At 42.4% G+C, this 72,089-nt stretch overlaps 1 pseudogene; it reads left to right on the forward strand.

Moving 5' to 3' along the window:
• Positions 1–13,620: 13,620 nt before the first annotated feature.
• Positions 13,621–40,786, forward strand: LOC100718294 (leukocyte immunoglobulin-like receptor subfamily A member 5; annotated as a pseudogene).
• Positions 40,787–72,089: the final 31,303 nt, after the last annotated feature.

Consider the following 72,089-nt stretch of genomic DNA (forward strand, 5'->3'; position numbering starts at 1 on the left):
CTTCCTGGACCCTGTCTCCTCCACTGGTGAAATAGAGAAAATCATCTCAAGGAGAATGAGCTCACATTGCTCTATGTCTCAGACAGCAAGAAACATAGGAGGACTTGATTTCTAAACTGGAGGCCTTTGCTCCTGCCAATCCTGAGCTCCTGAGTGCCAGTTAACTTTGCTCCAGTGGACTCACATGTAAGATCTCAACTCACAGAGCCCACTGAGGCTGAAAAATCCTAGTCAGAGATCAGAGGACTCCCTGCTCCATAGGGGGAGTACTGTTCAGGACCTTGCAAAACTGTGTCAGGAATAAGAGATATAACAATGTGGATCAGGGAGAGGCTCAGGTCTCTTCAGTCTCACATCCTGATCTCTTTCCTTGGTTCTTAGAAGTAGAGACCATTCTGATCCCATCCGAGAACATGACAGAGTCAATGCATGGGGAAAGGAGGGGTCTGAGTTCTGGGTCCTAACACAGAGGATCAGGTTTTGCCTAGAGTGTACAGGGGCCTGAGGTGGATATTCAGGAATCTTGTGATGCTTCTGCTCTGTCTTAATCTCTGAGACCTCTTTGTCCCCATCCCAGCCTCACAGCCCCAGGATTACACAGTGGGAAATCTCATTCAGATGGGCCTGGCCTCCTGGTCCTTTGGCCCTCAGGATTCTGCTTTTCTGAGATCACTACCATCAGAGAAGGATCCAAGATGCAGCCAGGATTTGAACACAAGAAAGAGCCATCAGTGCTAGCAGTGCTTGGGCCTTGGACATGAATTCTACATGCCATGGTGGCTCTAGAAGAAATCCCTGGAGTCAAATTGGGTGACCCATACACTAGGAGGCCTAAGGGAGGTGATGAGGTTTGGGTGCAGGGGAGTATGGTATGGTCTGAGAGAACTCTCTCTCTCTCTCCAATAAATGGCTCTCCTTGGATGGTGCCATCCTCCCTCAGTCTGAGCACCTCTGCCCTCCTCACTCTCTGCTGCAGCCCCTCCCCACACCTGAGGTTCCCTGAGCCTTGTGTGACACAGGCAAGAGGCTACTCAGCCTGGCTGGGGTTCCACTGAGGGTGAGGCTGAGCCCCCAACATAGCTGCTCCTGCAGAGAGAAGCACCAGGCTGCAGGTACCACTGGACATGGTCCCAACTGACTGCCCTGGGTCCTCTGTGCTCAGTGCTCACCTGAGACTCAGGTGGTACCAGTGCTGCTCCCCAGGTCACTGGGGTCTCTGCCCAGCAGGTCTGGAGTGCAGTGCTGCTTAGTTCTGTTATGCATTTGGGTTTCACACTTGTATATCATTGCTGCCTTTTTCTCAAACTGAAAATAACAATTTCCTGTGAAAATTTAAAGATACATGAACTTATGCTTAAAAATATAAGTAATTAGACCTCTCATTTCTGTGATTAATTACATTGATCCAATAATTCCAGACAATAACTTTTTAATGCCAAGTCTTCCTATTTAAGATGTTGAAAATTGAGGTTTATTAATGAGCTTTAGAAATATTTCAAAGTTCATTTGAATGTTTTATATTCAATGAAATGAATATTTTTATCTGAATATTTTATATTCATAAAAATTGTAATATGACCCCAAATTTTAAAAATTTGTAATGTGAGACTTGGTCACTTTATGTTTACTGAATAATAATTTATCATACAACAAAGCTATTGAATTATGTGTGTTACTAGTACTTCATATTATATTCAGATCTTCTTCTAATAACTTTAATATTCTGTGATTCACTGATAAAAATATATATGAAGTAAAATTAATTTCTCAATTGCATACCTACTTTAGTTATTATACATAGTGATATATATTATTATATAAATATCTACATAGATTATATCAAATAATATTTATACATATTTTATTTGTCTCTTCTTTATCTGTGCTAGAGTATGGAATTTACTACTCAGAATGAATTTTAAGTCAGGGAAATACTGTAGATAGGACTCACTTGTCAGGACATTAACATGGGATACACATATATAGGAGCACATATATAATGATTGTGTGTAAAATCTATGTTTTATATGTTTGCATTTCTTTTTACTTTTATCCACATTATTCATTTATTCCACTTGGTCCTTTTTACATTTTTATAATAGGTCATTCTACATGGATTTATACATCACTAGACACACTGATTTTAAGAATCCCTGACATTTTCACCATGTAGATACATACATGTCTGTGTGTGTGTGTGTGTGTGTGTGTGTGTGTGTGTATGGGTGGGTGTGGGTGTGTGTAGCAATATATTTGTTTCACCTCATGAGATGATCATTTAAGATGAGATTGCAAGGGGATGGGCACCAGGGCCCCAGGTTTGATCACAGCCCCAGATGTTCACCCTCATGAATCTGAATTTGGGGAGCCCTGTGGATCAGAGCTTCATATGTGGACCCTGAAAGTTAAGATAGTGAATGAAGGGAAATTCCCCTCCAAGAGAATCAGTGTACACTGTCCTGTGTTCCAGATAAAACAAAGGCTTGTAGCACTCAGTTATTTCCAACATGAAATCACGTTTGTTACCAGTTCTGAGTTCTTGAAACTCAGATATCCTTGGTTCCAACATGACTCAGACCCATGTTCTGAGTTCAGAGAGTGCAGTGAAGGTGAAGAATCCACTGGAAAATGGCTTCTATGGATGGTGATGAAGTCGTGTCATGATGGTAAGACATGAGGCTGTGGAACCCAGAATAAAGGCTCAGGTCCTTCAGTGATTCACACATTTTGTTTCTTTCTTGATTTTCAGGAGAAATGGAGATCCTCAGTCTAACCTAAAACCATTCAGAATCCAAATATGATGAGAAACAGAATTCTCAGTTGTGGAACTGGATTCAGAAGGTGAAATCTTTAGGGAAGCAGGTGCCCCTGGTGGATATTCAGGAATCCTGAGGCAATATTGGTCTTCTCTGAACTCCTGGTCACTAACACCTATCAGCAATCCTCAGGATCATGCAACGAACAATCTCATTGGATGGGTCTGGCTGACTTGGTCCTGGTGATTCTCAAAATTCCACTATTCCAGACTCAGCACAGCTAGAGAAGGATCCACATGAAGCCAGTAGCTGAACTTATGAGAGAGAACACTCACAAAGCACTCACAGTACTGGAGACTTGGAAATCAATATGTCTTCCTGAGATGTGTTTTGAGTTTAACTTTGCATACGTGTTGTCACCTGTTGGGAGCCCTTGAAGCTGGAAATTGACCTGGGGCATGACCCAAATGTGATCCTCCCAGAAAAACAAAAACTCCCAGGTCAGCCTTGTGAAGAAGTTCCTACAGCCTGGGAAAACACCAAGCCCCTAGACAATCCAAGCAATGAGTTGCTAGGCAGAGGGGTAGATACTGGCATCATATTTCCCAGTATATAAATCAGCACACTGTCTTGTTTGAGCAGTACCTTTCCTCCCATCAGAGGAGAAGGACTCCACCTGACCCCAGCTTTGTGTCTTCTTTATTTTTCTCATCCTTTCACCATCCTTCACTCCAAGAACCTCAGGAGCCTCACTGGGTTGCAGCAATGACCCATGTTCATCCCATTCAGCCCAGTATTTGAGGGGTTTCAAAATGCACAACACACTGATGGAGGTTTGATCCCCACCATTAGACAGAGAAGAGAGAATAACTGTAGTATTTTTTCTGATATATAGACTAATTAACCAAAAATGAATGAACAAAACTATCATGCCACGATTAACAACATAAAGAGAATCAGTGAAAATAATGGAGCCTAAATTACTCACATATTGACAGACCATAAGAATGAATAAAGCTATAGCTACACTACTGTTAGCCCCAGAAAACCAAACTATCATAGCAATATAGACACAAAGACCAACCAAAGTTTATCACTGAACAAACATCAACTAAATGCATCAACAACAGAATCATTAACAACAGAAAATAATTCAACAATACAGTCTACAGTAAACTATAGAGCTAAAAAATTAATAAGACAAGTAATAAAAAGGGCAATGGAAGTGGTGGGGAAAGGAAAAAGAGAAAACAAAATTTTAAAATAATGAAAAGGGAGATGAGATGAGAAATTTAAGGCAAAATACTAAACAAGAATGAAAGAAATTAGTGGAATTAGGATAAAAGTAATACAAAAAAGTAAATCAAAAAGACAAAGTGATTAAAAACAATAAAACAAAGAAGAAAAGAAAACACAACAGAAATAAACAAACAAAGAAACTCCCCTTTGTGTTTGGTGGGTGGTTTCTTCCCAAGGTCAGTGACGGAATACACAGACACTGGGGGAGCAGTGAGTCACAGCAAGAGCTCATTCTTTTCTACCCACTTCTTCTGTGTGTGTGCTGAGTCCTGCCCCCACACTTCTTACTGGGCAGTGTCAATCAATGATGTAGGGTCTCCTTTCATGACTGTGTTCATTCTAGCAGCTCTCAGTGTTTGTGACCCTGTGTGCCCCAAGTCACTGCTATCTTCACCTAGTTTCATGATTTGTGGTCCAGTGAACCCCCTTGCCCCAGAGCTCACTCTGTCCATATACCCCAGTATGTGGCAACTGTCCAAGCTGGAGCATGTTCTTGATCATCTTGCCATATGGGAAATACAAACAGATCTGCAGTTTCTCTGTCTTCCTAGAGCACACGAGGTGGGATCAGAGTCTGCTGGGCTTAATACCAGAACTTTCACATGTGAACCTCTCAGAAAATCACATGAAAACAACCTGGCACAGGTTTTCATAAAAGGCACAGATCACTAAGTCATACCTGACCTGAGCTCAGCGCTGCTTAAACTTCTCAGGGAGTCTATGTCTGTGACTGTGTCTTCTGGCTGTCTCCCACCCAGCAAGTATGATAGGGTGATCTGGAAACCCTGAATGTAGTTACATTGTGACTTCTCATTCCTGGAACTGTTTAGTCCTAAGCAATTAAGCTGCTTCCCAAATGTGTCATGATTAATCTCTCTCGAAAGTGACAGAGTCTACAATGGATTTCTTCTCCAATTCTAGCAAGTCACATGGAAGACATTACTTTCATAGTAAACCCCAACATTGTTTTCACAGTTGACCACAAGCACAGAATTTTCTTGGGGTTTGCATTGCTAGTTTAATCCACTGTTTTTCCTTGAGACCTCCAAACCTGTCCAGATTATCTTCTGTTTGCAGAGACAGGATCCCTTCTCAGGAATTAGGTCTAGCATTCCAGAGGGTGTTCTTCTATCTATGCCTTGCATTCATGTTTTCAAGTTTCTGTGTGATTTCTAGTTTTCTTTAATTGCTCTTCCTTGATTTCCATGGCTATTTTTCCTTTTCACTTCTGTAAGTCACTGTTTACTAAGTATCTGGCTTTCTGGTCATAGAGAGGCTTTGTTATATTCCTGAGTTTTAATCTGCCATCTTCCAGGCTATTTTTGAAAACAACTAGAGTGCACAAACTGTAGAAACAGTGTCAACTTTAATGACATAATTTGACTGAGACAGTCATGATCAGGTTGGGGTATTTGGACATATGTTGTAGAAAATATTCTGAAGACATTTTCTACTTCTGAATCATGTCAGTGGATGGGAACATTTAAATGTACTTTGCACAACATGAATGTTCCTTCTCCAAAAATGTCCAAAACGGTACAAATTAGTCACCTGAGCCATCACTAGGAACAGAGACATCCCAGGTGGGTGCTCATAACACCAGAGCCCAGAAGGGAGAAAGGAGGATGAGTCAGGCATAGCCGATGTGTTAGGGTCCTGAGGAGGAGATGTGGGCATCAAGGACAAGGTAGTGGTAACCACAGAGTGACACCTTTCATGGCTTGTATTCAAACAAATACCAATAATTAACAATTACACACACATATACATATACATATACATATACATATACATATACATATACATATATTTATCAGGCTGCCTTTAAGACACAACTTAAGCTCCCATAACATGGTCAAAAAATTAAATGATTGAGTACATGTGAGGGTAAAGCACTCTCTCACTGCAAGAAACGTCCAACCCCTATCTGACATCTGATATGGGAATATTAAATAAAGAAGGCTAAAGAGCAGTTCAACTTGAGATCCAGAAATTGCAGTGAGATATTGCCCAGCTTCACTGCAAGCCTTATTGCCACATTACTGAGTAGACTTTGGCGTATTTGAAGTATAGAAGTTGATGTCTTCCACACAACTGCAGTTTAAAAATACTGCCACAGCCTACTGATTGACACACTTCAAAGCAGCATAGCTCCAGAAAGCATTTGTGTCCTTTCTTCTATTTTTCCTTGTGCTCATTTATTGTTTTTAAATTTTACTGTAAATAGAAAAAACAAAATTTCAAAATGAGACAATAGGGGAGTAAAAATGGTTGATAAGCTGAGAAGTATTATATCTATGTTAGGTACCTAAGAGTACAGGATGTGGGCATTTAACTGACCAAGGCATCTTAGCACAAATCAAATATGTGTATTTGTTTTTCCCTTCCTTTTCTCCTTCTCCCATACCAGCATCTCTTTCCTTTTCAACAGTTTCTTCCCATTTTACATTGTTTTTGTGTTATGTAAACTGTGACTCTTAACTTCTTTGCAGATTTTGAGTATGCAATACCTTTTAGGTAACTATAGCAAAGCAGGACTCTGGTGATGTAGGTCACAGGTCATAATATAGATGCAAAATGAATGAGTCATGCAGATCTGTCCACACCTCACACGGATATGGAAGAGGAAGCTTTCTTTCTTCTTTCGGGCCAAGTGTGTTCTCTTTCAAGATAAGGAAATTGGTGAAGAAATTTTCCGCTGTGCACAAGGAAAAATCTGAGGAGATGCATTGTGTGTCTTCCTCTGGCTGGAGACAGGAGAACTCAACTGCCCAATGTTTTACCTGCACCATGCTCTCATCTTCAGAGAAGCTCTTCTTTGTTAAAAGTGAAAAACCATGATGACGAAGCAGAATTTAAACTTCTTTAGCACTGTCAAAAGTGAAAACATTTGGCCAAGATATATGTCAGTGGCAGAGCACCTGCCTGGCAAACATGAGGTCATGAGTTCAGTTCTTCTTACCAAAAAGAAACAAAAAAGGAAAGAAAGAAAAATGAAAATCCTTCAACTAACTATAGTAAATAACTTTATAAGAATAGGAATATTCATAAAATAATAGGAATAAAAATATATCAAAACTTCTGATTATGCACCATCATTTTCCCTAAAATATGAAATCATGCAAAACAGAACCAAAGTCACAGAAATATTACATGTTAATTGGAGATGTTTCACTCATTGTACTGACATCACAAGTAAAGTAAAGTGGAAAGAAACAGTTTTCAAAGATTTTGAAGAAATGCTAACATAGTAAGTCATTAAAAGCACAGGTAACCAAGACTGAAATCTTTGACAGAGTAGGGCAAAAGGGCTGGAAACGAACAAATAAGTAAATAGAGTGACACACGATAAAATGGAAATGGAAAACAGACCAAAACCATAATCCTCTCCTGAATTGCAAACTTTGAGAAGACACATGTAACGAATGAGGCACATTTATTTGATAACTTGTCCATATATGGATATTTGTCACTATGCTCATGTGGCAGGGGCTGATGCTTAGAGGAGCAGAATCACATCCAGGTCTCTCAGAGAGCAGTGAGTACACAGCAATGTCTCTCTGTGGTTCTAGGTGCATCAATATGGGATGTGCAGTGTGTACACATTGGGATTGTATGGTAATAGGTTCAGTGAGGCCTTGGTTAGAGCTGTTGCACTCTGGGCCTCATCTGAAACTTTCTCATGAACCTGGCCCTGGCTATGCTGTGGGGAGAAGAAGCTGGTCATCTTCCTGTGTGGGCAGTAAGCAGTGAACACTGCACAGTGTGACCTGGGGCTGTGACAGTCACATCCTGCTTGTTTTCTACCTCTCCTCAGTTCCCATATCTTGTCTTGTAGAAGAAACATCATGCCACAAATCAGTTCAGCCTCCCATGTCCTGTAAATCCTGGAAGGCAAGGCAGCAGAGGGTCATAGTGGAGAAGCCTGTCTTGAGACATGGGGTCCACAGGACCCTTAGGAGGCTGAACTTATGCACTCCTGGTGCCCAACACAAATGGCTCAAGTCAACACTCAGGACCTGGCACAGTCAGGAAGGCACGGTCTACATAGGCATGGATCACTTCCCATGTGATTGTCTCTCCAAGATGTTTTCTGGCCCAATCCTCTATGCCACATGCTGTGTACTCCCTGTCCCAACCTGCCCCTTGAATATGAAGGTCTTCCCATGTGGAAGGTGTAGGTTGGGAGCAGGTAACATAGCAGACTTCCCAGTGAATCCCTGGCAGTTCATGGGCAAGGTGTTCCAGGAACTTAACATCTTATTCTGTTCAGGAGCTGAAATGACTCTGCTTTGTGCTAAGTAAGTCTCTTGCAGGATCCTGTGATGCTCAGATTCTGGGGTCTTGAATGAGTTGGAGTCACCTTTGTGAGGAGGAAGCCCCAGTGCTGGCAACTAAGACCCCTGTGAAGACCAAGATCTGCCTGCTCTTCTTCAGCCTGTCCAAGATGAGGAGATAAAGACTCTGCTGCAGAGCCTGAATGCAACCTCTGTAAGACAATTGTCATAAATAATTCCATATTTGACTTCCCCTGCTTGATTCTGATAGATGTCAGCCTATTCTTCTACACATACAGTATTATTAATAAAGAAGTTTGTGAAGAGAAGCTTAGCTCAGGTTGGATCAGCACTCTAAGGGAAATCGCTGTACTGGGAGATCTGTCATGTCTGTCATGGGGTGAGCTGCATGTTGCCAAAACAAAATGAAGCACTGGACATACAAATGCACTGGGATAGGTAAAACCTCACAGAGATGCAAGTGAAGAAACCACTGAGGGATGTGAGTGCAAGAATGGCTTCATACTGTCTCTCTAAGCCAGGACTCTCTGCTCTCCCAGGTGGCCATGACAATATTTCTATCAGTGTGGCAAAGCCCTGTTTTCCCTGGGAGGACGTAAGGCTGTGTGGTCAGCCATGCTCACACAAGATGGACCTCGATCTCTGAGCTCCATAGAGAATTTCTAAACAACAAGCTCACTGAGTGCTGTCCTGTTTCTGATACCACAGCACAAAAAGGACCAAATGGTGGGTGGGACAGGAGCTTCCTGAGCTTAGAGCCTCCCCACAGCTGCCAATCCATGCACATCCCATGTTGCTGTCTTCAGGGCTGCAGTCTTGGGCTCTTATCCCTCCCCTTCCTCCCGTCAGGACCCTGCAGCCAAAGAAACACAGAAGGTGACAAAGATGTGAGACCATAGACCCCTCACAGCAGGGTTCACCCACTGACCTGTGCACCCGGCACTGTGAGACGAGCCCAGCAGGCCCAGAACTGAACACCAGCCCAGCCCACATGGAGGCCAGGGCACTCCAGCCTCTGAGCTCACAGTGCACCATGGGCAAGGGCCTGGGCTTCGCCTGGGCAGGTTTCTTCGACAGTGACACTGTTCCTTCTTGAGGTGGCACCAGCCCAATCTTCCCAGTGGGACTGTGTTTACCCTTAGTGATACCAGGCTCATATTGTTGTATACTAGAAAAAAGAGCTTCGTTATATTTGTATTACACCAAAATACTTGTAATGTGACCCTAACTGTTCTGTATACGTTTTCCTTCTCCCTTCTCCCTCTGGGTGACCTACTTGATATGTTAACCATTGCTGTCCTCTACAAATAACAGATGTGGTGCTAAAATAAGGTAACAAAAGGTTGTTAATTGCTGCTAGACTCCTCTGTTCTCTGCTGAGGAAAGCAAGGATCTTCCCCATTAGCCTACCTCCTGATCCACACCCAAACCCCTTACTTTGTGAACAGTGATGTATATAAAGGCTACAAGTATGAGGGGGCGACATACACACAGCTTTTGCAATCTCCAACTTCACTGTGTCACTGGGCCCAGGATAAAATAAATCAGCACTGCTTTTTAAAATATGTTTTTGCCTCATTTTTTGAACTCAAGTTTGGGGGCTCATTTGTGGATTACAAGATGTATTACTCCATTAGTGAAGTCAGACATGTGAGGACGTGAGTCACACTCAAGTTCTCCCTGCAGGTGGGCACACATCCTGAACCTCTCCTGTGATAATCCCTCAGTGCTTGGTGCACACGGCCAGCTCACTCTTTTTTAAATTTATCCAACAAGTTTTCACAGTGATGACGTGTATCTGTATGTCAGCTACCAAATAGGGCAGTGTCTGACAATGGATATCACTGATACTAGATTAGAAAAAAAATGATTAAAGCTAAAATTCAGCACTTATTCAAGATCCACCTCTACTCAGGAGCTCACAGGGCATAGGGGAGTGGAGGCTGTGATGTAGCAAAGCAGGAATTCAGCCCTGTTTCTTGCAGCAACTTCCCTCCTGCTCTAGGTGTTGGTGGGAATTTAGAATCACAGATCCATTTAGTCACAGAGCTGGGACTCACTTGAGAGACTCACAGGCCATAATATTTTAAGTCAGTGGCAAATGCCTTTGTCTCCTGGGATCAGATAACAAGCAGAATCCCTGCTGCAGTGTCTCGAACCTCTTGTCTTCCTGGAAATTGCTGGTTTAGAGACTTTGCCCTCGCACTGAGTCCATGACCCTCTTCTGAGACTGGCTTCTGCAGACAGAGCCACAGCCCCTCTCTGCACTCCGTGTGCTCTGGAAGCAGGATTCTGCTGACCACCCAAAGCTCCCTTCTTCCCTGAAATCAGTGTCCCTGCAGATCAAGTTTTGGACCGCTACTCTGAACTAGGGGCTCCCTAGCTGTTAGAATTAGCAGGTGGTTTCCTTCCCGTGGAATTCCTCTCATTTCTGGGGCACTCAGTGTGGACACACAGTTTCCCTTCATCTCTCAGCCTCAATGAGGGTGGTCTGTGGACCACCTGGTGTCTGTGGCCCTTGGTGCACAATTCACTGTCCATTACCTGATCTCCCTGGCCTCCCATGCCTAGAACATTAGTGCTCGGAGGCCCAGGTGATTCCCATTCACCTCTCTGAGCCAGGTGTCCTCCAAGGATCCTGTCCACACAAGGTTTCAGCAACACATGCTGGGGAATTGCACTGATGTCCACCTTTGACAGAGGAAGATTCTATGGACCCCAGGACCGTCTAACGTGACCCAGTCACTCTCCTCTTCCTGGGGCAGTAAAGTGACAGCTCTTCCTCAGCTGTCTGAGGCCTGTGGCTGAGGAACACACACTGGTCAGTGGGCACAAAAGAGTCCACACACTGTGAGCCTGCTGTGTACAGGATGGTTACTTGCACTGCAGGACACACAGCCCGCGCTGCAGAGGGCAGGGTGAGGAATGATAGACAGACGTTCTCATCCTTTCTCTGCCTGACACAGCATGAATCAGGCCTGGTGCGGCTCACCTGGTGCTAAGAGGAAGCTGCACCAGCAACAAATATTCTCAGCTTTGCAGCACAGCACAATCAGCCTCTCAGAGTTACAGACCGTGGGTTTTCTTTACCAAGAGTGATGGAGAATAGATTACAAATCAGGCCTTAAAATGTTTTTACACTTTTGTGCTCAACATTTCCACTGTATACTCAAGTGTGGCTGAAAACCATTGTATGTGGGAGAAACATGTTAACTAGTTTTCCATTGGAAGAAGTTTTGTGACTGTCACCTTCCTCTCTATTAGCAATGATCAGCTGACCTGAAATAAAATGGTCAAAGCTATTTGGGAAGGGATCCTCTTCACAGTCTGTTTCAGTGTTCTCTGTTGATTCTTTTCCCTGAGTTTTCTAATACATTCTTCTCATTCTTTATTAGTTTTTCTTCTGTCTGCTACTGGATCCTCCCCATTTTTACAGATTCCTCTCCTTGACCAATTCCACAGCCACTCCCAGTAGAGCTCATAGCTCATGGACCTACAGACCATTCCTGATCCATCCATGGGAGATGCTTTTCCCATTGGAGGTTTGCCTCCTGCTTCCCTGTCACAATGCTCTGGGCACAGGTCACCTCTGGAAGGGCCTCTGGCAGCTTTGGACTATGTGGGTATTCAGACTATGGGCCCTTTGTCCCTGCATTTCCTGCATGAGGACACTGAGCTTTCTGTACAGAGCAGTCACTATACTCACCCAGATGCACACAAAGTCTTACAGCCAGGAGCTATTGCCAATTCTAGTCCCCATCCCTGTGCACAGAGGCTCTGCACACACTGAGGACAGTGGCTTTGCCTGGGGAGGCTCACAGGGAGCCTTCCCACTCAGTGCTCTCTCAGCGCTAACACCTTTCACAGTGCTTTCTTCACATAGGACAAGGACGGGCTCGCTGTTCCCCATGCCCTGTGACCTGGAGAAAGTTGTTCTCCAAGCCATGGTGAAACCCTGCAGCCCTTCTCCTTCTCCCTGGATCCAACACAGGCCACTGGGCAGGAGGAGCCTCTGTAGCCCCAGTGGAGACTTTAGCCCTGGAAGGAGCACATCAGGGAGCAGCGGGAGCAGCCGCTGTCCCTGGGTGTGCACAGCACCGACTGTCACTGTTCTCACACACAGGTGAACATCCCGATGGTATAGTAAACAAGGAAAGCAAAGACCTGCACGTGGGGCTCAGTCTGCCCCCTCCTATTCAAGCACGGATGCACTCTCTTCAAGGACAGCCCAGGCCCCGGGGATGGTGAAGCCCAGTTGAGCTCTCAGCCCACAGCACAGGTTGAGGACAGCCACTATAACTCTTCTTCAGCATAGGACAGGAGTCATCCTTTAGGTCTCTAGAAGGAAAACCATGAACATGGGAAATCAAAATCAAGCACAGGAAGCAGCACACATTTATTTCAGGTGCTGGGTCAGTCAGTGTGTGGTTACTGTAGAAGAATCCTGGAGACAGCTACTATTGAGAGGGGAAAACCTGATGAAGGGAGAGTTCCCCTCCACCTTCTTTTCCTGCAGGATGAGAGATCAAACACTGGGTCCCCACTGAAGATCTCCCTCTCAGCACGCAGGCCATGTGTTCCTCTAGACTGTGAGGTATTTCTAGAATCTGGGAAAACTCTGCTAAGAAACACTTACTTAAAAATGGCCCAGAAATGACAGTACAGAGGAGGCTCTCAGAAACTGAATGTCCTAGTTGGAGTCTGGATCCTGTGGTCATGAAGGATGGTTCCCAGTCCGTCTTTGAATGAATGGACTCTTGCCATGTGAGAAGTCCTGGGACCAGGAGAGCTCAGAGGCAGGGATTTCTCCATGAAACTTTAGATGCTGAGCCTGTAGAAGACAGAGCCTGGTCCAGGGAGGAGCTGTCTATCTCCTTCCATTGGGTCCACAGAGGTGGGGATGAGAAGCGGCAACAGCTCTGACTTTCCACTTCTGTTCCTCTGTGTGTCCTGCAGCACTGAGGTCTCCTCTATCAGAGCTGGAGCAGTTAGAGGAAGTAAAGGAATGCCTACAGTGCCTGTTCTTCTCTGCCTAGGTCAGGAGTGGGAGGAGAAAGGCACCAGGCTAGGGTGGGGAGGAGAATCAGGTAAGGCATCAGACAGAACCTCTGACAGCACAAGAAACTCTTCCAGGACTGAGTCTGCACATGGCGCTGCAAGGACCCACAGGTGAGTCCTCCCCAGCACTCTGTGTCCTGCCCCAGCCTCAGCTCCTGGCTCTCAGCTGGCGGAACAGAAGCTTGGCCTGAGCATGAGGATGGGGATTGATGCAGGAGTTAGAGAAGTTCCTGGGCCCAGCCTCTCATTTCCTTGCAGGGACCCACCCCAAGCCCACACTCTGGGCCAAGCCAGGCTTTGTGGTCTTTTGGGGGAGCTCTGTGAGCATCTTGTGTCAGGGGATGCTGGGAGCCTGGAAGTACAATCTGTCCAGAGAAGGAAGACCCAGGATCTTGGAGATGTCACTCCTACTCAACAAGGCCAAGTTCTCCATCCCATCTATGACCGATGGCCATGCAGGGTGATATCGCTGCTACTATCAGAGCACTGCTGGCTGGTCAGAGCACAGTGATGCCCTGGAGCTTGTAGTGATAGGTGTGAGGACACTCTGGGTCCCAGCCTTAGGTTCAGCCTTCAGGAAGGGATCTATCTCAGGGGTGTCCTCATCTCACAGCTTGGGGACCATGTGGGAGGTATGAGTCCACTTCACATGCTACCTCCTTCTTTCTTAGGAGTCTACAGCAGGCCCAGCTTCTCAGACCTGCCCATCCATGCAGTGACATCAGGAGACAGTGTGACCCTCCAGTGTATCACAAGACAATGATTGGTGGGTTCATTCTGACTAAGGAAGGAGGAGACAAACTCTCCTGGACTCTAGACTCACGACGACTTTTCAATGGACAATTCCAGGCCCTGTTCCCTGTGGGTCTTGTGATTTCTGGGCAGCAGTGGACATTTAGATGCTATGGCTATTACAGGAGAAACCCCCAGTTGTGGTCCATACCCAGTGACCCCCTGGAGCTCCTGGTCTCAGGTAGGAAGACCCTGTCCCTGTCCTCTCTTTACTCAAATGATCTCTAATCCCTTTACCTGTGAGGAAATTTTTTCTTAATTGCAGTGAGGATGACCTAGGGATTTCATCCAGGGGAGGTTCCTTCATCTAAGCCAGCGGGGCACCTCCAATGCATGCCCACCCAATCAGCTTGATTTGAATTTAGAAAGTACCATGTGAGCAAGGGATATTAGAGAAACCTCACGGGTAATTTTGAACAGTGATCAGTGACAGAATGCCCAGAGGGATCTCAGGACAACACTTTCTCTTGTCTCCATTGCCAAGGTCATCTAGTCACAGCCCCCCCCCCAAACACAGGGCCCCATCACAAATTCAGGATCATCCACAGGATTCTCTGAGGGTCCCTTCACCCCACCCGCAACTCCCAGCTCCACAGCAGGTAAGGCTTGGTCTCTGCTCTGAGCGTCCTGTGTCCAGGTGGCCTGGAGATTCTCAACCCACCTCAGTCCTTATCACAGCCTCAGCTCCACTTGCGTGCAGAAACCCAGGCTTCAAGTAGAGGTGTGAACAGGACATGAGCAGGAGAGTATCATCTCTTGTGCTTGATTTTCTCATCTGTAGACTGCCTGGGTGGGGACAGCAGTGCCGTGTCACAGGATTGTGACAGTCTGAGGTGCTGAATGCAAATCCCACACAGGGCAGGGTCATCAGTAAGCATGTAACTTCATAATCTAGACATCACTCATGGCCAAGATCTGGGAAGAAACCTGAAGCTTCTGACTTGGATCTCTGTGCCCTTCATCCTCCTGCTCCCACTTCTTGTGCTCTTGCGACTCCAGCTTCAGGGCCAGTGCAGGAAGGCAGGTGAGGAGGGAGAGGATGGCCTGGGTGGCACTCAGGGAGGGATAGGCAGCTGGACTCAAGACCCCAAAAGCTGAAATAATCCAGGTCTGACAGCAATCAAGAGAAGCTATGACAGATGAATGAGGGCATTACACAGGGTAGCCTCCTTCTTGTCACCAGAATCCATATCTGCTGCCACCTCCCCAGAAGACTCCTGCAGCCTTGAGGTAAATTGTCCTCTCCTCCACTCATCCCCTCTCACCCCACTCTGCTATTTTCTCCATACTTCCTTACCACTGGTTTCTTTGCTTGAATCTACAACCCTGCCTTCAAGGCCCTGAGCTGCCTGAGGGCAAAGACCCTCTTCTGTGTCTCTACTGTATACCTCACCAAGCTCCCTGCAGGCTGCTGCCTAGGGAGTGAGGAGCCGGTATCTTGCAGCCCAGCCTTTCCTCCCTGCAGTCTCCATTACCAGTCCCACAGGGAGTGCTGCTGCCTTGTCCAGGATTCACTGTCTCTGAGGCTGGGAGTGTGGCTGACGCCCACTAGCACCAAACAGTCTGTGTCCACAGAGCAGCCCAGTGCAGTGGACAGAGAGTGGTGATGGAGCACAGGCCAGGCACAGAGACCCAGGCAGTGCACAGCACTGTGAGCCACACATGGCAGGGAAGGGTGAGGGTCTGTGGAAAGAAAAGGGAGGGCTGCAGGGAAGGGTGTAGCACATGTATCTCTGAGCACATGTGCCTCAACAGAGACCTGTATACAGGACATGCCTGTGACTGTCCCAGGGATGAGCATTCCTGCCAGAGAACAGGAAGTACGAGGCCACATGGAGACACGGCACCTTGTTCAGGAGCAGGCTGATATCCACTATTACTGGAGGTGATGGATGAAGGACAGAAGTGTCAATATCCAGGTTCAGAGCTTGGCAAGGGTCCCTGGACTCTGATGGAGCTCTTGAAGACACTGGGAGTTTGCTCAGTGAGGACCTGAGCTGTCTGCTGTCACTCTAGAGCCTCTGTGGGACTGAGTGATGGTACGGAGCTAAGTCAGGGAGCAACCTTTGTCACTCTCTGCCTACTGCAGAGCCCTGAGCACAAAAACCTCCAGGAAGTGACCTACACTCAGGTGCAGCCTTGCAGAAGGAGATGAGGCAAGGTCTCCCTTGCTAGCCTCACATCAAGGCCATTCCAGGACCCAAGCATGAGACCCACAGGGGAGTACAGGCTCAGTAACAGGTAGGTGAGTCTCATCACCTGTAGGTACCCAGGCTTTCCCACATTGGACCCGCATTCCCATCCCTAATATCTCTCCTTCCAGGAAGCTGATTCTGAAGGTTCCAGGAGAATGACCTATGCCCAACTGAACAGCTTTAAAAAGAGACAGGAGCCAACCACAACTCCTTCCTCCTGAGGAGCACACAGCTGTACCCAGTGTGTACACCTGCCTGGCTGTTCACCAGCACAGGAGAGATCTCAGACCCCACAGTGCAAATACTGAGACATGAGCATGGGTCAGAGCAGACCAACCCCGTGGACACTCAGATTATGAACTGCAGCTACCTGGATCCATGGCATGGACAGCTCAGGGCACCTGAGATATTTTAAAATAGCTTGATTCTGTAGTGAGTCATAGCTAATGTAGCATGTCTGGGATACATAACAACCGTATTTTCTAATTAATGATTATGTAAGTAGAAACTCCTGACCCAGTGCAAAATGTATGGCAATGAAAAATAGCACATGAAATGGATGAAATAAAAGAGACAAAGGAATTTTAATGTAACTTAAATCTTAAATAAATATTCAGCAACAGAAAAAATCTGAAGTAAATCAATGATTCAAGTGCACATCACAAGAAAGCAAAACAGATTATGAACGTGGTAGAAAGAAGGAAATAGTAATCATAATACGCAGAGTAAGTTGATTCTGCACTTCAGGCTCTGGAGCTAACAAAACCTGACGTGAGTGGGGCTGCGCGTTTTGTATTCTTCACATGTTTGTGGTTTGAAGGGGAGAAGTGGTCCTGGTTTTGCTGTGGTCTCTTGGAAGGCAGAAGAGACTGAGAGCTTTTCCTGCAGGAAACAGACAGAAAGGTCCACTGTCTGTAGCAGGGATGCCTCAGAAGGAACCTGGTGAGAACCAAAGGCTGTGAAGTAGGGAGCCTGGGACCCAGGCTCAGGAGAGAAAGGGCCCCTGCTGTGCTCACCAGGGAGGGACAGAGCAGCCTGAGGGCCCCTATCCAGTGGGGCAGGGCAAGTCAGCAGCACCTCAGCATGACCCAGTGTGGAGGCCTCGGGCAACTTAATACAATTGTACATGGAACGGCTTTAGAGGATCCATTTGGCCATAATTATTGTGTTTGAAATCATGGACATGTTTTGGGTTTTGTTTAGCACTGCTGTGTCTTGAACTCCATGTGAAGTCCAGAGGGAGTTTTATTCTTTCCAGTTCACGGACTTTTGTAGAATTGAAGTGGAGGCTAATTTCCATCTTTCTGCAGAGGATGCAGAGGTGGAGAATGACAGAAGCCATACAGGAGGTCAGAGCTCCCCCAGAGACCCACAGACTCCAGGCCCTGCCCACAACTCCCTCGCTGCCCCTGAACCCTTCTTTCCCCTGCTCAACCTTAAGACTGGAGAGGAACCCGGGCAAGGAAAGAGCAGGAAAGTTCTGGGAGGAGAACGGGGCTCGGTAGGTGACAGCCACTACAGGGACCAGAGAATTGCTTCTCCTCACAGATGTGAGAGAGCAGGGATCCCCTCCTGCAAGGCCTTAGCTAATTCACACCCTAGGTGTGCTCTGCGGTATGAGAACCAGGGAGTATTGGAAAGACAAACCCCTTGTTCTGTTTCCCTCCCTGCTACTTGGGTGCTACTGTGAAAGACTGGAAGGTGTGCTTCTATTTTAGACACTGGGAGGAGCTTCCACCCCTTCCCCACCATGGCTGTAATTGCTCACACTCCTGCCAACAGTATAGGCTTTCTCCTCTCTCCACAACCTTGCCAGAATTTTCTTGTCATCTTACTGATCATAGATATTCTAATAGTGTGAGGTGATACCTCAGTGCATGGTTCATTTTCATTCCCCTAACGAAGTGTAGTTCTGGGTATCTCGTCATGTAGCTGTGGACCATCCATATGTCTTGGGTGTTTGTTTGTTTTTGTTTTTGCTTTGCTTTGTTTTATACCAGGAGTCAAACTCAGGATCCTGAACTTCTAGGCAGGCTCTTGTGTCACTGAGCTAAATCCCCTGTCCTTGTCTTGGTTTGAAAAATGTCTTCAAGGAGGTTATGCATACTTTGATGGAGTTTGTGCTGAGCCTGTGGATCACTTTTGGTAGTATGGGAATTGTGGCAATGTTAACTCTCCCAACTCATCAGTATAGAACGTCAATCTGCACATTTGTGCCCTCCTGACAAAGATTTCTTTGAGAAGATCTGTCCTCTCTTGGTTAGATATTTTCCTAAGTATATTTTTGTAGCTATTGCAAGTAGGATGGTTCTTTTGATTTTCTTTTCCATCAACATGCTACAGAACAAAGAAGTACCACTTATTTTTATAAGTTAACTTTATAACTTACCACATTTTATTTGTTCTAATACGTTTTTTTCTGTAGCATCTTTAGGGCCTTCTAGATATGAGATCACATCTGCAAAGAAGACCATTTTACTTCCTCTTTTCGGCATCAGTGCCTGTGTTCCTTTCTCTCCCCTGATGCTGTGCTAGGACCTCCAGAACCATGCTGAATAGAAGCAGTGAGTAGACATCTTTGTCTTCTTTTGGATTTTCAGAGAAAAACTTTCAACTTTTCCTCACTCAGAGTGATGTTAGCTGTGGGCTTATCATGTGTAGGAATTAAGATACTAAAGTATTGAGAAGCCATGCTGGGTCAAGGAGGAGCACATGAGAAAGCCAATTTGCCATTCGGTATACCACACAAACCATGTGGAAGCCAGGAAGACAGAGTCCAGATTGCCCTCCTCATGAGCTGACCTGCGTGTGGACTGAGAATGAATAACTAATCCTGAGCCCCAGTAAACTGGTTTGGAGGACTGGCTGAGTTCATAGCAACTGAGGTACAAAAACAACTAAAGTGTTATACTATTTGACTTTGCAGGACTAAAGCAGGCAGTCTGAGCCTCTACTAGGAGGATGACAGCATGCGAAGTAACAAATATGGGGGATTCCTTCTGTCTTGTTTTTGAAATCCAGAATTGTTCTCACTGCATTGTTTCATTCTGATTCATTGTCATGTTGTATTGGATCTTTTCTTTTCTTTTCTTTTCTTTTTTTTTCTTTTCTTTTCTTTTACTGTCTGATGGACTAGACAACAGAAGATAACAAGATGTTCTATGATAGCCACTGTTGACTTTCTATCATCCTGCTTTCAAGTTCTGTATGACTTTCACTGCTTTGTTTTGATTTTACTTGCTTTGCTTTGTTTTGTTAGGGTATACTCTCTTTTTTAAAAAGATACTGAAGTGTTTATTTCTACCTTTCTATCAAAGCATACAACTCATATATAAAACCAAATATATTCACAGATACAGGATATTCCAGTATTCTTAACAGTGTTGTAAACATAGCTTCTTATTTTCATATCTATCAATGTATGTTTGATACAGAAATTAATAGGTTTCACTGTGATATTTTTACATGCTTGTAATATTCCTTGATTGTACATAGCTAATCACACTATTTCAATCCCCTCCATTTCAATCCCTTTCTTTTTCTCCAGAAATTTCCCTTCACCTTTATTGCAAGCTTTTATTTTCCCCTTTGATTCCACATATGAAAGAGAACATGTGATTCTTTACTCTGTGAGTCTAGCTTATGTCACTTAGCATGGTGATCACTATTTCCATCCATGACATGATTTTGTTTTCTTTTATAGCTTAATACTTAATTCTGTTAAAATCACTTTTAATTCTAGTATTAAAATTCAAGGACAGGGCTGGGAATGGAGTACAGTGAGAGAGTGTTTGCTCAACATGTGAGTCCCTGTGTTTGGTTCCCAATATTAAACACACATAAACCATAAGGAGAAGTATATTAGTAACTTAAATATAAACTTGTGTCCATGCACACACAGTGATGAAAGAGTTGTAAGTTGTGACACTGGTAACATAATGTATGGGGAAGAAGGGTGGGGGATTTAGCTCAGTCACATAAGCGCCTGCTTGGCAAGTGCAAGATAAAGAGTTTGAACCCCAGTACCAAAAAATAAATAAAATAAAATAAAAATCAAGTGTGTGGCCACAAGATTCTGCCTCATCTCTTGGGTAATTCCCCTGTTGCAAGGGTCTGATATATTTTAAAGTGAATGCTTACCTGAGGTTTTTTATTTAGTTGTGCTTACTGATTGCCTGGGACATCTAATAAAAGATTTCTCACATAAAAAACAAAGTATAGGAAAGAGAAGTGACATGGAAAATTTTCGTATGTACCTAAATGTAAATTGCTATTATGTTAGACTAGACTGCTGTAAGTATAGCATGCTTCATGCTGACCAGGAAGAAAATACCTATAGAAGATCCACTGTGGGAAAAAGGACAGACTGTAAAGATGGCAATACAAAAAATCAACAAATCATTAAGGGATATGGCAAGAGAAGAAAAGACAGACCGAAGAACAAGACAGAAAAATCTCATAAACTAACATCGTGAGCTCTCACTTATCAGTAATTATCCTTGACACAAAGATCTCAAACTCTTGAATCAAGTAACCCAGAGGGCTTGAATAAACACAAACAAAAATAAAGCTATACACTGTCTCCATAGGGCTCAGTTTGCTTTATATTTGTTTGATGTTTATTTGTTGTTGCTGCTGTTTTTGAAATTGGATCTAGCTGTCACTAAGTTTAGCTGGGAAACCCTGGGTTCAGGCCATTCTACAACCTCAGGCTCACACAGAATTTGTACTATAGACTCTCCCACCATAGCCAGCTCGACTTGCTTTAGACGTAAACTCACTCATGCTTAGGGTGATGGATGCAAAAGGCTATTCTGTGAACATCCACTGAAAGAGAGCTGGGGTAGCCATGTTTGCATGACATAAAGAGAACCTGTTACAAAAGACAAAAGTAGGTTGTTAGATAGTGACCTCATAGGGAGGTTCTGACGGTAAATATGGGGCCCTTGGTCACACTCTCCTGGATGGGTCCAGCTCAGGAAAATACTAGGTCTATTTGCTCCCATGACTAGGCCCTATGGGGAAGAAAGACAGACTAGACTGGCAGTGTACAGGGCAAGAGATGTTCCCATTTTTGTCTGAAAAAATCACTGAAAGCTTGGTGCCCACCATTAGGAAATGAGAGCCTGGCACCTAAAGAAGGCACTTTCCCTTTCTTTCAGGCTGCTCATGAGGCAACTCTGTGAAAGACAGAACTAGGCCTCTGGGTGGCCCCGCCCCATGTGTCTGTCCCTGTAGCCTTGAACCATGGTCTCATTCATCTGCACAGCCCAGGAAAGTGGTTGCAGATGACACCTTGACCCTCACATACACAGTCCTGCTCTGCCTGGGTGAGATGAGAGCAGGAGAGAAGGCACCAATGTCTAGGAGGGACCCTTCCTCACTGCCAGGCCCTGGTGTATTGGGAAACAAGGAGCTCAGGAGGCTCCTGGGAGCAGAGGACCTGCTCAGACTCCAGGGCAAACCTCTCACAGGGAACTCTCTTCCAGTTCTGAGTCTGGGCCCCAGGAATCCAGTGTAGGCAGGTGAGTGTGTCCCTAGCTATTGCTGGTTCTTCCTCCTTCTAAAGATAATGGTCCTCCCCTGGACAGTGGGGATGGAGCGCAGCAGGTGTGGGCTGGTACTGGGAGATCTGGAGGGTTCTGGAGCTTAGATCTGCGATCTGAGGGGAGCAGGAAGGTCCTGGGACCCAGCTGGGTCCCTGCTCAAAACCAAGCTCTGGGCAGAGCCAGAAACTGTAAAACCACAGGTGAAACCTGTGATCCTCTCATGTGAGGAGACCCTGAAGGCTGCCCCTCTCTATGAGTGTTTTAAAGCTATTTGACAAATCTTCTATGTATCCATGAATAATTTTAGGATTTTTCCATTAATTTTAATAATTTCTAACTAAAATTTGGATTGATTGTTTGAATTTTGTAGGTAATTATAAAGCATACATAGGAAAGCTATTGAGCATATTGCTTTCCTAGACCCTGGACTCACAGTGAGATCCTAATGCAAAATTCCAAGTCCTGTTCCATTTGGACTCTATGCTTCCCAGACAAAGGTGGACTTTTAAATGCTACCGCTATCACAGGGGACGTCCTCAGGCATAGTCCAGTGACCCTCTGCATCTCCTGATCTCCGGTGAGGAAGTCTCAGTCCTGCCTAAAAGAAGTCTAGGATACCAACGAGGTAATCGCAGACATTTTCCTCAGGACAGCGCCAGGTAAGAATGATGAATTTTAGAATTCTCTGATTCTGTGAGCTATTGGAATATTGATCAGAAATGCATTAAACCTGTATATCATCTTTGGAAGTATGGATGTTTTCACTATATATGTTCTTCCTATCCAAGAGCAAAGATATCTTTCCATTTCTTGATATCCTCTTCAATCTCTTCCTCCAGAGTACTTTTCAGAATAGTTTTCAATGTAGAGATCTTTTACATCCTGCAGTAGATTGATTCCTAGGTATTTCAGTGTTTTGAATGCTATTGTGAAAGGTGTTATTTCCCTAACTTCTCTCTCAGTGAGATTTTTAACTCATGTGGACGAAGACTATTCATCTCAGAGTATTTATTTTGTATCCGGCTACACTACTGAATTTTGTTTATTAAATCTAGAAGACTGTTAGTGGAGATTTGAGTGCAGTATCATATCATCCATGACTACTTACAATTTAACTCCTTCCTTTCCTATCATTATCCCTTTATTTATTTCTGTTGTCTAAGTGCTCTGATAAACTTTCCAGGACTATATTGAGTAGGAACAGAGACAGTGACATCCTTGTCTTGGCCCTTATTTTAGCGTAAGAACTTTCACTATTTGTCTATTTAGTATGACATTGGCTGTTGGTTTGTCATAGATGGATTTTGTCAGATTGAAATCAAGACCATCTATGCCAATTTTCACTAGGGTTTTTATCATGAATGAGGGCTTGGATTTTGTCAAAGTTTTTCCTGCATGTATTGTGATGATCACATGTTTTTGTGTTAAAATAGTGTACTTAGTTTATTGATTTACATATGTTGAACTTGTATTCTCGAGATGACTCCAAGTGGATGTACAGTTTAAAAATAAAGAATTCTTCTCCAATTTTCAGAGAACCAGGACGTTTTATGCCTTAACTATGGTAAAGAACTTCTTAGTATCAATTCTTCTCATCTTAACAATTAAAGTATCTCTTGTTAATAAAATTTAGGAGTATTTTTAAAGCTAATTCATAAAATTTCTATGCATGTAGGCATAATTTTAGAATTTTTCACTAATTTTAATAATTTCTAATTAAAGATTGCATTAATTGCTTAAATTTTGTGCTACTTGTAAAGTATACATAAGAAAGCTATTTACTTGAGTATGTTACTTATATTTTAAGTTGGAATTCTTTCCCTCTCAATTGATTTTCAATGGATCTCTTCTGATTTAATGATAAAATTTGTATCAAGGCTGGGGATATAGCTCAGCAGCACAGCAAGTGAGTTTGATTCCCAGTACAAAAAAATTTGCATCAAGGAAAATCAGACAAAAATTTCAGTTCAGCTGAGGGTATAGCTAAGCAGCACGGAACCTGCCTGGCAAGCATGAGGTCATCGCTTACATTCCCAGTACCAAAAATAAACATAAAATAAAATAAAATAAAAATGTCACTTTGTGGTTTGTAAATTCCACTACATTTTTCCTTCTTCAATTATGTACATGTGTCGCTTTACATCTGTCTACCATCATATGAATATGCACACATCCCCATGGTTAGGATTGATCATTCACCATGGACATGTACTTGAACAGGCAGTAACATTTGTGAACCACTGACTTCATCCTCCAGGAACATACTCATATTTGTGTGTGTAGCTCTGTGTCGCTGTGTACTCACTGCAGGTGCTCCTCACTGTGCGATGCTGAGCTAACAGAAGTCACAGGGAGGATGAGGGAACAGGGGTCCAGGCTGGGTGATGAAGGAAAGGCAGCCCCAGACTTCACTCTTTGTGCCCCTAATGTTCAGAGTCCTGAGAACCAGCCCTCAACCCTGGGCCTGGTGAATCAGGGAAACTCATTTCCAGGGGAATTAGCTCACATCTTCCCATGCCCCAGAACATACAATGGCTCTGTGCCACCCCTCTGTCCCTCAGTCCTTCAATACTATGAAATGGCTTCTCAGCCATTGTTCAGTTCTAAGGTTCTATGATGCATCCTCAGGCTTGGAGGTCACCTCCTGGTCACATCTCGCCTACTATCAGCCATGGTGGTTACAGTGCCCCTGTTGGTTACAGTGCCTTTGGATCTCATGGCCACATCCCAGTTCTCTCTTGAGTTCCCACCCACCCTGGCACAGCCCAACTATTCTTGCTGCTGCTGGCATGTTCATTTTGACTTTGAGCCTCTCTTCTGACAAGTCCAGGTCCTCCACCTCCATGCCTCATTTTGAGATTTGCTGAATTCTTCAAATCACTTTTACCTGGTGCCTTGTAGTGTTTTTCTGACAGCTACAATGATGTCCCAGATATTCACTAGTGCATAAAAGGAGCTGCTGTCATCAGGCCTTCACTGATGCACTGGTGATGTACACACACACCTTGCATGAGGATATAAATTTGAAGTGCATGCATATATTTGCAGCAACACAGGAAGGCTTTTCTGTGAACAATGTCATAGTCAGGAAAGGGGTAGTGGATTTGACACAGAATCCCAGGGAGACAATGGCTCAGGGGTCTGGAAACCCTGTCCATCTTCTGCTTCATGCTCATTCCTAGCAACTGCACCAGCAAAGAACAAGTCAGATTCTACAGCTCTCGGCTGTAGAGCTGGGCTACCAAGAGTAGGTGCTGCCTTCGGAGGATGCTCAGGAATGCAGAGAAGACTTTGGGCTTCCCTGACTCTGTGACATCTTTGTCCACTTTTCCCAGGCCCACACCCCCAGGATCACACAGTGGAGAACCTGGTGTGCATGGGCATGGCTGGACTGGTCCTAGTGGGCCTTGGTATTCTGCTATGTGAGGCTCAGCACTGTCAGAGAAGCTCCCAAGATGGAGCCAGAAGGATGGACACATCTTCGAAGGAACAGAGACCTGGGAGTTAATGCAATGTTTCCAGGAGATTCTGGAAAGGTCCTGTGGTTATAAGTTGGGGACTGTCAAGTGAGAGGAATAAACTCTGTCTAGTTAGGGAAAATGGCTGGGAGGGGGTGTGAAAGACACTTCCTCCCTTATTTTGTGACTCTTTTCACCCCTTCTGTTGCTAAGATTTCCTGACTGTCTCTTCTTTTCTCATCACCAACACAGGAGGGCCCAGCCCAAGGCTCAGTTTGTGACCATGCATTTTTGGCCTCATGGTCCAGGCCTCTTCTGTGTAATTCATTTCATTTTCATCTGTGTATTCCTTGATATTCACTAGTGCATCTGTCTATAATGCTGTGAAAATAAATCTGGGTTAACTAAGTAAATGGGTGAAAAGTAAATTTCAAACTTCCAAATCTGAGTGTAATATGCTGGTGCTGCTCCCTCTGAGGAACTTAGTTGACTCTTCACTGAATGCCATCTTGTTTTTTCCAGAGAAATGTCATCTTTTGCAATCAACACCTCACTACTTAAAGTGTCAGCTCGATGTCACACTGGGGAAACAGGTCTGTAAATTTTTAGCCAGGTGCAGGCCATGGCTCCATAATTTTAGCACTCTGGGAGGCTGAAGCTGGAGGATTGCAAGTTCATACCCAACCTGGACAATTTAGCAACTTAAAGTGACTTTGTCTCAAAAGAAGAAAGAAAAATGGATTGTGGCTGTCATTCAGTGTGAACATTCTGGGTTGATCCCCAGTACTACAAGAACAGAATCATCTTGCAAACCCAACCTTATAGCATTTACCCATGACTGTGGTGTAACACTCCCTTCCTAGGGACACAGGAAGAACAGTGTACCCTGTTAAAGGCTGACTTCAGGGCCAGTCTAAGCAATAAACTGGAGTATGTGTAGCACAAGATGAGAGAATGAATTCCTTAAGGCAATATGTCTTTCTACCTGAATTTGTGGCCCTCTAGACTCTCTTTTAATCTCTAGCCATGCATCCCAGAGGTTTTGTGCGCGTGGTCCCAAAAGTTCCTTACCTCTGTATATCCATCTCACTCATGTGTCTGGTTCCTCATATACCCCCTCTTATTGTTTTGTGCAGGGGAAGGAGGAAGTGTGTTGGACTTGGTGGAGAAAGGTCATCATGTCTTCAGCACACAGCAGCCACTGAGATCTCTTAGGGAGGGAATTTTTAGCCAAACAGTACCATTCCTGAGGTGGAAAAGGCCACCTATGAGAGCATCCAGAGGGGCCATGTCCCTTCCATAAACCTAAAGGGCAAGGAGGAGACAGCCAGGCTCAATCAGTAGAAGGGGTTTGGAACGAGTAGGAAGAGGCCTTGGAACCATCTAGGGGACAGAGAATGTCCTGGACCCACCCTCTTACTTCCTTGCAAGGACCTACCCAAACCCATGCTTTGGCCTGAGATGGGCTCTTTGATGCAAAGGGGAGACATGTGAGCTCTTGCTGTCAGGGTTCTGGAGCCGAGAAATTCCATCTTCACAGAGAAGGGAAGTCAAGGGTCTGGGAGAGACCAACATGCAGGACAATATCACACTGCACTACTAATAAAGCAGCACAAGAAGAAACCAGGAAAACAACAGTCTTTACAAACCTCCCAATACAATAAAGGTGGTGAGGTACAGGAGGAAAAACAAAAGGCCAAATCACCCACCCCATGAGCCAGAAGCAGTCATATCGGCCTGGGAGGATAGGCCACAAGCCAGTTCATCCTTCCTATGAACTAGTGGCAGACATTTGCGGCCTAGAAGGAGAATCAAGGAGCCAATTCTCCTTTTCTAGGAGCCAGTGGCAGCCAAAAGGAGCCTGGGAGGAGAAACAAGTGGCCTATTTACCCTTCTTGTGAGCCAGTGGCATCCATGTGGGGTGCAGGGGGAGTAAAAGGGATGAATTTACCTTTGCTGTGAACCAGTGGTAGACATGTAGGGTCTGGGAGGTGAAACAAGGAGCCAATTTGTCCTTCCTGTGAGCCATCTGCAGTCATGCATGGCCTGTGAAGAGAGAAAACAAGTCAATCTGCCCTTCCCATAAATCAGTGACAGACAGGCAGGGCTCAGAAGAAGAATCAAGAAACCAATTAACCCTTCTTGAGAGTCAGCTACAGCCAGGTGGGGTCCAGGAGGAGAAACAAGAAGCCAGTTTGCCCTTCCCATGAGCCAGCAGAAGCCAGGTGGGCTCCATGAGGAGAAACAGCATGCCAGTTTGTCCTTCCCATATGCCCGTCATTGTGTGGACTGGGAGATAAGAAGCACCCCACCAACCCCCCAACTTTTCACCTACGTACCACTCCACCCAACCTAAGCAATCAACTAATTTGGAAGAACACAGGCTGAGATGATAGCAACTAAGGTACAAAAGAAACTTAATGCTTCTATTGTTCAATTGACTTAGCAGGCCTAAAGCTGGTAGTCTGGGCACCTACTTTGGGAATAACAATATGCAGTATGGCAACTAGGGGGCTTTCCTTCTGTCTTGTTTTTGAAATCCAATATTGTTCTTACTCTTTTGGTATGTTCCGTTTTACTGTTCTGTTTTCTTCAATGTTCAGCTTTGATTGGTTTTATTCTATTCTGTTTTATTTGATTTTATTATGTCTGATGGTATGGGCAGCACTTTTGAAGATTACAAGAGGCATTATACTAGCTATTGTTGATTTCCTATTATGTTACTTTGAAATCCTGTGTCACTTTCATTGTTTTGTTTTGATTGACTTTATTCTGCTTTATTTTGTTGGGTTTTATTCTCTTTAAAGTAAAACTTAAAAAAAGAATAATAAAATCTTGGAACCAAACCAGTCCAGGAAGGTAAAGATTTATACAATGAAAATTACATAAAGTGGAAGAATGAACTCAAAAGGGAAACTGTTATTAGGAAGAGGAAGGCATTGGTGGGAGGCGGGTATGTAACAATGAGGAGTGAGTGGATGAAAATAAACAATAAATATTTACACATTGAATCAGAAATTGTGAAACTAGTGGAGAAGGTGAGGAAAGGGGAGATAGGTGATTGAAAAAAACAGTGTTTCATGTGCATGTAGAAAACTGCCAGAGTGACATCTATTAATCTGTATAATCAACGCATACTAACTTTTCTTTTTTCATTTTTTATTTTTATCGAATATAGTAAAACACAACTTTATAACAAAGTAATAGGAGAATAACAATAGTTAATACATTGCACATTATTATATTTAATGTAATTATTCATAGTACAAGATAAGGGCATAAACATTCTCCAAACAATATTAGCACAAAACTTTCTTTTCAATAAACTAAGAGAAACTGCCAGCATAATTATTTTGTGTTTTATTTTTGTTTTCTTCTTTTCCTTTCCTTTCTTTCCCCATCTCAGTTTTACTGTCCTTTTGAACAATTTCTTCATATTTCACAATATCTACTGTGCCTTTTGGACCATATTTACTCTTTCAGCTGCTCAAACCAGGGAGAAAATACAATACTTAGACATCTGAGTCTAATTTATTTCACTGGTCTCTGGTTGTATCCATTTACTTATAAAAGTCTTAAGTTTATTCTTCTTTATGGCCAAGTAGTAGCCCACTGTATAAAAAGACAACATCTTTTTTGTGCATTTCTTGTTTGATGGGCATTGGCGTGTTTTCCAAGGTTTAGCTATTACAAATCAATACCCATTAATGTAAAAAGATATAAAGAATAAAAACAACATCTAAGTCTTACAGTTTTATTTGATATGCAACAATAGCTACTACATATCTCTTCATTTCAATCATCACCATCACCATCACCAATCAACATCATCATCACCACCACCACATCCACACTGCTGGCACCATCATCTTTAGCATCAGCAGCAGGATGTATTGCGTGGTTGAGTTACCTGTAGTGTGTAATATGGACGTCTACATCAGCATGACTGATTATGTACAGGTCACAATCCGAGCTCTTCATTTTGTAGTAACAGCTCACATTAGACAATTATTATTTAAATTCAGAAACTTGTCTCATAACCCATAAGATTAAACTCTAAATGAATCAAGTGTACAAAAACAAATAATTGAATTATAGTGAACTCCACTGTAACACTTATATAAGAGGTGACTTTGAATCTATCATTAGAAAAGGAAGTGAGGTAGCAAGAAGATACTGGAAATTGAGCAACATAAAGTAGACATTCATTCACACTGTACACACACAGAAAAGAAGACCAAGTCATGATAGAAAATTATATAATGCTTAAGAAGTTATATACAATTACCATATTATTAATTAGAATATAATTTCAAAGTACATAATTACAGATAACATTTTATAATTATATAGTAAATATGAAAGTGACATTGATCCACAACCACATATACACATCAATTTTAATTATTAAGAAAATAGAAAAATGGCAAAGGATATGAAATATAATTAATAGGTTTAAAAGGGCATCTTTACCTATGAAAAGGTATTCATATTTACCTATATCAAAGAGAAGCAGAAAATTAAATATCAACAAAGTGCACATTATTTTTTGATAAAGTTAGAACACTGTTTACCTACTGCTTTTAGTAATTATTAGGATAGTCAGGTCTTGGTGCTGTTGGCAGAAATGCAACATTGGAGAATTCATACTAAGGGGAAAAGTCAATATCCACTAAAACAGAATGTATTCCCCAAAGTGTATATTCAAAGAACAGAAAATGAATCTTCAACAATATAAAAATCTATACCCCTACTTCATTAACAGAAACACTGTTTGTACTTGTGGACTATTTGGAAAGAAGGCTGAAATGTCACCAAAAGTTCATGGAATTAAATTCATGCTCCACAAAGAGGCATTTGCCTCTGTTAAAATGTAGCAAGTTGCTTTTGCCTGGAGTGAGTTCCAGAACATACTGTTAAGTGAAGAGAACAGACTATTTATTATAGCCAACAAAAACACTGTGCTGGAGAAAACTGGATATTGATACAAGAGTGCAAGAAAGTAGAAGAAATCCCAGACATGTCTGAATATTGTTGAATAAGGGATCCTGGGAAGGACCAACCACATTCCTTTGTTTTGTTTTGAAGGCAAAAACACACCAAGAACAATAGTATTCAAATGCAAATAAACTCATCTAAGAGCAGAAAAAGAAAGCTTTTCCTACAATGTAAGTGAAACAAAAAAACAGACCACTCTGAGACCTCCTGCTCCAAGAACTCAACCCAGACTGAGCCCTTCCCATCAGATATAGTTATGCTCTTACATTATCTATCTTTTAACCACAAAATTGCAGCAGTTTCTCCACCATCCTCCCTTCCTGCACAAGCTGCTTCACAGCCCCTTGTTACCTGACTGCCTGGCAAGCCAAGGCCAACCAAGGCCAACCAGGGGTTGGAAGTTGTAAACCTGTCACCTTTGAGTACCTGCTATTGTTCAACTCTACCTTTCCTGAAAGAAATTCTATGTAACAACTCTAGCCCAGACTGGGGGTCCAGACCTGGGGGTGCTGAACTCTTCAGAGCCTCCTAGCGTAGTAAAAAGCTGCCTCCACTCTCTGAGTGCCACTCTGTTATCTGATTCAGGGTAAATCCAAAATTGCTATAACATCTGACAAACTGAGATCACTGTAACAGTGGTTTTAAAATGAGAAGTGAACATTCAATGAGCACCATGGTATTAACTGACTCAAGTTTCCTGCTACAAATCAGTTATTCTTTAGGAAAAGCAAATGAAAACCTTACTGAGGAAAAACCTGGTAGGAATAAAATTATTCGAACAAGCAAAGTAAACAATCATGAATCAGGAGGAGAGAAGGACAGTATCACTGGAGAGGTGCTCCAGCCAGGAAGGCAAACCCAGAATTGTAAGACCAGTGTCGTGAAGGAGACTCCAAGGACTCGGCTTCATGTAAGAACAAAGGGGTTTTTATTATTCCGTGCGCACAGGGTCCTCCAAACAGGTGGGAACGGAGAACCCCGAGTGTAGGTGAGGCAGGTGTTTTTAAGGGGAAAAAACCGCAAAGCAAGCGTTTTTTTTTTACAGAAGCCAATCATAGCAGTTAGAGCAGGATAGTCGGCGGTCTGTCTATTTGTGGTTGGTTAGCTCATAAGGGATGACCAGCGGGTTAGAGTTGATTAACTGTCTTGTTCTGCACAGCTTATCTTTAGGACACCTGGTTTTTGTATGGTTCGAGTTTGACATACTTTACAACCCTGATTAGTGTAATCGGCAGGCTTTATCTCTGAATTCCCTGGCACAGTGTAGCCAGAGCACATCACATTTGCAGGTGTTTCCTTTGATCTTCCTGCAGGGCTGAGTTAGGACTGAGTCATGAGGCCCAGTTCTGTTTCTAGCTGAAAAACAGCATCTTGTTTTTAACCTTTAAATTTCTGGTCCTTCAGAATGTCATCACCAGGCACTGGATAGGGCTCTATCCTTGGAATTATCCAGTGACTTCAACATCTTGCTCAGCACTCTGCAGCAGCATCTCCAGAAACCCCAGGATTGAAGCAACTCCAAATCCTGTCCCAGAATCCCGTTTTTTTTCCATCAGCCCTTGGGTACCTCACTCACTAATACGAGCTGTGAACTGCAGCCATATGGAAGGGCACACCAAGGTCCCTTCACACAGTGGCTTGCACAATCAGTCCACACAGGATCTCAGGACTAGATCAACCTGGAGATAGCCACCACTGCCGAGTTTGGACAGAAGCAGCTCCTTGGTATAAGGAGTCTGCTCCTAACCTTTGGCATCTGGCTGCATCTATTCCGTGACACATTTGGAAAAAGTCTAATGTGTATAGTTAGGATCAGTCACAGTGCAAATTCTTCCTTGAGAAATGAGAAATCTTGCACAATATTTGTGACCACCGCAGAAGCTGATGCATTGAGAAATAGCTGTTTTGCTTCCCATAAAACATTGTGTGTTGATACAGAGACAGGGTGGATGCCCACCCTCAATATGCTCTCACTGCTGAGAACTCTCAGGGCTCTTCTTTCTCCCTCACTCAGTGGGTGGGCAGGAAGTGCACCAGGATTGTGAACCTCACCACCCAGCTATACCTTCTCCAAGGAGAAGACACTGAGTCACAACTGTTTATTTATTTATTTAGTTAGTTAGTTTTAATATCAGAAATTGTACTCAGGACCTTGCACTTGCCAGGCAGTGCTTATGCCACTGAGCTATATCCTGGCCCAGTCACAGCTTTATTATCTTTCTCTACTTTTAAAGGACACCTTGTCTTTTACTCTCATGATGATCTTCAGCTGACATGATGGTCTCCCACTGGCATGTTTTCATTTAATATTTACCATACTTACTTTTAAATTAGACATTGGTTCTGTAAAAATCCTGTCTCACTTAATGAGATCCTGTTGCAAGACCATGTGAGACTGAAGAAAGAGGCAGACACAGATAGGACTGCAGAGTGCTGTTCCCTGAGGACTGACTGACAGAAGTGAGGTCCTGGGTAGCAGTAGGACCAGTAGATCCACAAGCTTTGCATCAGAGAGAGGAGGCTCCTGTAATGCTCAGAACAAGAGAGGCTTCACAGAAGTCATCAATGTTCTGTGTTAACTCTAGATAATAACAAAGATAACAGCAAATTCCTGTGCTTATGGAGCCAAGATTTGGTCACAGAGCTCCAGATACCTCTCAGGGGTGTCACTTATAACACAGTGTGCTGGAAATCATGCAGCCTTGGCAACCTCAGTGGGGGGCTGCAGTCCTGTGTAGTGGGTTCCTATAGCACTGGTGAGAAATTATCCAGAGGGTACTAGGGCTGAGGGCTGGTATCTGAGGGGAGAAGGAAGGTCCTCGGACTCAGATATGATATTCTGCAGAGACCCTCGTTCACTCCAGGCTCTGCAGTGAGCAAGAATCTGTGATCATCCTGGGGGGTCTTGGACTCCTAGTGTCAGGGTACCATGGAGTCCAAAGTGTACCTTCTTCACCGATCAATAAAAATCAGAGATTCTGGAGAAACAGTCCTTTCCAAACTCCAGAAAACAAGTCCATGTTTCCTGTCTCATCCAGAAGAGAGTTCCATGTGGAGTGACATCACAGCCTTCTGTCTCTTCAGAGTGCACTGAGCACTTACAGATGGTGGTGACAAGTGAAAGGATGCTTAGGGTCCCAGACCCAGGATCTGCTCTCAGGATGTGTGTCCCCTCTCACGGCCCAGCCCTGGGAAGAGTGTGGGAGGAGTGAGTCCAATAAACATGCTGTCTTCTTCTCTCCTAGGAGTCTATAGCAAACCCAGCCTCTCAGCCCTGCCCTGCCTAGTAGTGACCTCAGGAGAGACTCCACTGTGGCTTAAGGCTTGGATTTGATGAGTTTGTTCTGACTAAGGATGGAGAAGACAAGCTTTGCTAGGCACTAGACTCACAGGGAGACCACAGTAAGCAGGTCCATGACCTGTACCCATTTGCCTTGTGATACCTGGTCACAGGGGACATTCAGATGCTACCACTATCACATGATACACCCCAGGTATAGCCAGCCTACAGTGATTCCTGGAGCATCCTGATCACAGACAAAGAGCCCAGGGTTCAGTCAAGGACCCCAACTCTTCAGATGGAGGCTCAAGAGTTGATGGCCAGGGTGACAGTGGAGTGTCAGGAGGGGAGAGAGACAGAGGGAGAAGGGAGGCCAGCAGGGGGTGACTCAGGAAAACAGAAACAGACAGAGAGTGAGGGTCCTCAGAAACAGGCTGCTGAGGCCTGATCTCAGAATAAAGTGGACAAGGCCCTCACCACCCTCCTTCTCTTCAGGACAGTTCCCTGCCACAGCCTTCCTCTTAGTGCAGCCAGGACAGATTGTATCTGCCTGCTGTGTCAATCCCAGTGCCTGATGAAACCTTTCCTTCTGGCCACGAAGGAACTCAGGTGATGCTCCCTTTCATCTAATGGCAAAGTTCTGAGCTCAGTGCTATAAGGCAGAATTCTCCATGAGAGCTGCGACCTCTCAGCACTTTTGGGTTCCTACAGGGACTGTGGTTCTCAGTATCTGTTATTACTGTCCAGGAATATCCTAGATTTCATATTCTCAGGTGAAGAGTCCCAGACTCTTTCCTCCTTGCCCTTAAAAGATTAGTAGTGACCGACTGCAAAAGAGCTCTCAGACCATGAAACATGATCAGATGGGGGAGAAGAGTCTACTGAACAGGGTTAGCCCAGGAGAGGAGTAGAGGGCTGGAGCCTCTACCCCTGGGTTCTCCACAGCTGACCTCTCAGACAGGGCCAAAAAGTAGGATGGATGGCTTGAGACTCAAGGAACCTTGGTTTACTCTAAGCTGGTGCACTCTGACAGCCAAGGGCAGATACTCCAGCCCTCTCTTCCTGATGCCCCCATCTCAGAATCCAGAACTCTGTTGTCTCAGGGCCCCGAATCAAGTTGGGATTCGTGTGTGGTGGGAGCTGCTTCACCTTGACCTGAGGAAGTTTCTAGACATCCTCACTATGTTCTCAGTATTCTGGGGAGCACCTGTCTCCAGAGAAGGAGGGAGATGGACGTTAAGGGGAACAGGTGGCTTCCCAGTGCCTAGGGTGAGGTTTAAGGAAACATTTGGATTCCCCCAGTCCCAGAGTTCCCAGTGAATAAGGTAGAAGGCTCAGGATGGGACTTCATTTCCTGAGCACTGTTCAAGCAGCCTCTTGGGCTCCCAGGAGTCAGGATGAGGGGAAACTGAGGCAGACACTGGGCAGGGCTAGGCTCAGTGTGTGTTGACTCAGGCTCTATTGGGAAGAGCAACCTGAGAAAGCTTTCTCCTCATTACTGAACTTCTCTATCCTATCTTGGGGAGCTACCCAGAGGTGACATCTAGGACACTTGCATTTCTACACGATGGGAATTTTGTGGTTCCCCCAGGCCTGATGGAAAACAGTGGGGGAGAGGAGAGGCATTTTGGCTAGTTGGTGACAAGCCACAAAAGTTATCTTCAGCTACACTCATTCCATATTTTCGAAAGAGTCTGAGGCTGCAGCCCCTCCCCACACGTGTTGCCCCTGAGCCCAGTGAGACACAGGCAGGAGGCTGCTTAGCCTTGTTGGAGTCTGACTGCAGATGAGGCTGAGCCCCCAGCACAAGGGATCCTGCTGAGAGATGCACCAGGGCTACAGGCACTGCCCGGGCAAGACACTTCCTGAGTCCGCTGGGGCCTCTGTGCTTAGTGCTCACCTGAGATTCAGAAGAGGCCAACTCTGCTCCCTGGGTCACTGGGGTCTCTGCCCAGCAGGACTGGAGTGCTGTGCTGTGGAGTTCTGTTATGCATTAGGATTTCATACTTGTGTATTGTTGATGTCTTTTCCTTGAACTCAAAAATAACAATTTCCTGTGAAAATTTATAGGCATACGAATATATACTTTAAAATATAAATAATTATACCCCTGTTTTATGGAAATTTTACTAAATTTATGTAACAATTATAGAGACTAACTTCTTACTACCAACTCTTTTTATTCAAGATGTTTAAAATTGAGTTTTACTAGTGAACTGTAGCAATGTTTTTGAAATCTCATTAATTTGAATTGTGTAAATTCACAGGAAATTTGTAGCATGATCCACTATTTGGTAAGATGGTCCTAAAGAATGGTAAACATGGGGACCAGAGATGATACCTGTGAGAGAAGAACAGTTATGTAATCATTGATTCTGAGCTTTATTCTTCTGATGTCCTCTTGTATTCATTGTAAAGAAAAGATTTGAAGAAAAAGCCAGACAAAACTCCAACTGAGGCTTCAGTCCTAGAGGTTGCTGCCCCTGATCCTATAAATTTGTCTCTCAATTGTTTTCTTTTCATCTGCCACATCTTGTTTTGGGGATCTGTCTCCTCATAGAAACCAAGAGCTCCCAGCATCTCCCTCTTTTTCTGTTTTTGTAGTTGATTTAGTTGAATTTGGAGGAGCTGTGTCTGGAGGACTCTGCAGACAAATTTCTTCCTTATTGTGATACTTCTCTGCCAAAATAAAGTGAGATGTGTGCCAATCAAAATCAATTTCTGACCGGCGCAGCCCCAATGAAACAGGAGACAGGAGACGCTCTTGTGGACGACAGTTAACTGCTGGTTTATTTATGCGGGCTCTGGTTTATATATTTGGCCGTGACCAATCACAGGCTGCCACGAGGAAGCAGGGTGGTAATAGGACTCAGGCTCTGGCTACTATATCCAGCTGTGGCCAATCAGGAGTTGCCACGGAGTACGGAGTGAGCACGAAGTGCGCACGGGTTGGCTAATTTAAAGAGGGACGTAGCGCATTGTGGAAGCTGGCATGGTCCTTAGTCCCGGGTGGGGTATGGTATGTTGAGCGCCTGCGCCCAACATCTCCCCCTTTCTTTATAACTGACGCAGGGTCTCCAGAGGTCGGTGCCCCTCGTGAGGTGTCACGCTGCAGTCATGACAGTGCCTCACTACTCGTTGGTGCTCTTTTGGAGTGGGCGGGAGTATTGTTTTATGAGCCCAACCCACATGCTCACCGACATGGGGACTGGGGTGTCTCCTGGCCAAAGATGACACCCCCTGCGATGCTTTGCTCCACACCTGCGTCATAGCATGGCGAGCCATGCTGCTGGGCTTTGACCAGATTCCATGATCAGCAATGCTTGTTTGATACTTTGTCCCTATTCCTTTGTCTGCGAATCCAACAGAGCAAAAGTAGAGCGGCAAGTGTAGTCATGGTAGCCAGAGCCCCTGTTCCTGCCCATTCCTTTATGAAAGCCAATTGGAGAGTTGGCCCGAGCTGGATCACAGGAAACTCGTCTGAGTCCGCCATAACTGGAACCAGTGCGAACTGGAGTACCTGCATAACAACAGCTGAAAGTGCACTGTTATCCCAACATTGTAACACATAACAGGTTGCGGTGGAGCAATTTAGAAAAGTCATTGGCTGCAAGGACCGTACGAGATGCAAGAAGGAGGGGAAAAGGAGGCTACTAACCAGGGGAGTTGGTCAAGGTGCCATGGTTAATGGGAGTTGTGGGTGTACTTGCTTGGTCTGGCTTGTGAGGCTCCTGTTGGTTCCCCTGTTCTGTGGTTGACGTTTCCTCTGGGTCGGGGTCTGGTGGTTTGCAGGGACATATCAGGCGTTCCAGGACCCAGACAGGTTCGCTGCCTTCTTCCTGCGGGAAGATACAGACCTCCCCTCTCGCCCAACTAAGTACTGGGCTGGGGCCTCTCCACACCCCATGCAGGAGGTCTTTCCAGCGTACCCAACCATGTTTGGGTGTGACAGGGTTGGCATGTAGCTGTGCTGGCGTGGATCCTTGTGGGTTGATGTTTACAAAATTGTAAGTGAAGAGGGCGAGATTTAGTCTGGCCCTAGGTGTCATGCCCTGGGCAATACCCTCCTTTTGTTTAAACAGAATAGACTTGAGGGTTGGATATGGCCTAACTTTAATTGCTCTTGAATAAGTTTGGATGCAGCTTCTGCTTTGTCTCGTGGTAGGGGCCACTGATTTATCCAAATGGGGTCATTAGAGACCCATGTCAATTTGAGAGGGGCAGAAGCCGAGTCAGTGACCCCCACTAAAAACCCAAACCTTGCCTCTGAGCACGTGGTTGTGCCTGGATGGGGAAAGGCCTTCCTTGCAGGTCTTTGCCTAATCCTTTGCCTGGTTCATACCCTTGATTTTTAAGAATTCTCCTGGCTGTGTGAGAATATTCATTGCACAAGGTCAAGTCTAGGGCAGAGAGCACTTCTCTCCCCCATAGGGTAACTGGAAGCTGGAGAAAATAGGGTATGAATTCTCCTGAGTGTCCCTCATTGTCTTCCCATTTAATTATCTGACTACTAATTTTAGGTGCATGAACTGATCCCAAGCCTCGCAGTGTTTGTTGTGCCATCTGGGTAGGCCAAGTTAGTGGCCAGTCCTTTTCAGCTATAATAGAGTGGTCTGCTCCTGTGTCTAGCAGTCTGGATATTTTTCGCCCATTGAGTGACAACGTTAGCATGGGGCGCTCATCCAATCTAAGAATGAGGGCAGCAAAGGCTGGGTCTGATGATTCAAATCCTCTGTCTCCTCTAATACCAGACAATGATGGATAGTCCCCGTGACGGCTGGATAACACTAGCATCTGAGCGATGCGGTCTCCTGCCCCTACGGCTACTGGGCCTTTAGGAGCCTGCATCATCACCTTTATTTTTCCTGTGTAATCAGAATCTATAACATCCGGTAAGACCTGTATTCCTTTCATGGAGAGGGATGATCGACCAATTATCAACCCTACTGTGCCTTCCAGTAAGGGGCTGGACATATCTGTCTCTATGGCCCGTATCCCCATTTTCGGGGTTAATACGAGTCCAGTGGTGGCACAGAGGTCAAGTCCCCCTGAACCCAGAGAGGCTCTCCTCAGTTCTGACCTGCCCATGTTGGCGTCATTGGCAGTGTCTGGTCTACCATATATTCTCTGGCTGGGTAGAATCGGGGGCCCACCCCTCAGGGGGCCCCCCAATCCCATTTTTTGGCCTCTCTGTGTTACGGCCCTTACCCGTGAGGGGCAGCCCATTTACATCAAAGGTGGAGTGGCACTCCGTGGCGGAGTGATTTCCCTTTTTACATCTGGGGCACTTTCGGTTTTCAGGAGGGGGGGGTTGTTCTCTTCCAAGTCCCCAAGATGGGCAGTCTCTTTTTATGTGTCCCTGTCTGCCGCATTTGAAGCAGCCTTCTTTCGGGTGAGCGCCATTCCGTGGCGCCACTCTGCCTTCCTGACCTTCTTTAGTTAGCTTCATTAACATGGCTGCCAAACCTGAGTTGGTTAATGGCCCCCCGATCTCCCGACAGAGTTTCATCCATACCTCAAGAGGCCTATTTTTGTATGGACTAATGGCAGAGTGACATTCTTTAGTACACTGCTCAAAAATGAGCTGCTTAGTGAGCGGCATGGCTGTCTCAGCGTCCCCAAAAATTCTCCCTGCCGCCCCCATCATGCGGGCCACAAAATCTGAAAAAGGCTCGCTCGGGCCCTGCAAAATTTTTGTCAAGTGGCCTGAGACTTCTCCCCTAGCCGAGACCCGTTTCCATGCTTGCATGGCTATTCTATTTATCTGTGCATACACCTCTTGTGGAAATATCAGCTGGTTATTGAGATACCGCCCTTATCCTAATAACATATCCGCGTTCCAGGCGGCCTGATTGTTCCGGGCATTAGCTTGGGCCTGTTCTGTGGCAAGTTCAACATTCCAAGCTTTCCAATCAAGATATTGGCCTGGGCTGAGCACTGCCTTGCACAAACTGGCCCAATCAGCAGGTGTCATGGCATTTCCTGCCAGGGCTTCTACTAGGGACAGGGTATACGCCCCGTTAACACCATACATGGTGCTGGCCTCCTTAAGATGCTTTATCGCCTTTATATCTATAGGCAGGTGGGTTCTGTTTCCCTGAGCATCTACAGCAACCGGAAAAGCCTGGAGAAAACGGCCCAGGCCTCCTGGGTCCTCTCTTTTGACTTGATGCCAAAGGTCTTCCTGGAATGTCCCAGGGGATGTCTGGACCCGTTGCGGACAGCTACATAGCTGATGGCAGGGTCTCCGGTGAGCATGATAATCTGGCGGGTCAGGAGGTAGAGCCATAGGTCTTATACGGGGCGGCCCTGGGATCCCGTACTCGCTTTCATTGACCCATTTACTCTGAGAAATCCTGCGTTGCAGCTCATTTATGGCCTCAGAGTAGGGCCCTCTCGACTGCGTGTGTGTGACTTCCCCTCTTTCGGTGGTGTCTGCATTCACCATTTTGTATACTTCTTCCTCCTCCCCCTCATTATCTGATGAGTCCTCTGTTTCTGGGTTGGGTGGGGTCACCTCACCTGCGGCACTGGGCTCACGAGATTGCTCGCGGGAGGATTCTGCCTGATGGTAATCAAGCGCCATGGCACCAGCCCTTATATGGTCATGACAAGAGGTGTCTGCAAGGCAGCTCCTCACTACCGCCCAAAGGGGTCTGACTCCTGGCTCCAAGAGGCCATTTTCTGCTGCAAAGTCAAGATCTCTCCCTAATTTATCCCAGCTGGGGATGGTAATGGACCCCGTGGGACCAAACCAAGGTGCTACCTTATCGACCTGATCGAGGAAGTTTTGAATTTGTTCTCGTTCCATTTGTAATCCCTTTTGTCTCAGTAAGTCGCCCAAAGCAACCGACAATGGCTGAGTAGCGGTGTTACCCATGTTAACTGGAATTTCAAGAGTTTCTTTTTTTTTTTAAACAGGGACAGCTTAGTCCCCACGCCCCTTTACGGCGCCCCCAAAACTGGCCTCTTTACGGCCCCCGGAACTCTCTTTACGAGTTCCTGACCCTTTTGACGCATCCGCCCAAGGTTGCCCGATAGCACCCGCCATCCGGCCCCGCAGCCCCCGCTACCTGTTGCGTAGCCCCCGCTACCAACGTTGAGCAGTTTAACCTGTCAGCCCCCGCTCACCGAGTAGCCCCCGCTATCGGCGCTTGACGGTTTTACCTGTTAACGTCTCTGTTCCGTTGGAGGGAGAGGTTCCCCGTACTGTAGGAGAGAGGGTCTCAGCGATCCGGGAGAGAGGTTCTCAGCGCTCCCCGTACAGGCCACCAGTTGACCAGCGCAGCCCCAATGAAACAGGAGACAGGAGACGCTCTTGTGGACGACAGTTAACTGCTGGTTTATTTACGCAGGCTCTAGTTTATATATTTGGCCGTGACCAATCACAGGCTGCCACGAGGAAGCAGGGCAGGAATGGGACACAGGCTCTGGCTACTATATCCAGCTGTGGCCAATCAGGAGTTGCCACAGAGTACGGAGTGAGCACGAAGTGCGCACGGGTTGGCTAATTTAAAGAGGGACGTAGCGCATTGTGGAAGCTGGCGTGGTCCTTAGTCCCGGGTGGGGTATGGTATGTTGAGCACCTGCACCCAACAAATTTCTTGGTATCTATCAAGGTCAGGCAAGTCTCCTCAGGAATTACACTGCTGCACGCACAGCATTTCTTAGTATTTCTGTCAGTGTCAGTCATCTGGATGGAGCAGAGCCAGTCCTTGACCAAATTGATTTCTGTGAAATCTTAGGAGATTTCCTCACCTGGTGACTGTCCTTAGGCAAAATTGACATCATTGATCACCTCCATCTGTGGTCCCACTGTCTCCTTGGTTGGAAAACCAGAAACTCACCAAGTTATGGGATGTTTCAGTAGAGGTTCTCTCATGTCCTGGGTACTTTACAACCTTGGAGGGCTTCAGCCAAAATATTGACTGTGCTCTATTCCATCTATTTTTAAATTTTTTTTGGTCTCTAAACCTTAGTTGTTGAATATCAGAAGAAAAAGTTAATGATATTATATTATAAAGGATCCAATAAGCTTAATATTACTATCTTATCTGAATTTCAAGTACTTTAGAACATAATATATTTTAAAAAAATAAAAAACAATTTAAAGAAATACAGATTTCAAAGCAAGTCCACTGGAGATCTTCATTATCTAACTGTCTCTAGCTTCTTACAAATAGTTGTCCCTATCTTCACCCACTTTATATACTTATTGCCTATTATAGAACTAATCAAATCATTACAGGATGATGAAGTCTTTTTAGGTCCTCAAATGTAAAACAAATGTGTAGGACTGATAATCATATTACTGAGCTTTTGTTCAATCATAGAGCAGAATGGTTAGTAGGGTCACTTTTTGAATGTCATTCTAAATACTTTAATTCTATAACCTGAACAGCTATTTCGAAGATGACAATGTGTAACTTATCAACTGGCAATTTCTTACCTTTTGTTTGTCTGTAATTTTGTATTATTTCTACCCTTTTTTTATCTCCATGTATTTTTTTTGTTTCCTTTTCTTTAAATAAAAAAAGAACATAATATAGAACCATTATTCTGTAAGAACCCTGGATATTCTAATATTTGAATCTTTAAAGAATATTAACATATAACAGTTACATATTTTACAAGGAAAAGTAGAAATGAAAAGCTATACATAGGAGAGACCAAGATGGCAGAGCAGTAAGAAGCAGAGAATACAGTCTCTCAGAGTCACCATTCAGCCACTGGATTACAGCATCATGAGGAAGAAAGAAGGTGGGGAGAGGGTCCTAGACCCAGGAAGATTCTGAAGTGAGAATGGAAGCCCACAGAGAGGGTGAAGAGAAACACAGTGTTGGTTATTTTTTTCTCATTGCTGAGACAAAAAACAGATGCCCAAAATGAAGAGAGGAAAGGTTTATTTGGCTTACTATTTTTGGAGGTCTCAATCCATGCTCAGCTGGCTGTAAAACAAGGTGGAATGATTGAGGGCAACCATCATGGCAGCTGCAAGCGACAAGACCTAAAAGGGCAAAAGGGCAAAGCACATCTCCTTCCCTCCCTTATATTGTACGCTGACTCCCTACCCCTGGGTGGTACAGTACTCAGGCTACCAATGAACCAATCACAAATGCTAGACTAAACCACCCTCAAAAGGCTCACTCCCCATCATCACTTGAGGCTTTGGGTGGGCATTTAAAAACCCCACAACAAACACCAGTGAAGAAAGTGGTAGCCATCAGCGTCTTCTCCCTGAGATGGGACTCATTCCAGGAGAGTATAATTACACTACTGATTTCTCTGAGTTCATTGAAGAGAAGGATTTGTACTGGTGCTGTTTGGACAACTGAATGCAGGTGTCTTGTGCTCTGGCTATGCACAGTGTATGTAAGATTGTTGTCCCCTGATTGTTGTGTTTTCTAATTTTGTTTTTTTTCTTTTTGAAATAAAATCATACATTAAAAAATTATAGCAAGGGAATCATTCTGACATTTTGGAACATAGTTTAATTTCATTTTGATGTATTATTATTCTACCTTTTCAATTATCTTTATCTAATACATAAAATTTTGCCTAATTGATCAGTCTTTAAGGTGATGTGCATTATATAATTTCTTTATTAAAGACAGACCCCTAAATCTGCAAAAAAGTTTATCACTAGAAACTGTCCTTATTTCACACTTTGGAAGCATTCAATACACTACAGAAAAAACAGTGACCAATTATCACAGCCATAAAAAAAACCTTAGTGCCAAAGCATCTTTAAATCAAACAATTTTATTTTCTGAAAAACTTAATCCTTTGATGATGACCAATGTAAACATGTCACAATAACACATTTTAATAACATTGATGGGAGTATCTTCCATAAAGCTATGGAAACCATTGGGGCTTCCTATTAATGAACAAAGGCTGAGATTTTTCCCATGAGTTCTTTCTTGATTCACCCAAAGAAACATAACCAATAAGTCTTCAAATCCAAAAGGTCTCCTTAGTTATGTTAGCAAATTTCTGATGACTTCTGAGAAAACCCATTTTGATGTTATGTAACCAGTTGGTGCAGCATATTTTGAAATCTATAAACCAGGTTAACTTTTTTTTTTTTATTTAAGAGGAAAAAGAGAAAAACACAAAACAAACCAAAGTGGCGTAAGGGTACACGCAATACAGAACTACAAAAAAAACAAAACAAAACAAAACAAAACAAAAAAACATAACAGTAAGAAATCACCTGCTAGTAGATTACACACTATCTTCTTGAAAATAGTTCCTCAAATCACAGTATCAAAGAACCCAAGGTGGACATTCAAACAGGGAGACTGCAAACAGCTGTGTTCAATGTTCCAAAAACATTGATAAAGTCAGCTATTTAACACCCCCAAACACACTTGCTGTTATATCCATTAGAGCTCTTTTTCTTTTTTTTTTCCCTCTCTTTTTTACAACAAAATTTACACATCTTGGATTTTATTACTCCTTAGTGCTTATTACTTTCTTTGGGGGGGGGGTAGAATACAGTCAAATATGGCAAAACAAAGCTGTCAGTCAATACCAAGGATAGACATAGCACATGGTGTAGAACAGAGTACAAGTTTATCAACAATGGTTAGCAACGTTGTCCCTTGTTTCCTTAAAAAGAATTGTCTATCTCATTAGATATTATAAAGTTGGACAAAACAGTAGAGAACAAGACCAATAAAACTTAGGCATTGTAAACATTACAGGACTTCCAAAGAAGACAATAGTCAAACCAGAATGGGTATCTTAGTGAATCTTATTGTCTTCAAAGTAGTTGCCTATGTCTTCAAACTTGATACTATCATATAGAATGGAACAGAGTCTAATCAGTCAAAACAAGATCATGGGAGTACTACAGGACTTCAAAACAAGTTAATAGGAAATCAAAAAGAGTTACTATTTATATATCCTAATTTTTTTGAATTTTTTCTTTAATTAAGACAAACATAAGAAATGACTAAATAATTTTTTTTGAAACAATAAGGGGGAGATTGAGATAAAACAGGACATAACAATATAACAATAGAGGTCAAAGCATGACTGTTTCAAAAACCTAGTACTTCACCACCTTATAACCTGACTTAATAGTAGTTACCATAGTGTCTTTTTCCTTGAAATATTTGGATAAAACTTCATATACTCTAGCTTCAAATATTTTCATATCAAGAAGCCCAGAATAAAGCCTTTCTAATTAATGAGTGAAAACTTTATAAGGCTTCAAGGCCACCTAATGGGGAATCATGATTACCACATATTTTTATATATTCGAATCATTATTTACATTAGGGAAACTATTCGGTATTCACACACGCGAGATTGATTTATTTCACTAATGAGTATGGTCTCAAGCTGCGCCCATTTATTGATAAATATCTCAATGTGATCCTTCTTTATAGCTGAATAATACTCCATTGTATAGAAATACCACAACTTTTTTATCCATTCCTCAGTTGATGGGCACTTGGGTTGTTTCCAAGATCTGGCGATTACAAATTGTGCTGCTATAAACATAGGTGCACATATATCACTGTGGTATGATGCTTTCAGTTCTTCTGGGAATATGCCTAGAAGTGGAATAGCTGGAATAAATGGGATTTCCAGTCCCAACTTTTTGAGAAATCTCCAGACAGATCTCCACAAAGGCTGTACCAGTCTACACTCCCACCAGCAGTGCAGGAGAGTTCCTTTTTCCCCACAGCCTCTCCAGCATTTGTTGTCGGTTTTCTTGATCCTGGCCATTCTTTCAGGAGTGAGCTGGTATCTCAGTGTGGTTTTAATTTGCATTTCTCTAATGACCAATGATGATGAGCATTTTTTCATGTATTTATTTGCCATTTGCATTTCTTCATCTGAGAATTGCATATTCATCTCAGATGCCCATTTTTGGATTGGATCTTTGAATTTCGGAGGTCTGAGTTTCTTTAATTCTTTATATGTTTTAGACAAGAGTCCCTTGTCTGAGAGAGAGTTCACTAAAATCTTTTCCCAGTTTGTGGGTTTTCTTTTCACTATGCTGGAGATTTCTTTTGACATGCAGAAACTTTTTAATAAGAAGTGGTCCCAGTTATTGATTCTGGGAAGTATTTCCCGTGTGGTTTGAGTCCTGTTCATGAATTCTTTACCTACTCCTATGTCTCCAAGGTTTCTACCTATTTTGTCTTCCAATAGATTTAGTGTTTCTGTTTTAATATTCAGATCTTTGACCCATTTAGATTTTAATTTAGTACAAGGTGATAGACATGGGTCTAGCTTTAGTTTTTGGCAAATAAACCAGGTTAACTTATGAATAAATGATCCAGAAATGTAAAAGGAAAAGATTAAATGACAAAAATTCCTGGGCTCAAATAGAAACAGCTGTTTATGGATATAACAAGCTGACAAATCAACACACAACTTTACAAACTGACAGCCAGGCAAACAGAAACCCAGAAAGACTAACAGTCAAAACATCACAAAATCAGAGTGCAGTCAAGTAGATTTTAACTAAATTAAATTAAATCACCATTTTTTACAATTTTCAGAATTTATAACTATGAACAGACTATTGAGATTGTATTGCAAGTCAGACAGCAGCGATTTCTTAAAGCTTTTACCAATAGTTAATATATATTTTTATATTTTATTTTGCCTTAAGAATAACCAATAATTTTATGTCCCTTTCTTTCACACTGTCCTTGGTTCAGTTATCTCTGTATACTTTATCACCTTACTCAGACCTTGATAACTATTTTTGGTGACCATCTCCTGAGTTAATTCCTTTAATTAGCCCCAGGTCAGGCCCAGTCCCAAACTTGTCTGTCAGTTGTGGCATGATCTCTGAGGCAGCACTGTCATCAGCTATTTGAGCAGTGGGACCAATTCCTTCTCCAGATCTGGGTTCATGATACAACTGAGCAGCATGTTCTGGCACCCCAATTGGCTGTTCAGTGTTTTTTAGAAAAACAGAAGCACACTCTTCACCCCCAGGGAGTAGTGGATTGACATCTTCCATTGCCCCTCATGAAGATCTTTCTAAAGGATTCTTCCTAACCTCTTTTCTTTTACCTGAATAAAGGTCTTTCTGCTGCTGTAGTTTCATCTTTAGTGAGATTTTAAAAGTTAATAGTATAAACTTCCAGGTGAAGTCCATTACCAGGTATAAAGTTTGCAGAGAAAAAATTCCGACTTCTGTTTTTGTAATTGAATTTTGAATGTGCAACAAGTGCATTCAACAATTCCTTGACCTTGAGGCATAGAAGGAATTTCTGTTGTCAGGGACATATGAAATTTTTACAAAACATTTGGAAAATAACACTTCTATAGGCTGGACCATTATCAGTTTCAAGTGGCCACAGGCAGAGAAGGGTACTAAAGCAAGAGAACAGTGACAAGTTTAGCTGTTTCACGATTGTAGACAGAATCAGAAATAAATCTTAACAAACTGTTACCAGTGGTACAGACCCAGCATAGAGAATCAAATTCAGGAATATGAGTGATATTCATTCCCCAGCTACAACTGGCATATAATTGTCAGGGGCTAACCCCCAAAGAGAGTGAGGGAAAACATGTTATACCTGAGACACAGTTTGACAGTTTGTTGAGTTAAAGAAAACTGTTTACACAAGGCAGAAGCATTCTGGTGAAAGGTGGCTTGTGAAACAGAAACCTGTTGAATGGCATTTGAGGGAGTGGCAGTGACAGCAGCTAGCACTCTGTCTACTACAGCATTTCCCACAGGGAGTGGCACTGGTAATTGAGAATGACAGTGTAAGTGACCAATAAAACAGATGATATGATGAGGTTGAATAGTAAACTGAAGAGTGTAAAACAAATAGAAACTATCTTCTTGGTTGTGTGAATGGAGGCAATTTTGATGTGGTGCATTGTACCATAAATATAAGCACTGTGTGAGAAAAGATTATTTGGAGTGGATGAATGAGATTGTAAGGCCAACATAATAGCTTCAAATTCTGTCTTTTGTGCACATAAAAACCTGTACCTTGTACTCAGGAAGAGACTGTAAAATAACCTCCTTTGCTGGAAGAGGAACCATCTGTAAAAATGGAAACACCTCTGGCTATAAGCTTAGCTTTTTTTTTTTTAAATTTTATTGAAAGAAAGACTAAACAAAGCAGAAAATGGGTAGAAATAATACATACGTTCAAAGAAAAAATAAACAGTGAGAAACCAGTAGTTGATGTTTATGTACTGTCCTCTTACAAATAGTTATTCAGGATACTAAAGTGGAGCATATAAGGTGGGAATTCAAACAGTGAGATTGCAATGAGGCCTGTTCAAGTATCCAACCAAAACTTAGAAATATGGTTATCAATCCTATACACTTAAACATACATGCAGTTATCCATATCTTCAATTCTGTTGAGATTGAACAAACCCAAGCAGGCTAATATCACTCTGAAAAAAGAATAATACTATTGCTGGGTGTCACATGACACTCCAGGATCAGCACTGGGTACTTTAGTGTCACTTTTTCTTCAAAGTATTTGTTCATTTCATCATGTGTCATAAGATCAGTTCTCATAAACTGTTTATAGATTCTACACATGCATGAGTCTTAACATGTATTTCTATCCTTTCTATATTAGAGGAAGAAACAAAACAAAACAAGACAAAACAAAATATTTTCCTATAAACATATGAAATGAAAAAGACATATAAGACCATTGCACAAGGAGTTCTACCATAATTCCTGTGTTGTCTCTTGCTATCTTCAATAGAATTGGCTATATCATCAGACATAGTATAATTGAATATATCAGTACATAACAGTATTAATAAAAACACAAATTTGTATATAGTATAAAACTTCAAAAACAGGCAGTAATCAAACCAGAATGTGTATCATAGAGTCTTGTCATCTTCAATGTAGTTGCCTATACTCTCAGACTTGATACTATAAATCATATCGGTTTTGAATAAAATCTGTCGATACCAAACAGCAATCAAACAAACCAGATTTAACTAAGATCACTCATGATAAAACAGTATAAGTCATACAGGGCTCCAGATTAAGTTAATAGGAAATTAAAGATGATTACTGTGCTATATCCTGATTTGGGGGGGGGGGGGGGATAGCTGTCTGTAGCCTTAAATGTAATGCAAGTAGACAAACTGGGACAGAATAAAATCTATCTCAGCAGAGTGGTGTGAGTAATGTGGATTTTAAATCCTGATACACTATATCTTCTGCCATCTATTTTAAGACTGTCCCTCCCCTTTCACTTCCCCAGGTGAACTGTGCATTTTTGGGTCTCACCAAGACCCTTGATTTTAAATTGGGGGGTGGGGCAACCTGCTATTTACCTAAGTGGTTCCAAACCTTCTCTCTCCTAGATTTGATCTCTAATTGTATTCCTTTACCTATTAAAGCCTGTCTTTCCAACCTATCCACAGATACTGGTCTAGTTGCCCCTATTACTCTCCGGTTCTCTGTCACATAGAGCGTTGTTTTCTCATATTTGATTTTCAGTCCATGTACTCTTTTTCATGTTAACTCTATCTCCTATAAATAATATCTCAGTGGATCCTACCTCCTAGTTTACTCCATGTGTGGTTCTTTTTTTTTAATTTAGTATATCAAGGCCATCTATATTAGATATTACAACCAACCTTCTCTGCCCCATTTCTGTTATGCTCTTTTTTCCCATCAGTTGTCTGCTTGTCTTCTTCATTCTGTTTTCTGCTGCATTCATTGAGGCCTCTCTGTCACTGTTCCTGGAATCCTAGCACTTTTCTCTCTCTCTAGAATGCCCTGCAGTATTCTCTATAGAATTGGATTGGTGGCTGTGAATTTCCCAAGTTCCTCTTTGTCTTGGAAGCATCTAGTTTCTCCATTAATTTCTAGAGACAGTTTAGCAGGGTATATCAATATGGGCTGCAGGTTATTTTCTTTCAGGGCTTGGAATATTTTGCTCCAGGCTCTTCTTGACTTGATAGTTTCTGTGCAGAAGTCTGCCATTATTCTGATGGGCCTTCCTTTATAGGTTATCTGTTTCTTGTCTCTAACAACTTTTAATATTCTGTTCTTATATTGAATTTGTGGGATCTTGATTATTATATGCCTGGGTGTAGCTCTGTTTTGGTTCTAGGTGGCTGGAGTTCTGTATGCCTCATACATCTGAATACCATTTCCTTTTCCTATGATTGGGAAGTTTTCCTTAATTATTTCTGTGAATAGTCTTTGTAGTTCCTTGTTTGTACTCCTGCTTCTTCATTCACATTATTTATTCTCAAGTTATAGATACTTTTGTCATCTTTTAGCCTTTGTAATTGTTACTGCTTGTTTCCTTGCTATTTTTAAAAAGTTTTCCCTTTCATACTTCCACATTGCAAAACTGTCTTCCAGTTGGATAATCTATCCTTAGTTTCTTTCAAGCAGATTTGCCATCTTTCCATAGAGTTTTTAATTTTCTGATAATCTCTTTGAATCTGCTTCATATATTCTGTATTTTCTTTATATTCTTCATCAAATGGTTCTCTCCTTTATTTGAGTTCCTCCATTCTTCTGTCTGTGTCTTCATGAGGGGTGCTTAGTATCTCATTTATTAATCATCTTATATCTTGCTTTACTTGGCTACATATTTCACTTTTGTACTCAGCTATTAGGTCCCAAAGATATTTCTTTATGTCCAGTGGTGCCATTTCTGATATTGCATGTTTGCTGTTCTCATTCCCCTTTGTATTTACCTGTCCTAGGTCAATGTTCTCAGGGTTGGGACCTGGGGACTTTTTGTTGTTGCTTCCTCTTCCCATCTTTTGTGTTTCTTCCAGGAGGCCCTAGTTTCTTTCTTTGTTGGTTATAATACTTCTGAAGCATGCTGACTAGGTGACCCTTTCCACTGCAGTGTGCTAGTGAGTTGCCAACAGGCGCAGCGTATGCTTGCCCCTCCCCTCCATCAGTCAAGCTGCTGAAGCCTTCACTGTATTACTGGGTGCCACCTCCCCTCCAGGTCCATCAAACTTCTGAGGCCTTCACTGGGTTAGTGTGTGCCGCCCCCATAGGGAATTGATTTCAGATAACCTATTGGGTCTCAGACAGATCATGTAACCCAGGCCAAGCTCACTCCACCAATCCCATTCGGGAAGGGAACAACTGACTGAAGTCATTGCTGCCCCTTGTACTTGCCAGTTGTGCCCTGTCCCAGAATGTCATCTGCCAGAGCCCCCCTTTCGGTGGAATGGCTCCACTCCCATCACTCACCACAGGTCAATGCAGGCTCCCCACCAGCTCAGCTCTCCGTTTGACTGGTCGACCCCTGACCTCAGTGTGACTGCACCTCCAATGAGTTGAAGCAGCAGGACATTGTATGGCTCGGCAAGGGACCCATTGCAGCAGAAGCACTGAACATTTAGCTGTTCCAATAATAGCACCAGGACTGTATGTTTAATTGGTTCTTCTCTCCTTGGTTTCTTCTTGGGATGAGAGAATTCTTCTTCTCTTCGGGACTCCCCATGCTGCATTATGTTAAATTCTAAGTTGACTATCTCAGGGAGTCTCTGTAGCCAGCTGTTCTCTATCTGCCATCTTTTCTCGAATCTCCTGGCTGAGCTTATTTTAGAAGGGAAAAAAAAGGTGTAAGAGAAGAAAATTGAATTAATTTGTCTGGAGGATAATGACAATCAAGTATACTGGGGGAGTTTGTGCATATGGCTTGCCAAGAGGGTGAGACTTCTGTAACTTTTGTTGTTGGACTCAAGAAAAGCAATAATAATATTATGCCCATCATGTCCAAAATATTGAATAGCACACATCTGTCCATGGGTGATTGGTCCCTGCCACAGCATCATAAAAGACAGTAATGGCTTTGTGTGGAATATGAGGCATATGTAGCCCTCATAAAGGGCCTTGAGACTGCCAAAGAACCCCAGTGGTCATATATTGCATTGGAAAAATAATTTAAAATCTTTGTTGAAGACAAGTTAACTCTAGGTAGTTGGGCACTAAAAAGAGATAAATTGACTTTGTCAGTGGCAGTTTTAGTCACAGACCTAATTGTACATGGAGAGGTGGGGGCCAGATCTACTTTGAGGTTGGCAAAGAGAGAGGCTGAATTATAAGTTGTTAGCTTAAAACCTGGATAGAGCCAATTAACACTAGGAGGTTTCAAAATCAATTAGGTTTCTAAGATTATTAACCTGGATCTGAACAGTTTGGGGTGTAACATGCTTTTGTTGGGTAAATACAGAAAATGTGCCATGGTTTGAACCTTTTCAGGGGCCACCATGAGACTTGTATCATGAAGAGCACTATCTAATTGAGTACATACTTAAAGCAAGATGGATAAGGATTTGTGTGCTAGGAGGATGCCATCCATATAATAGATAATATTTGCAGGTGGGTAAGCCTGATGGACTGACAGGGTGGCTGCCAACATAAACTCTTTTTTTGTCTTTTTCCTTTTTTTATCGGTACTGGGGATCGAACTCACGACTGCCTGCTTGCAAGGCAGGTGCTTATGCTGCTGAGCTAAATCCCCAGCCCCGTAAACTCTTGACAGAAGGACTATTATGGTGGGCTATTTGCCATTCCATGAGGCAGATGATGCCATTGGAAGCAGTGCATAGGAGCTTGATGATTAATGGGTGTTCAGTTAAAAGCAAAAATTTTTTATCTTGAGAATGGAGAGGGATAATTAGAAACAGTTTTCTAAATCAGTCACCATGAGGGAATAATGTAAAGGGACAGCTACAGGGTTAGGCCACACAGGTTGAAGCATTCCCATAGGTTCCATGGTATTAACTGTCTGTAAACCCTGTAGCAATCTCCACCTTCCCGATTTATATTCTGTTACAAAAGTTGGGGTATTCCAAAGAGTATTGGGAGATGGGAAATGTCCCAGTATCCCCTGTTCATTAGGCAGTGTGTGAGGTGTTATGAGATTCTCCTGAGGGAGGGGCCACTGAACAACACAAATAGGATCAACAGATATCTAGGTTATCCACGAGGCTGAAGAAGAGATCAAGGCCCCTTCTGAAAATCTCAGGACAAGTTTATGATTCTAAAAGGTTCCTTTTTAAGGTCTATTGGAAGGGCCTTTCTCGTTTCCTGATTATAGTTACCAAACCCTTGAGTGAGGAGAAAGCCCCGCTGTAATATCTGGTGAGTCACTGGGGGTTTGAATCAACCCAAAGTGCCCCCATATTCTGTAATATGTAAAGGTGACAGACTGGGGCAGGATATAATGCAAAAAGTACACACAATGTCCCTCTGCCACCCTCCAAGCCAGCAACTTAGCACTGCCCACCCCTTCTAGATCTGCCACATTCAGAGATCATAACACAGGACACTGACGTTATATAATAACTGAAAATTCTTCATTTATGTCTAAAAGCCCTTTAAATTTTTGTCCTTCAATGACCAATTCCATCTCAGAACAATGTTGTTTAATCTGTTGAACCAAATGTATATGTATATATATCAAAGAACCCAAAACATTTGCATTCCCTTTCCATATTTATAAAATTTCCAACTTTTGTTAAAGGAAGGCTGAACAAATGAGTGATACAAGAATTTGCCATGACCTGAACAATGCGTTGCATGGATTGAATTATATTCTTGATCTCCCCAGTGAAACAGGTACTGATGACACCTAGAGAAAGCTCTCTCCCACTGCAGAAAAACCCCAGTGCCTCATTTAATGCAAGCATTAAAATAACATTAACTATTATGAATACTATTTGGACCCATGTGGTAAAAAAATTCTGAAGACATTTTCTACTTCTGAATCATCCCAACAGATGTAACACTTAAAAGTGCTTTGCAAATCATGAGGGGTCCTTCTCCACAAATATGGCAAGGGTACAAAGAGGTCCCCATCGCTGGAAACAGGGAGATCCTGGCCAGGAACTTGTGATGCCAATGCCCACAAGGGAGAGAGGAGGATGAGTCAGGCAGAGCTGATGTGTTAGGGGCCCAGATTGCACTGCCTGGGGAGCAGATGCGGGCATCAAGGGAGGGGATAGCTGTAACCACTAAGGGACACCTATCATTTATTCAACCAAATAAAATAACAATTATACATATGTGTATTCCAGGGTTTATTTAGGGCAGAACTTAAACTTTGATAACACAGTCAATAAATGAATACCTCGAATACACCATAAGAGGAAAGCTCTCTCCCACTGCAGGAAAACCCCAGTGCCTCATTTAATGCAAACATTTAAAATAACATTAACTATTATGAATGCTAAATGAAGAAAACTAAGAACAGATCAACTTGGGATCCAGAGAGTGAAATCAAATTTTGTCCAGCTTCTTCACGAGGCTATTTTTCCTGAGCTTTATTGCCATATTATTGATAAGACTTTGGTGTATTTGGAGTACAGCAGTTGGAGATTTCTATGCACCTACACTGTAAAAAACTGCCACAATCTTGCTGACTGACACACCCTCTACCAACATACATGTAGAGACCATTTGTGTCTTTTTTCTCTTTTTATATTCCTGCTTTGAAAACACTTACTTTCAAACTTCTTTGCACCATTTTGGTAACCAAAGTAATGCACAACTGTGGTGGGAAAGTGGAGAGATGTTTGTCCCAGGTCCAAATGCAGATGCAGTGTGAATCAGCTATCTGATCTGTCCAACCATGATCTGTCCAACCAGAGATCTATCCAACCATGGTGCCCACATCTCATGTAGCAGTGGTTGAGAAAGCTTCCTTTCTTCCTTTGGGCAAACTAAGTTTTCTTTCATGAAAAGGAAACTGAAGAAGAATTTGTCTGTGGACACAATAAAAGACCTGAAGCAATGTGCTGTGTGTCCTCTGCTGGCTGAAGACAGGAGAGCTCCACACCCACCATCCCCCCTGCTCTAGCTCTCATCTACAGAGCAGCTCTCCTTCACTAACGTTGAAAAAATCATGATGATATAGCAGAATTTAAACTTCCATACTACCGTCAAAAATGAAAACCTTCAACAGACTACATTAAACTGCTTTTTGTAAGAGGAACTTTTCATAAAATGACAGAAATAAAGCTATGTATTAGCCTTTGAAAAATTAAATGCACCACGATTTTCTATAAAAAAATGAAACTTTGAAAAATAGCAATAAAGCCCAAAAGGATTATGATTTCATAAAAGAAAATTTACTCATTTTACTGACATCAAAAGGAAAGTGGACAAAAACAGTTAATTTTCAAAGATTTTAAGAACATGACAGCACCCAGAGTTGAAGTCTTTGACACAGTGTAGAAAAAGGGCTGGAAATGAACAAACAAGTAAAAATAGTGAATAAGGATGAAATGTAAATGGAAGACAGAGATAATAATTACTAAACTGCAGACTTTGAAGAAGACACATGCAATGAGTAGCGCACATTTATTTGGTAAATTGTCAAAGTTTTGATATTGATCTATATGTTCATGGGTGCCAGGGATTTAGCTCACTGCCTCAAGCACTTCCTGCTAAGTTCACAGTTGTGAGTTCAAACCCCACTATATATCTCTATCTCTATCTCTATCTCTATCTCTATCTCTATATCTCTATCTATATCTATATCTATCTACCTATCTATATATTCATGTATTCATGTGGCAGGGGATGCTTCCTAGAGGAACAGAATCTCACATCTGGGTCTCTTAGAGGGCAGTGACTATTCAGCAATGACTCGCTGAGCATTGCAGTATGACATATGCAATTTGTACCCATTGGGATTGTTTGCACTGGGTTTGTGATAGCACTAGTTAGACTTATTACACCATGGGCCTCTTCTGAAAGTTTCCATGTGCATGCCCCTGCTGTGCTATGGTGAGAAGGAGGTGGTCATCTTCCTGCATGGGCAACAAACAACATGACTTAAGGACACAAGAGTCACATCCTTCTAAATTTTCTCAGTTCTTATCTCCTGACTTGCAGAACAAATATCATACCCCAAATCAGTCAGCCTCCTATGTCCTGTAAATCCTGGAAGAGAAGGCAGCAGAGGGCCATGGTGGAAAATTCTTTCCTGAGACATGAAGTCTACTGGTCTCTTGCAAGGCTGAGCTCATGTACTGTTGATCAGCCCAATCAGCCCAGGTCAACACCCAACACCAGGTACAGTCAGTGAAGGCTCAGTCCACATGGTCACAGGTCATCTCCTGAGTGATTATCTCTCCAGGATGTTTTCTGACCTAGATCCTCTGTGCCACATCCTCCCTGTCCCTGCTTACCACTCAAAAATAAAGGGCTTCCAAGCTGGGAGGTGCATGGTGAATGCAAGTGACATAGCACACTTTCCAATGAATACTCTGGCAGCTCACCTTGCAAGATGTCCCACTATCTGAGGGTCTCATTCTGTTTAAGGCCTGAAATGACTCTGCCTTGTGTTAAGCCAGTCTCCTGCAGAAGCCTGTGATACACAAACTTTGGGGTCTGGGGTGAGATGGAATCAACTCTGTGAGGAGGAAGCCCTAGGGCTGACAACCAAGACCCATGTGAAAACCAGGAGCTGCCTGCTCTTCTCCAGCCTGTACAAGATGTAGAGCAAAAGGGCTTTCCTGCTGCAGAGTCTGAGAGGAATCTCTGTGAGAGAACTGTCATAAATAATTCCACATTCCAATTCTCTTGGTTGAATCTGGTAGATTTCAGCCTATTCTGCCATGCATACAGTATTATTAATAAAGAAATTCTTGAAAACAAACTTGGTTCAGGTTCAATCAGAGCTCTAAATTGCTGTTCTAGGAGACTAGTCATATCCATGCTGGGGTGAGCTTCACATTACCCCAAAGCAAGGCAGCCCTAGAAATAACAATGCTCTGGAAGAAGAAAAATCTCACAGAAATGTAAATAAAGAAACCACTGAAGGCCAGGAGGGGAAGAATGGCTCCATATTTCCTCTGTAAGCCTGGAACTTTGCTTGTAGAGTTGATCAGCAGAAGACTTTCTACCAGCTTGGCTAACCCCTGTTTTCTCTGGGATGATACGATGCTGTGTGGTCAGCCATGTTCACACAGGTTGGGACCCTGATCTCGGAGCTCCATAGTGGATTTCTAAACAACAAACTCACTGAGCTCTGTCCTGTATCAGACACCACAGCACAAAGAGGACCAAATGGTTGGTGGTCCAGGAGCTCCCTGAGCTGACAACCTCCCCGCCGCTGCCAACCCATGCACATCCCATGGTGCTGCCTTCAGGGCTGCAGTCTTGGGCTCTTATCCCTCCCCTTCCTCCCAGGACTCTGAAGCCAAAAATACACTGGAGGTGACAAAGGTGTGAGACCATAGACCCCTCACAGCAGGATTCAACCACTGCCCTGTGCACCCTGTACTGTGAGCCCAGCCCAACATCAGCTGGAACTCAGCACTGGCCAATCCCACTGGAGGCCAGGGCACCCTGGGCTCTGAAACCACAGAACACTTTGGACAAGAGCCTAGGCATCTCCTGGGCAGGTTTCCTCCATGGCGGTGCTGCTCCTGGTCAAAGTGGCAGTAGACCAATCTGCACAGGGTGGGATTGGGTTTAACACTGCAGAATCCCTTAGTGAAACCAGTCTCCAGTGATTCCATTAGTGATGTCAGAAATGACAGTATGTGAGTCCCACTCAAGACCTCACTGCAGGTGGCTAAATATCCGGAAATGCTCCTGTGATAATCCCACAGTGCTTGGTGCAGATAACCAACTCATTCTTTCTTCAAATTATCCAGTAAATTTCATACTGATGATGTGTTCTGTATCTGCGCTATCAGATAGGGCTGTGCCTAGGGATGGTACCACTTATATTAAAATTGGAATAAATAAATAAAACCTAAACTTCAGCTTGTTGTCCACATCTGCCTGAACTCGGGAGCTAAAAGGCACAGGGGAGTGAAAGCTGTGATATAGAAAAGCAGGAATTCAGCCCTTTTCTTTTACAGCAGGGTCCTTCCTGCTCTTTGTCAATGGTGGGTATTTAAACTCACAGGTCCATTTTTTCATGCATTTGGGACTCACATGAAAGATTCACAGGCCAAGACATTTGACATTGATGATAAGATGACTTTGTCTCCTGGCATCAGGTAACAAGCAGAATTCCTTCTGCATTGTCTCACACATCCTGCTCTTCTGGAAATTGTTGGGATGGAGACCTTGCCCCAGTGTTGAGGCTGTGAAACTATCCTGACTCCAGTCTCCTGTGAACAGGGAGCCACGAGAACTCTCTCACCCCATGTGCTCTAGAAGGGGGTTTCTGCTGACCGCCCCAGGCTTCCCTTGATTAAACCACAATAGAAAATTATAAATTATTAAGGAATTATATACAATTACCATGTTATTAATAGAATATAATTTTAAAATATACCATTATACATCATTTTATAATTATGTAGTACATATGAAAATAACATTGATCCACAAGCACATATGCACATCGATTTTAATTATTAAGAAAATAGACAAGTGGCAAGGGATATGAACTGTAATTAAAAGGTTTATAAGGGTACCTTTACCTAAGAAAAGGTATTCATATTTACCTATATCAAAGAGAAGTAGAAAATTAAATATCAACAAAGTGCAACCATATTTTTTTACTAAAGTCAGAACACTGTTTACTTACTGCTTTTAGTAATTATTAGGATAGTCAGGTCTTGGTGCTATTGGCAGAAATGCAGCATTGAAGAATTCATACTAAGGGGAAAAGTCAATATCCATCAAAACAGAATGTATATTCCCCAAAATATACATTCAAAGAACAGAAAAGGAATCTTCAACCATATAACAATCCATACCCCTAGTTTATTAATAGAAACACTCTTTGTACTTGTGGACTATTTGGAAAGAAGGCTGAAATGTTACCAAAAGTTTATGAAATCAATTAAACTCATGCTCCACAGAGAAAAATTTGCCTCTGTAAAAAAGTAGAAAGTTGCCTTTGCCTGGAGTGAGTTCCAGGACATACTGTTAAGTGAAGAGAACAGACTATTACAACCAGAAAAATACTGCCCTGGAGAAAACTGGATATTGATACAAGAATGCAAGAAAGTAGAAGAAATTCCAGACATGTCTAGAGTATTGTTGCAGAAGGGACCCTGGGAAGGAGCAACTTCATTCTTTTGTTTTGTTCTAAAAGCAAAAGGACACCAAGAACAATAGTATTCAAATGCAAATGAGCACATCTAGGGGCAGAAAAAGAAAGCTTTCCTATAATATAACTGTCAGTGAGACAGAAAAACAGACCACTCTGAGACCTCCTGCTCCAAGAACTCAACCCAGACTGAGCCCTACCCACCAGTATAATTATGCTCTTATATTGTCCTATCTTTTAATCATAAGATTGCAGCGATTTCCCCACCATTCTCCCTTCTTGCACAAATTGCTTCACAGCCCCTTGTTACTTGACTGCCTGGCCAGCCAAGGCCAACCAGGAGTGGAAAATTGTAAACCTGTCACCTTTGAGTAACTGCTTTAGTTCAACTCTCATTTTCCTGCCAGAAACTCTATGTAACAACTCCTCTAGTCCAGACCGGGTGCCCAGACCTGAGGTTGCTGAACTCCTCAGAGCCTCCTGGCATAGTGAAGAGCTCCCTCCACTCTCTGAGTGCCACTCTGTAACCTGATTCACTGGTAAATCCAAAGTTACTTTAACATTTGACAAACTGAGATCACTGTAACACAGTGGTTTTAAAATGAGAGGTGAACATTCAGTGAGGATCACAGTATTACGCTGACTCAAGGTACCTGCTGCAAATCGATTATTCTTTATGAAAAGCAAAGGAAAATCTTACTGGGGAGAAACCTGGTAGGAAAAAAATTACCCAAACAATCAAAGCAAACAATCTCCAATCAGGACGAGAGAAGGACAATATCACGGGAGAGGTGTTCCAGCCAGGAAAGAAGCCCAGAATTTCATCACCAGGCACTGGACAGGCTCTGTCCTTGGAATTATCCAGTGACCTCATTATCTCACTCAGCATCTTGCAGCAGCATCTCTATAGACCCTAGGATAGAAGCAGCTCCAAATCCTGTCCAGAATCCGCTTTCCTTCCGATCATCCCTGAGTCACCTCACTCACTATCACCAGCTGTGAACTGCAGCCAAATGAAAGGTCACACACTAAAATCCCTTCACACAGGATCTCAGGAGTAGGACAACATGGAGACCGCACAACTCCAGAGGTCAGGGAGAAGCAACTCTTTGGTATAATGAGCCTACTGCTGACCCTTTGGCATCAGGCCATGTCTGCTGCATGACACATTTGGTCTAATGTGTAGAGCTAGGATCACTCATAGTGAAAATTGTTTCTTGAGAAATGAGAAATCTTGCATCATATTTGCAAACATCACAGATGCTGGTGTGTTGAGATATAGCTGTTTTGCTTCCTCTAAAACATTATGTGTTGAAACAGAGACAGGGTGGATGCCCACCATCAACATCCTGTCACTGCTGAGAACTCTCCAGTCTCATCTTTCTCCCTCAACCAGTGGGATGTGCAGGAAATGTGCCAGGATTATGACCCTTGCCTCCCTGCTATGCCTTTTCCAAGAAGAAGACAGTGAGTCACAGCTGTTTGTTTATTTATTGTTAATAACAGAAATTGCACTCAGGACCTTACACTTGCCAGGAAGTGCTTATGCCATTGAGCTATATCCTGGCCCAGTCACAGCTTTACTATCTTTCTCTACTTTTAAAGACATAATTTCTTTGTTAAAGACAGACCTCTGAATCTGAAAGAAAATTTATCACTAGAAACTGTCCTTATTCCACATTGTGGAAGACCTATCTATCTGGAAAGCATGAGTACATTCAATACACTATAGAAACAACAGTGACCAAATATCACAGCTGTATGAAAAACTTAGTGCCAAAGCATCTTTAAATCAAAAAATCTTATTGTCTGAAAGACTTAATTCTTTGATGATAACCAATGTAAACATATCATAGTGACATATTTTAATAACATTTATGGGAGTATCTTCCATAAAGCTATGGAAACCACTATGGTTTCCTATTAATGAACAAAGGCTGGGATTTTTCCCATGAGTTTTTCCTTTATACACCCAAGGAAACATTAACCAGTAAGACTTCAAATCCAAAAGGTCCCCTTGAGAAAACCCATTTTGATATTATTTAACTAGTTGGTGCAGCCTACTTTTAAACCTATAACCCAGTTAACTTATGAATAAATGATCCAGAAATGTAAAAGGAAAAGATTAAATGAAAAAAATTCTTCAGCTCAAATAAAAATAGCTGTTTATGGATATGACAAGCAGACCAACCAACCCACAACTTTACAGACTGACAATCAGTCAAACAGATGCACAGGCATACTGATAAAATCAGAGTGCATTGAAGTAGGTTTTAACAGAATTATATTATAGCACCATCTTTACAATTTAGGATTGTAACTATGAACAAACTACTGAGATTTTATTGAAAGTCAGAAAGCAGAGATCTCTTACGAAAGCATTTATCAATAGTTAATATGTATTTTTGTGTTTTAATTTGCCTTAAGAATAATCAATAATCTTGTGTCCCTTTCTTTCACATTGTCCTCAGTTCAGTTATCTCTATACACTTTATCACCTTATTCAGATCTTGATTCCTATTTTTTGTTACCATCTCCTGGGTATCCTTGGTCAATTCCTTTAATTAGCCCCAGGTCACCCAGTCCCATCTTTGTCTGTCAGTTGTGGCATGGTCCCTGAGGCATCACTGCCATCAGCTATTTGAACAGTGGAATCAATTCCTTCTCTAGATCTGGGTTCATGATACAATTGGACAGCATGTTCTGGCACCCCGATTGGCTGTTCAGTGTTTTCTGGAAAAACAAAAGCACACTCTCTACCTCCAGGGTGTAGTGGGTTGGTCTCTTCCATTGTCCAGCATGAAGATCTTTCCAAAGGATCCTTCCTATTCTCTTTTCTTTTACCTGAAGATATTGTCTTTCTGCTGCTGTAGTTTCATCTTTAGTGGGATTAAAAAATTAGTGGTATATGCTTCTGGGTGAAGTCTATTATGAGGTATAAATTTTGTAGGGAAAAAATTCTGGCTTCTGTTTTTGTAATTGAATTTTGAGTGTGCAACAAGTGCATTCCAACAATTCCTGGACCTTGAGGCTTACCAGGAATCCCTGCTGTCAGGGAAATATGAAAAGTTCTACAAAACATTTGGAAAACAACACTTCTATAGGCTGGACCATTATCAGTTTGAAGTGGCCACAGGTAGAGAAGGGTACTAAAAGCAGCCAAGCAATGAGCAGTGACAAGTTTAGCTGTCCCACCATTGTAGACAGAAGCAGAAATAAATCCTGACAAAGTGTTCCTTGAGGTACAAACCCAGCATAGAGAACCAAATTCAGGAACATGAGTGATATTCATTTGCCAGACATAATCGGCATATAATTCTCAGGGTCTAGCCCCCAAAGAGAGTGAGGGAAAATATTTTACACCTAAGGCACATTGTTTGACCATTTGTTGAGTTAAAGAAAACTGTTTGCACAAGGCAGAAGCATTTTGGTGAAAGATGGCATGTGAGTCAGAAACCTGTTGAATGACATTTGAGGGAGTGGCAGTGACAGCAGCTAGCACTCTGTCTACTACAGCATTTCCCACAGGGAGTGGCACTGGTAATTGAGAATGACAATGTAAGTGACCAATAAAACAGATGATATGATGAGGTTGAATAGTAAACTGAAGAGTGTAAAACAAATAGAAATTATCTTGGTTAGTGTGAATGGTGGCAGTTTCGATATGGTGCATTACACCACAAATATAAGCACTGTGCGAGAAAAGATTATTTGGAGTAGATGAATGATCTTGTGAGGCCAATATAACAGCTTGAAATTCTGTCTTTTGTGCAGATAAAAAAAATGTATCTTGAATTCAGATAGAAGAGACTGTATGTAAAATAACCTCCTTTCCTGAAGAAGAACCGTCTGTAAAAACAGAGACACCTCTGGCTATAGGCTGAGCTTATTTTAGAAGGGAAAACAAAAGATATGAGAGAATAAAATTGAATTAATTTGTCTGGAGGACAATGACAACTAAGTACACCAGGGCAGTTTGCTCATATGGCTTGCCAAGAGGGTGAGACTTGCTGAATCCACTGTTGTTGGACTCAAGAAAAAGCAACAATAATATTACGCACTTCACATTCAAAAAATTGAATAGCACACATCTGTCCATGGGTGATTAGTCCCTGCCACAGCATCATAAAAGGCAGTAATGGCTTTGTGTGGAATATGTGGCATATGTAGCCCTTGTAAAGGGCTCTGAGAGTGCCAAAGAATCCCAGTGAGCATATACTACATTGTAAAAATGATTGCTGCCCTTCCAGGGGGAGAACCAGCAGCAACTCCTGAGATCCACTCCATGTTGGAACTTAGGACTCTGGGAAGCCAACAAGCACCTCCCCTCCCTGGTAAGTGGTGGCGGTCTGGCAGACTGCGGCCCTTCCAGGGGGAGAACCAGCAGCAGCTCCTGAGATCTGTGCCATGTTGGAATTTAGGATGCTGTGAAACCAAACGACCATCCTGCCTCCCTGTTAAGCAATAGTGAACCTACTGCTACATGGCCTAGAGTCAAATACCCCACTTACCCTATTCTCCTTCTCCTCCCTACCGCCCCATTAGCAAATGGGAACCAGAAATCTGAGCATCTCCTGGGAGGTTGACCATAGCAAATAAGGGGGACTTCCTTCTACCATCTCTTTGAAGGCAAATATTTTTGTTACTGCTTTGCTCTTTTCTGATTAATGGTACTGCTCTATTCAATATTCTGTTTTGATAAGTTCTATAGTGTTCTATATTTCATCTCATTTTGATATACATGATTGAAAGAACAACTATTATAAAGATAACAAAATATACTGTGATACCTATTACTGTTATCCCGGTGACCTGCTGTGAAGTTCTGTACCAATTTCACTGTATTATCTTAGTTGGCTTTATTCTGATGTGTTCTGTTGTATACTTTCAAAATAAAATTTAAAAAAATAATTAAAAACATTGGCAAAGACAGGTTAACTTTAGGGAGTTGAGCATTAGAAAGACACAGATTGACTTTTATTATTATTATTTTAAGAGAAAGAAACATTTTAAAATGGAGAAAAAAGGTAGAAATAATACAGAATTACAGAAAAATAAACAGTAAGAAATCACTAGTTGATAAGTTACATATTGTCATCTTAGAAATAGTTGGTCAGGATACAAAATTAAAGCATACAAAGTGACATTCAAATAGTGACACTGCCAAATGTTCTGCTCAATGATTCAACAAAAACTTAGTAATATGGTTATTAGTCCTACACACTTGTTTTTTTTTTTATCTTAAAGAGGGTAAGATTAAACATATCAAAACAGAACAAAGCAGCTCATAAAGGAACAATTTAAAGAAATATAGATTTCAAAGCAAATCCACTGGAGATCTTCACTGTCTATCTCATTGTCTCTAGTTTTCTTCCAAATAATTGTCCCCATCTTCACACATGTTGAATATATACTGCACATTATAGAACTAATCAAATCATTACAGGATGATGAAGGCTTTTTAGGTCTTCAAGACCTGACATTGGTGAAGTCAATAATGGTTACCATAATGTCTCTCATACTCTTCATAGTAGCTGTCCTTATTTTTACATATGCTGAAATTGAACTTAAGAGACTAGACTAATATCGCTCTGAACAGTGAATAATAATATTATTGCTAGATTTTGTATCATAATGTTATAGAGTTAGCATTGGTTTCTTAGTGTCTCTTCTTCTTCAGAGTATCTGTTCATTACATCTTGCATTATATAATCTGTTCCCGTAAATAGTTTAAAAAATTCTTCCCATGTGTGAATTTCTACATGTATATCTATCCTCTCTGTATTATACAGAAAAACAGATCATAACAAGACAACAAAACAAATTCCTAGAAAAACATGCAATGAAAAAGACACAGAAGACCACAATATTAGGTGATCTACTGTAGTTACTATGCTTTTTCTTGTTATTTTTAATACACTTGTCCACATAATCAGGCTTATAGTTAAGCATAGTATTACATAGCTATTTTTATAAAAATACAACTTTGAAAACATTGTAGGACTTGAGAGTGGTTAATAATCAAAACCAATATGGATATCTTTTACATTTTGTCATCTTCAGAGTAGTTGCCTCTACTTTTAGACTTGATACTATCAAACATACCAAATTCAAATAAAATCAGCCAAGGCAAAACCATGGTCTAACAAACCAGATTCAAGTAAGATCAGTCATAGTAAGACAATGTAAGTAATACAGGGTTTCAGTTTAAGTTAACAGGAAATTAAGGATAGCTACCATGGAATAACCTGCTATTTTGGGGTTAGATGTCTGTGCCCTCAAATCTGATATGAGTGGACAGATCAGAACAAAATAAAGTCAAACTAAACAGAGCGATAAGACTACTGTGACTTTTAAATCCTGATACACTATTAACAATGACCTCTGCCTTCCTTTTTAGGCTATTTTTCACCTTTCCCCTTCTCAGGATGCTTTGTATGTTTTGGGTCTCACTAGCCCCTTTAGTTTTTAGATTAGGGGGCCAGCCCATTGTCTATCTGAGTGTTGCTCAACCTTTCTACCCCTGAGCTTGATCTTGAGCTGTACTCTTTTACTCACTAAAAGTCATAGGGTTTTCCTTCCTTTCAGCTGTGTAGTTCTACACTGCCCAAAAGTGTCATAGCTTTCCAATCATCTGCAGCTGCTGAATGAGTTGTCCCTATTTCTCTCTGGTTTCCTGTCACATATAGCTTTGCTTTCTCATCTTTGACTTTAGTTTATTGACCCTCCCATGGGTTGAGTGTATTTCCCATTCAGATCATCTCTATGGAGCCTGCCTCCTAATCTACTTTGCCTGTTTTTTTTATTTTAGTGTATCAAGGCTATCTATGTTAAAGATTATAGTTTACCATCTCTCCCTCATGTCTGCTATTCTATTTTTCTGCTATAATCTGTCCACTTACTCCCTCATTCCACTGTCTGCCCCATTCATTGAGGTCTCTCTGCCACTGTTGCTGGAATCCTGGTATCCCTTCCTCTCTCTCTCTGGAATGTCCTTCAGCATTCTTTGTAGGGTTGGGTTGGTGTCCATGAACTCCCACAGTCCCTCCTTGTCTTGGAAACATCTTATTTATCCATTAATTTTGAGAGAGAGTTTTTCTGGATACATCAGTCTTGGTTGCAAATTATTTTCTTTCAGGGCTTGGACAATTTCCCCCCAGGCCCTTCTCAATTTGAGAGTTTGTGTTGATAAGTCTGTTGTTATTTGATAATTTTTCCATTGTAGGTAACCTGCTTCTTTTCCCTGGCTGCTTTTAGTATTTTGTTCTTTTGGTGGATTTCTGGAATCTTGATTATTATATGTCTGCATGTAGATCTGTTTTGGTTGTAGATGGCTAGAGTTCTATATGCTTCATTTATCTGGATATCATTTCTTTTTCCTATGCTTGGGAAGTTTTCTTTTAATGTATCTTTGAATATTCTTTGTATTTCATTTTTGGTTACTCCTGCTTCCTCACTCATGTGCTTTATTCTTAAGTTGTGTATCCTTTTGTCATCTTCTAGCCTTTGAATTGTTTCTTTCTGGTTCCTCGTTATTTTTAAGATGTTTTTTCTTTCACGATCATAAATCCTAATTCTCTCTTCAAGTTTCAAAAGGCTAACTTTAGTTTCTGTCAAGGCATTTTGCCAGTGTTCAATGGAGTTTTTAGTTTCCTGGTAATCTCTTTGGATCTGTTTCATGTATTCTAGGTTATGTTTAAATTCTTCATCAGAGGTTCCTCTTTCTTTTCTGATTTCCTCCGTTCTTCCATCTGTGTTCTCTTGGGAGGGGCTTATCATTTCTTTAATTAATCTTTTTATATCTTGCCTCACTTGGACCAGAAGTACAGTTTTAAATTCGTCTATGAGGTCATGAAGGTATTTCTTTATAACCACTGATGCTGTGTCTAGTATTGGATAGTTACTGCAATGGTTCTCTTCTATATTGAATTCTCCTGGACTTATTTTGACACAGATTGACTTTGTCCATAGAATTTTTAGCCTCTGATCTATCTGTACTTGGAGAGGTGGGAGCTAAATCTACCTTGAGGATGTTAAAGAGAGAGGCTAAATCATACATTGTTAATGTAAGAGCTGGGTAGAGCCACTTAACACTACCAAGTAGCTTTGAAAATCAATTAGGATTGTAACATGGTTAACCTGGATCTGAACAGTTTGGTGTGATATGCTTTTGTTGGATAAGGTGACCCAAATACAGAACAGGTGCCATGGTTTGCATCTTTTCTGGGATCACTACTGGACTTGATCATGAAGGGCATTATCCAATTGAGTACATATCTGGTGCAAGATGGATAAGGATTTATACACTGGAAGGATGCTATCCATGTAATAGATAATGTTGGAAGGCGGATAAGCCTGATGGCCTGACAGGCTGGCTGCCAACATAAACTCTTGACATAACAACTATTATAGTGGGCTATTTTCCATTCCATGTGGCATATGGTGCCACTGAAAACAGGGCATAGGGAGTTGATGATTAATACATGGTAAACTAAAAGCAAAAATTTTTATCTTGAGGATGGAGAGGCATAATTAGAAACAGTCTTCTAAATCAATCACCATGAGGAGCAATATAAAGGGACAGCTACAGGGTAGGCCACACAGGTTGCAGTGCTCCCATAGGTTCCATGATATTAACTGCCTGTAAACCCTGCAGCAATCTCCACCTTCCTGATTTCTTTTTTATCACAAAAGTTGGGGTATTCCAAGGAATATTGGGAGACTCTAACTGTCCCAGCATCCCCTGTTCATTAGACAGAGTGTGAGGTGCTATAAGCTTCTCCTGAGGGAGGGGCCACTGAGCAACACAAATGGGATCAGCAGACATCCAGGTTATCCATGGGGCTGGAGAAGAGATCCAGGCCCCTTCTGAAAATCTGAGGACAAGGATATGATTTTAAAAGGGTCCTTTTTAAGGTCTACGGGAAGGGCCTTTCTCCTTTCCTGATTATAGTTACCTGAGTGGGGAGAAAGTGGGGATTATAGTCTCCTGAGTGGGGAGAAAGCTCTGCTGTATGATCTGGTGAGTCACTGAGGAGTTTGGATCAACTCAAAATGCCCTCCTATCCTGTAATATGTAAAGGTGACAAACTGATGGGTATATGGGGCAGGATATAAGGCAAAAAGTGTACAGAATAACACTTCCCCTTCCTCCAAGCCAGCAACTTAGCACTGCCCACCTCTTCTAGATCTGCAGTTGTCACAGTCAGAGACAATGACACAGGACAGGATAATGACACAGGATGCTGGGTAATAACTGAAACATCTGCATTTATGTATAAAAGCCCTTTAAATGTTTGTCCTTCTATAACAAATTCCATCTCAGGACAGTGTTGTTACATTTGTTGAATGAAATGCATATACATATACACATACACACATCTATATAGATATGTGTATATATAAATATACACACACATATAGATATAGATATTGATGTATATGAGATATGTGTGTCTCAGAGGACCCAGAACATTTGCTTCCCCTTTTCATCTTTATAAAATTTACAACTTTTGTTAAAGGAAGGCTGACCAAATGAGTAATACAAGAATTTTCCATGACCTGAACAGTGCTTTGCATCAACTGAATCTTAATCTTGATCTCCCCAGTGTAACAGGTACTGAAGACACCAGGCAACACCTAGGGAACTTTTAAAATGAGACCTCTTCAGACCAGTAGGAGACTCATTGTTCCAGGAGGCAAAAGCCCATAGACTCCCAGAGGAAGAATAATTTGGTGCAGAATCTCAGGAGTTAGTGTGAATGTGGACGAGGGATTCAGGCTCAAGCCTCTGCTGTCTTTTGCTGCTCACCAGAGGTCAGAAGTGTGCTTGGCTTTGGACAGTGAGATTGGGGAGGAATTAAGGAAAGCACTCCTAATGTCTGGCAGGGCCAGAGTGAGCCCCACTGGAAGTTTCCTCAAATAGGCCAACTGTCCACATTAGTCTTAGGTCTGCACTCCTTTGCCCAATGATACCTTTTGTCTACATCTTGTGCAAACAACAGGTTTTGTTAAGGAATACAATAATGGCTGTGCTGCCCTCATGGTGCAGCAGAGCAATTTCAGGTAAAATGTTTCACAGCTGAAACAAGTAACCCTGTTCCCTGCCCCTTCTCTATGTTGTGGGTGAATGATCTGGGTTGTAGCTACTGCCAGAGCAGTCCCTGCTCATAAGACGGGCCAAAGTTGGCACACATTGAAATGATCCCAACAAGATGGCCTGGTTCTTAGGGGCCCTTAAAGCCTCTTAACACCATCTACTTGTGTTTTCAAAGGCCAATTGTTAAACTGTTAATTACTGGCCTCTGTATCACTTATAATTCCATCACTAGCCTGCAACAAGTGTGCCACAAAATCTTGAACAGATTTATCAGGACCCTGGTGAATGGAGGTCAGATCAAGGGACATCTGGCCCTTTTAGGGAAGTTCTTACCAAGACCTGGTGGAAGCTATATTCGTGTGCTCATAGACTTGTAATTCAGAAGTAAGTTGATTATTCACGGCAGCACAGGCACCTCTCTAATTAACACATCCTCTGCAGTGGCTGTGTTGTGAGCAGCACTGCACATGGCTGATCCCAGCACCATTCAAGAAAATTTCCTTTCTATAGCAGGTAATCCCCCAGACTTAAAAACACTTCAGCTATTCCTTTCCAACCATTTGAGGCCATGACCTCCTACTCTAGGAGCTCTATTTAACCTACGGTAAAAAGGGCCATGAGACCATAGGAAGTGGCAGATCAGTGTAATTCCTTTAGAATCTTAAAAGGTACATCATCACCAAGAGGTACTCACAACTTGTTCAGGATTATTTGAAGCTCTAAGTTCCCTAACAAGAGGGTAGACAGGTTGAAAACCTTCCATAGACTCCACTGCCCATCTGGCCTCCTTTAATGAATATTTCAAGCAAGAGAGCAAAATTGGCTCCACTCCCTGAGCGGAGGAATTTTCACCCTGTAAGGCATCAAAGTTTCTCTGATCCTGAAAGGCAGGAATCTCCTCTTGTGGCTCAACTAATTTCATCAGGTGCTGCAAAATAGAATTGACCAATAGATGTTCCTCTGATATGGGAAGCTCTTTTGTGCCCCCTAGTGCTCCATCCCCATCTAATTGTACAAAATCAGAGAAACTGTGCTCTGTTTAAGAGAGCAGTTGTTCTGCCATCCTCCTTCTGCATGGGACCTTGCGTAAAAATAGTGATCCAAGCCACATCCTTTATGGTTATCTCAAGTGTACAACCATAAAAACACTTTCTAAAGCAAATCCACAAAAATAAAATAAATACAAGAATCGGAAATACAACCAGTTCCACATACATTAATGGTTCTTGAGAATGTGTTTGCTCCATGTTTAACACTTGCAAAATTCAATATACTCTTCCCTCTCTGCACCTAGTGAGCCATCATTTCCTTCTCTGGCCCTGGTAAGCCAGCTTTTCTCTCTCTTTTGCCCAAAGCTTTACACCTGATGAATTGGCTATCTCTTCACTTCTTCCCTTTTGTCCTCTCATGGATTAATGTCCCCTCACCTGCCATTTCTTCTTACCCAAGTCCAAGGGTTCAGGTGCCATATGTTGCAACTGAGAGAGCTCTCTAAGTTCCTGGGGGAAAGATCAGTGAGAAGATGAAGAAAATAAACAAAGAGACAGAAAGCTGGGGTGAGGTGGAGCCCTTTCCCAAGATGGAAGAAAGAGACTGTTCAGCCACTGGAATGCACTTATTTATACATTTGTCATATGAAGTCCCTTTGATTAACTAGCTCACTTCTTACACCCCATGTTCTTGGGACTGGAAAACCTGTTCACCTGCAGTGCTCCATTTCCTCAGGGCATTCCTTAGGTTCTCTATGCGCTTGAGACATTTCTTTTCACTTTCATGAACAGTCTTGATTTTTTCCTATGGCACCTTTATACATGTTTATGATAGCTTATCCTATATGGATGTACACATCTATGAACCAGATATAAACTATTTTTAGGAATCCCTGAAATTGCGACTATCTAAAATATATATCTGTTGTTTGATGCCATAGTATATGAAGTTATACTCAAGTATTTCAAGGAAAGAGATACTGGGGTAACTACTATTAAGTCGGGTTATCTTGTGGTGAAGCACTATGCTGCTGAAATTGTTATGCTTTGACTTGTATTGTTATGTTGTTATGTCCTCTTTTATCTCAATCTCCCCTTGTTAAAAAAATATTTATTTTTAAATTATTTTTTAATTAAGGGAAAAAATCAAAAAAAAATTAGCAGGATATATTATAGTGACTTTTTTGATTTCTTATTAACTTGATTTGAAGCCCTGTATTGTTCCCACCATTTTGTTTTGACTGATTTTACTCTATTCCATTCTTTTTGATAGCATCAAGTTTGAGTGTATAGGCAACTACTTTGAAGGCAATAAGATTCACTATGATGCCCATTCTGGTTTGACTATTATCTTCTTTTGAAGTCCTGTAATGTCTCCTATGTTTAGGTTTTATTGGTCTTGTTTTGTACTGTTTTGTTCAATTTTATTTTACCTGACCATATAGGCAATTCTTTTTAAGGTAGCAAGAGGCATTATGGTAACCACTGTTGATTATCTTGTATTCTGTTTTTACATCATGTACTATGTCCATCCTTTGTTTTGATTGACTGCTTTGATTTGTCATATTTGGTTTTATTCTCTTTCAAAAAAATGTAATAAGAACTATGGGAGTAATAAAACCCAAAATGTGTAAGTGTTGTTGTAAAAAAGAGAGGGAAAAAAAGTGCTCTAAAGGACACAACTACAAGTGTGATTAGGTGTGTTAAGATAGATGACCATATTACTAAGTTTTTGTTGGATCATTGAACACAACTGTTTGCAGTCTCACTGTTTGAATGTCCACTTCTTATGCTTTAATCCTGCAACTTGAACAACTATTTCTAAGATGACAATATGTAATCTATTAACTAGTGATTTCTTACTGTTTTTTTGAAATTCTGTATTACTTGTACCCTTATACTTTTTTTCTCCTTAAATAAAATTAAATGTGTGTGTGTGTGTGCGTGTGTGTGTGTGTGTGCATGTGTGTCTGTGGTGCATGTGAGTGTGTTGTTGTGTAGGTGTTTTAACCATGAGATGATCACTTGATGTTAGATTACAGGGATGATAGGTACCAAGGCCCCCGGCTGTATCACAGTTGAAGACATTTATCCCTCCTGAACCTGAGATTCAGAATCACAGAGGATTAGAGCTTCACATCTGGACCCTGGGACTTCAGTAAGTCAGTGAAGGGAAACTCACCTCCAGGAGAATTAGTGTATATTGTCCTGTGTCCCAGATAAACCAAGAACTCACAGTGCTCGCTCATTTCCAAACTGGAAATCATGTTTGACGCCAGTTCTGAGCTCACTGAACATAGGCAACCTTTACTCCAAAGTGACTCAGACCCACGTT

This window comes from Cavia porcellus, unplaced genomic scaffold, assembly GCF_034190915.1.
Source record: "Cavia porcellus strain 051 isolate PalLab524CR breed Dunkin Hartley unplaced genomic scaffold, mCavPor4.1 scaffold_7, whole genome shotgun sequence".
Taxonomy (NCBI): Eukaryota; Metazoa; Chordata; class Mammalia; order Rodentia; family Caviidae; genus Cavia; species Cavia porcellus.